This window comes from Camarhynchus parvulus, chromosome 5, assembly GCF_901933205.1.
Source record: "Camarhynchus parvulus chromosome 5, STF_HiC, whole genome shotgun sequence".
NCBI classification, from domain to species: Eukaryota; Metazoa; Chordata; class Aves; order Passeriformes; family Thraupidae; genus Camarhynchus; species Camarhynchus parvulus.
This window is the reverse complement of record NC_044575.1, coordinates 44915858-44987946: the sequence shown is the minus strand read 5'-3', so window position 1 is coordinate 44987946 and position 72089 is coordinate 44915858. Positions and strand designations below refer to the sequence as shown.

General features: G+C 39.5%; 2 protein-coding genes across 2 annotated transcripts; one reads left to right on the top strand and one right to left on the bottom strand.

The window, feature by feature from the left end:
* Positions 1-685: 685 nt before the first annotated feature.
* Positions 686-12255, bottom strand: CALM1 (calmodulin 1). Its single transcript, XM_030950191.1, has 6 exons — positions 12043-12255; positions 9088-9118; positions 7985-8128; positions 5879-5985; positions 4292-4427; positions 686-4065 (listed from the first exon to the last, which is right to left on the bottom strand). The coding sequence occupies exons 1-6, from the start codon at positions 12043-12045 to the stop codon at positions 4037-4039; spliced, it is 450 nt and encodes a 149-aa protein (XP_030806051.1). The 5' UTR covers positions 12046-12255; the 3' UTR covers positions 686-4036.
* A 29175-nt stretch (positions 12256-41430) lies between these two features.
* On the top strand, positions 41431-69884 carry NRDE2 (NRDE-2, necessary for RNA interference, domain containing). Its single transcript, XM_030948874.1, has 14 exons — positions 41431-41558; positions 45349-45457; positions 47532-47750; positions 49781-49930; positions 52209-52671; positions 52870-53272; positions 56844-56977; positions 58975-59095; positions 61128-61303; positions 61993-62379; positions 62735-63663; positions 65878-66016; positions 68384-68455; positions 69101-69884. The coding sequence occupies exons 1-14, from the start codon at positions 41480-41482 to the stop codon at positions 69224-69226; spliced, it is 3507 nt and encodes a 1168-aa protein (XP_030804734.1). The 5' UTR covers positions 41431-41479; the 3' UTR covers positions 69227-69884.
* Positions 69885-72089: the final 2205 nt, after the last annotated feature.

Genomic DNA, 72089 nt, shown 5'->3' with positions numbered 1-72089 from the left:
CCACAGTCCTCTGCCAGATTTCACTTAGCAAATTGAAAAAAAAACCCTAAACAACAAAAAAACCACCATAACCCAAACCAACCAAGCCTCACCCCCTCCCTCCTCCATGAACAAACAAACCAACCAACCAAAAAAAACCCAATCCAAAACAACAATATGAAATAAAATAAACCCAAACTCTAACTGGATTGCAGCAAAACAAGTGTTCCACTTAGTTTCACGGCAGGGGACAAGCAAGCTGTATTAACTCTGGTATTTCTAAACCCCAAGACTGGTTTTAGTCTAGGATGCTGTCATCTGGGAAGAAGAATCTGCATTCACATCACACAGGTGCTGCACTCCAGGGCCCAGGACACAGGCTCAGCCCCTCCATGCTGCCCTGGGCAGGGCACAGGGCCTGGCAGCCACAGCAGTGTCCCCTGCCCACAGAGCAGCCCCACACCCTCCCGTGCATCCAAGGCATCAGTAAGGTACAGGGTCCTTTCTTAAACAGTTTTTAGAATGTCTGTGCTTCTGGAGCTGTGCAAGTGAGACAAATGCTTGGGGGTTAAGCATTTCCTACATCAGTAACCCTCCCCACCCCTCACTCCAGCCCACCCCAGCAAACAGAACAAACGCCCCATACCTGAAGATGTTTCGATGCCTGAATTATTAATAAAATAAGCATGATAATGAATAATCTATGTTAAGCATTTTCTTACCCTTTATTTTTTTCATTATGATCAGAAGAGGAATATGATTAACAGCAGTTTAAACTTTAGCAGTACAATTTCAGTATTAAATATAAAACTACACTGCAAGTTGATGTGTTTTAAAAATGGTTATGTATACTCTAGCCTTAAATTTATGTATCAAATACAAGTAACTCAATTGTTTCTTGCCTTGACAATTAACATATCTAACAGGTTTCAACAAGCCAGACATCCACCTTTTCCATTAAAAAAAATAAGCAAGCACACCAACTCTTATTCATAGCAAGAGGGGTAAAGACTCAACACTATCCTGAGTGTTGTGCAAATAATAACAGGTTCAAGAAAGTCAGTTAAATAAATGTAATGATAAACCTAAAGCTAAGCTGGAGGACCTTTTGATTAACTTCATATTTCATATATTATTTGCATCAGTTGAGAGCAACATGAGTTACAGAACTTCCATGAAAACAAGCCACTTACAAGCAGGTGTTTAAGCTTGATCAGTTTATTAAAAGGATTATATGACACGGTTGCCTGCAATAGCAGGGGACTGGATCTGATGACCCAGGAAGTTCTTTCCAGTCCCATGTTTCTAAGCCATGCACCAAGTGTATCCAGCCCACACTTTCACATTTGGAAAAAGCCAAAGCCACACACACACACTCACAGGAAAAAAAAGTTTAAAAAAAAATTGAAAAAGACCTTGATGACACCATTTCATTTTTCTAGTTATTCACTATGCAGAAGGGAACAGAGCTTAAGTCCTGTACAGAGGATACATTTACTCGAGGTTGATGTGGTACTGAAGTCAGTTAATAATTAGATACCTCCAGGCAGATTCAGTTACAGGGCATACCAACACTGCACACTGCCAGACAATTTCTAATCAAGCCAAGAACCTCTTGCAGGATGAGGTCTCTGCTAGCAAGCACAGAGCACACTGAGTAAGCTAAAAGCAGCTGTTCTTAGGTGAACTACCCTACCAACCATGAGTGAATGACAGATAGATGGTAAGAAGCATTTACCTACTAGACAAGATCTCTGCACACCCAGGCAGAAGTAATTAGTTCAGAGCTGCAACCATCCTTCCTACCTTGCCTGTCTCTTGAGTACGTTCTCTTTAGTAGCTGGTCTACAGAATCAGTGCAGCCATTCTCAAGCACTACTACAGTATTAGTTTGCAGCTGCTATGCAAGAATCTACTTTCAAATGGTAGTCAGACATTCCCATCATTGAGGCCAGTTTGCCTGGACAGCATTCACAGCCACGGTATTAAGCCTTTGCAACAAATAGATACCTAAACAATTGCCTACATTCAGCCCATCTAACTTTTAGGCACTTGGTTAAGGTGTCTGGGTCCCTTGTCACCCAGAACTCACCCCACCCCCCAGGGGAAAAAAATAAAAATTACTGAAGGCAGGCAGTCTCAATTGCCTTCTGGAGGTGTCTCTTGACCCCCCACTGAGCAAATCAAGTTCTTAACACATGCACCTCAGTTAGACAGGATGAATGGAGACTTGTAACTCTTCCTAGAGATGGTATCAATACTCTCCAAAACCAAATACTATCAAACAATTATGGTTTTAAACCCATTACATTTGGAAACAAAAACTTACAGTCAGTAATTATGCTGTAGTCCCTCCCTCCCAAGCATAAAAGCCTTCCACATGGAGGCTCTGCTTAAAAAAAATAAGAAAAAAGAAAGAGAAGAAGCATTCTTCTTTCAGACAAAGAAGAGTGCACACGGCTGCTTTGCCACTCATTCATGGGGAAGCTGAAGGATCAGAGAACACTTATTCAGAGAACTGGAATGACTAAGCACTGCTAGTGCATGCAAAGCAGAAGTAACAAGATCGTTTTTAAATTAACCCTAGTCCTCTTCTCCACCCCACAAAATTCATGCAAGTGTTTGAAAAGTCAAGACATAATAGCCCCAGTTTCCAAAAAGACTTAATTTGGTTTTTTTTTAATATATATTGTAAAATGTCCTCTTGATTTCTTTCTGCGGGCAGATAAATGCATTTTTGGCATGTTTGAGAATCACAGATATCTATGAAGTCCATGCTGTTTAAATTCTCCCACTAGTTTTTATAACCTGTCAAAAAAACATAAGCAACCTATACATGTTTCCCCAGTATTGACATGCATGCTCAGAGCTCTCCACTGTAGTGAAATGAGGTGTTACTTCTGTGCTGATAGTTGACGAGTCAGCATTACACGACTTTGAGACCAACTAAATTAACATTGTCGTAATATGAAAGGCAAGCACAAGTTCATTTATTTATAGCAAAGGTCTTGGGTTACAGGAGGTCAGTTCTTGCCATCTTGAAAAGATAGGGGATAACTTATTGCATACATGTGCATTATAATTTAGCAGCAAGTCATTCATAGAAACACTTCCTTCCTACTGCTTTTTTGGTTTATTATCTCAATTATATATATATATTTTAACTTTACAAAGCATTTAACACCACCTTTAAGTTAATGGTCTTTTATTGGAAAAAAAAGACTAGCATTTACAACTTGGAATGGACATAAACTGTAATATCTTGAACAGCAATGTTGATAGTTGTGCTGAAGTCCACAGGCTACTCCGCCAGCTCCAAGTCATGGTACAGAAGGTTTTAAAAATATGAGAGTCCAAAGATGCTCCCTTGGTGAAGGTTTCTTTTAAAAATTTTGTGAACGGTAACAGCCTGACACCCGTTTCACTATAGTGCAATGCAGACAATGTTAAACCAGTATTTTAACACAGACATGCCATCCATAGTTAAGATCATTCTATTTTTGGAGCACACTGCTACGTACAGGAGAACCATTCAACCTTTAGGGCATTTTCTTTAAGTTTTGCATCCTTCAACCATTTTGCTGCATACCATCCTGAGGTATAAACCAATTTTAAAGTAAACCAGCTATGACAATTTATACTACAAATTGAATTAGAATCCACTATTGAACAAGAGAGTGGATCCTTTAGGTTTTGTTTTCCTTTTAATACACATGTCTGACTGTGCTCAATTGTCAAGCTGCATGCATGAAAAACTGGCCAGCCCAAACAGTGTAATAGTCATTAGCAAATGGAACTTTTGAGTTCACTAAGTGCTTCCTTTTTTTTTTTATTTTCAAGGTAGTACAATTATTTATATTGTAAAACTGATGTTTAACTTTATCTTTTAGGGACAGGACCACCAACCATTACATGCAGTTTGTGGACAGAAGGTAATTTGACATTCAGTTTTGCTATACAGAAACAGAATGAATAAATGAACATTTTTTTTTGCAAGAGGTAAGTAAAAGATTCAATTTGATTCTTCTAGAGGAAAAAAGGTGTAAAGGAGGTCTCTTCACTTTGCAGTCATCATCTGTACGAATTCTGAAAAGATAAAAAGTCACCGTGATTTACTGTCTCCAGCGTACTTCAAATCAAGAGTCTAAAACACAGCTGGCATAAAAAAGCAGCTTCCACTGCAGGTAAGGCTTTGTCCACAGAAGTGAACAAGCAAATAACTAGTGTCTCAAGTATTAAAAATTAATGCCCTCTGCAACAGGCTCTCCTCAGTCTGAATAATGGTTTTGAGTCAAGACAAACATCTTTTTACCTTCATAGTTGACTTGCCCATCCCCATCAATGTCTGCTTCTCTGATCATTTCATCTACTTCTTCATCTGTTAGCTTTTCTCCTAAGTTTGTCATAACATGGCGTAGTTCTGCTGCACTGATATAGCCGTTGCCATCCTATGAGAAAAGAGTTGCACAAGACCATGAACAACAATCCTGACAGTGACTAACGTGGAAACTGCAGCTAGGTTTCCAGTAACTGCTTCTGAAGCAGCCTTACAGTACTTGGGACTGATGCACAGACCTGGCACACTGTACACACTGCAGCATGTATTAGTCCCACTGCCTTCTGAGGCATGCATGACACCATATCCTTCCATACAATTACTGTGCTGTAATAACAACTGCATGCCTGACTTGTAGTTGTGATAAGGTATTTTTAATGTTTTTAAAGAGTTTTCAAAAATAAACACAGAAACAAAACCAAAAAAGTTTTTGTTTAGTCTCTGCTGTCTAAGCAAGGCCAAAAAGAGTCCCACTTCCCCACCAGCAAGAATGAAGTCAACTTTCTCTTCTGTGTTAACACTACCTCTATAACCAGACTGCAGCTGACTATGTTAGGCTTCTCGGATGGGATGATAAAGAACAGATCAAAGAAAGCATTTAAATTCTACTCATAAGGAGTTTTGAGAAGTTTTATGGCAAAATTAAAAAGAGAAGAGAAATAGACACTTCTAAGCCAATGTCCCCATTTGCAACATCCAAACCTGAAGCTCACTCTGAGCCACTTCAGAAATTCCATACAGTGGAAGAATACACTATCTTAGAGCAGGATATGGCCATCACCAATAGATAACCTACCTCAGTGGCTTTAAACACTAATCTTGTCTGCAGAAATACCCCCATATTTTCAGCATAGTACTAGAGACTGACACTTTTTTCTATAAAAAGTAGCAGTAAAGTCGTCTTCCACACATGCACGTGCATTAGCTTTACAGCTGCACCAACCACTACTCCATGCAATTCTTGTATAACATCTGTCATGTTCAAACAACCCAAAGAGGGGAACCTCTGTTCTAGAAAACTGACATGCCCAGGTATTCTTAAACAAGGTCAGGGGAGCTGAGCTCTTAAGTTTTCATGAAAGCAACCTCAAATTTCACATTTTGAAAAGAGAACATGCAATACTTCATGTCCCTCCAAATACTGATGACATCATCTTGGCTTCAAAAGCTTCCATAGGGTAGTATAAAACCATGTGCATACATGCAAATGTTTCCCCATTCCCCCCAAAGTCAAAAGATAGAGAAAAACCCCCCTCCTCCACCCACACATCTCAAACCCCCCCCCCACCTCCCCCAAGCATTAAGGTCTGCTAATCTCTGTTTCTAAGGAAAGGCCAGAAAGTTTTCCTCATGGATGAGCCTAAAGCTTAGACCTTGCTGTATAAACCAAGTAGAACCAGGCTGCAACAGTGCTGGTTCTATATTCAGAACAACCTCTCTTATGTTTCCAATTCCTCTGTTTCTACTAGAGGACTCTTTCTCCTTCTAGACAAGAAGAGAGAAAACACTAAGGAAAATACAGACATTATTGCTTTAGAAGAGCAGCTGTACTTTCAGTAATACCTTGTCAAAGACTCGGAATGCCTCACGGATTTCTTCCTCGCTGTCTGTGTCCTTCATTTTTCTGGCCATCATGGTTAAAAATTCAGGGAAGTCGATAGTGCCATTGCCTTAATAAAAAAAAACTTCCAAAAATTAAACTTCCGAGCTTTTCTTCACAAAAAAACAAACAAATACTTGGCATTTGACTCAGCCAGGGACAAGATTGCCAGATGCTCTGTTAATTGTCCTTATGGATGAACTGGTTCCTCTCTCTAAATTGCTACCACTGCCTTTTTGCTATTATAACATGCAGCAGCCACTGTTCCAGCACAAAAATCAACCGCCACCTTCTTTCAAGGACAAGCCACACCATTTGCCACCAAAGCCACAAGTAAAATGCCATTTTGATGCATCAAGGTTAACCAGTAACAAGACTTATTTTACTTCAAATAACTCCCACAAAATCAACCTTTTAATTTTTTATAATCTCTCAATTGTTGTGTCTTCCAGGAAGAACACATATTAAGCTGCCATTGCAATCCAAGGTTATCTAATATTTGGGAACATCACTCATAACTGAACTGTAAATACTTTTTTCTTTCCAAAAATCAACTACCTTATCAACCAAAGTTGCACACAACCAGAGCAACAAACCATTCTAATAGGCCACAAGGACCTGCAAATTCCAGTGACAGAAGAAAAGCTGACATTATTTGTTATTACTGATAAGCTTAGCTGTAGGTGTTCTTACAGGTATTTTACTGCAAAACTGAAAATCCCTGTTGACATCCAGGCCTCACCCCTGAGATTAAGCTCTTCATTCAAAGCAAAGATTTAAATTTAAGGCTGCTTAAAGCTAGGGGAAAAGTGGTATGGTGAGGAAACTAGATTTGTATAGTCAGGATTCAGCTCTATATGCCAAAAAGGAAAATTAAGTAGTTCACAAAACCACATTAAACAATTCACTGTGCAACTAAGATCTACCCATTGATTTAAAGAAGCATACAAATTCATTGTGCAACTAATGAAGTTTAAGAAAATCCTTGCATCCTAGGGATTCCAGCCTGAGACACACACAGCTATTTATCATCATGGCCAGCTTTATGTGCCAGTAAAATATGAACACAGGTCTCACACTCAGTTTTGAAAACAACCTCAATGAACATGCAGAAGAATAGCAAAACATTCTGCTGTAACCCGAATTTAAACAGTTGGTCAGGCATAGTTATCTGAAGTCCTCAGTCTCCTTCTGTTTTAAATCCATCAGAGCAGCATTTGGTCTGCAGCCTAAAGCAGCTACACAAACCCTGCATACCACTGCAGACACTGAAGCTTATCAGTTTCAGCAAAACCCAGCAGTTAAAGTTTACTTACACTTTTTTTAAGAAAGTAGTTTACTTAATATGGCCTGATATTCCAGTAATTTATACTCTTGCCAATATACTTTCACTCTTCTTTTACAAAATGGTTAGAGAAAAATCACTATCACAATCAAAGTACAAGACTAGAGGCCTGACATCCCTGAGCAGGGGAATATTATTCCATTTTAAAACTGTTAGCCTATGTGGAGTTCAGAAACACAACACGTGTTTCAATATGGGCTCTCTGGTGTTCATTTAAAATAATTCTGTTAGCCTTGATATGGGAAGGGTTTTCTGCCTTTACCTCCAACAGCCCCTCTCTATCTATTAGGGATTTAATACATTATATAGACTATACACTCTTCTTGTTGTGCTAAACTTCCACTGAAAACACTATTCCACTTCTAAAACACTTTTTGCCTTAGCCAAAACCACAGACATTGGTAAAGCTATGGGCTGACAAAACATACAGGGAAGCTGGATGGAAAGACAGGTTAATGGCAGGTCAGGGCAAGTCAGATAGCAATAGGAAGCCTGTGACCCATAAAATATTAAAGACAAATAGCATAACTTTGTCTCTGCCCATTGCCTGTTTTTAGTCTCATGAATACTGCTAGCATCTTTGACACCCTTCTGAGTTTAGAGTCTACACAGCACTTTGAACCTGCAGTAAGAGCTCTATATCATACTCTTGCCAAAGCAGTTTAAACCCAGGTGTGGAGGTCATACACATTAAAGATGATGACAGCACCTTCCCAACACTTACCATCAGCATCTACCTCGTTGATCATATCCTGCAATTCTGCTTCTGTTGGATTTTGACCCAGTGACCTCATGACAGTTCCCAGTTCTTTTGTTGTGATAGTACCATCACCATCTTTGTCAAATAGGGAAAAGGCTTCCTTGAATTCTAGAGGCAGAAACAGTCCCAGTGTTTAGAGACATCACCAGCATGAGAAAACCATAGACTAAAAATGCACTCTACTGACAAAGCCTGGCACAATTCTAAGAAACATTTTCTCTTTTTATCTAACTGTCCCTGTATTGAGAGAATTAACACTCTCAAATACAAATAAAAAATTACTTACAATACCAACACATAATTTTCACAATAAATTCAAACTTATTTCATGTGGCTATTTATCTGCATTTACAACTCTGTAATTCATTTCCATGCATCTGCATCTTGCCTGAGGCACAGTTGCTCCACAAACAGCAGCTGTCTGAAATAAGGGAAAGGAGCCACTGGGTTCCCTTAACAATTAACAGACTTAGAGGAACAAAAGCATTGTCATTTACCACTTATTTTCAAGTCAGCAGATAATAACAATTAGTGTCAGCCACAAATGGGGGGCTGGGCTCCAGAAGGTCAAATAATGCTCCTTCTCCTGACCAGCCTGAATTACAGGCAGTTTATTAAAAGATTTATTTAAAAGACACTGGCTTTTGTGGACAAAATCAATGTAACAATCTGAGGTTTATTTGTTGCCATTTCATTTGTAGCTGATCTTCACTCTATTAAAGAGTACCTAGGTCTCCTTTGACTCTAAGTAGTTCACTTGAGTCTAGCAATTATTTCTGTTTGCCAGAAATCTAGGAGAACTTGGCTCAAGTCTGAACATCTAAAAAAATATCATTATCTGTAGTCCAAGGAATAAGAAGTCTAAATTAAGAGGCAATGAACCAGTAATCTTCCAGAATATTTTTGTCTGTTTTTTTTTTAGTTTGGGATTTTTTAAAGTGAGTGCTTTTGAAAAGTGCTAGTACAGATTTAAAATTGTCAAAGATGTTTTTTTCCACTACACTTGAGATAATATATTTTCTTTTAGTCACAAGAGCTAGCAAAAAAAAAATCATCAAAACACTTACCAGCAATCTGTTCTTCAGTCAGCTGATCAGCCTACACGAAGAATAGAACATTTTAGAATACTGTTTACCACTAGCTCTGTCAAGCCATTAGGCACTTCCTTTCAATTTCAGAAGTGATTTATCATTACTTTCATGAAGTCACTTTCAAACCCTGGAATTCTGTCTCTGCAAGGAGACTGCACTCACCTACACCATGCAGCTGTTTCCAAAAGCATATAGGCTAACTTGGTTTGAAACTGCATATGCAGAACCTAACGCCATCCTGCAACTTGGTGAATCAGACTGGGTCCAGTGAAGGACACAAGCCAGGCTCCTTGCAATTGGTCAGAGAGGCACAAAATCCCCAATGCCTTGTGTTCGGGGTTTCACAGCACACGCCATTCGCAGCAGGACAGCGTGGGGGGACCGCACACGCGGGGGCTGACGCGTCACCCACGGCTCCAGCCCTGCCCTCCCCACCTCACTGCAGCAGCCTCCACCCCTCTGCCTGCCCCACAGGAGGGGCTCTGCTGCGATGTTACAAATTACATCTCAGTGTAATAGAGATTTTCGCTACCTCTGACAAAGAAAATTAGCTTTCATACATCATATTACTTTTTCATTCAGCCAAGCAGTTTAAGGTGCCTCATCCTGACATGCAGGTTGTTTTATATATAATTTTAAGTGGCAAGATTTAAAATGCCTGTTTATGACCGCCTGTTCATCAAGGGGCATTGCTGCATACAAAGGTATACAGCTCAGTGGGTAATCAAAAGGGCTTTCTAGAGCTTGACTGTGATAGCCACATCCTTCCAGAATCCTCTCCCTATGTATGGATAGAGCATCACAAAAGCTCCAGTTTGGACTCAAAGGAGCAAACTAGTTCTCTATGGAAAAATATGCCTTTTCCTAGTAAAGAAAAAGAGAATTTTACATGCCTAATCACAGATACAAGGTACTAACTTGTTTTTAAACACATTTTACTGAACTGTTTTTACAAATAGAACAGAGAATTTTGTAGGTCAGAGAAGTTAGGCAAACCCTTCTTGTCCTAAAATATGAAGTATAAAAACCATCTAACTGCAGCAAAGAGCAACAAATACAATGGAGAATTAATCAGCTATGCAATGTTAAGGGAAAAGGATAGGTTGAAAATCTCTATATGTGAAGGAAAATAAACAGATCTCATCTGCAATTAGGTAGGGGTTTTCTTTTAAGGTATGTATGTAATGATTAAACAATTCCCCGCATGCAGTGTGTTGGAGGAAGGAGAAAAGGGTAGAAATAGCTAAAGACAGTCTTCTTTAACAACTGCAAAAAAGCTTGTGCTCAAAATCCGGCTCAACTTCCTGCACGCTTTGTGATTTTCCAGAAAATACGAGGTTTCACTTAAAGATTATCTAAGGAATTTACATAACAGACTCACTGCCCTGCAGAACAGGAAACAGAGCCACACCTTGGCAAAAAACCTCCAGCCCGCAGCACCAGTTCGTTGCCCATTAATCAGAGCTCGCTGAACGTTTCTAAAATCATATTTCAAGAAAAAACAAAACAAAACAAAAAAACCCGCAAAACAAAACCCCAAAACCTTCGCACACCCGGTGATGCCCGAGGACACAACCGAACCCTACATTGCCGAGGGGTTCACCTTTCCGAGCAACAGGCACAGCCACTAACTATATCCTTACCACAGCTACAGGACAAAGGTACCCAGCCGGGGCTGGAGCCATCACCCCACCCAGTCAAGTCATCAAATCCTGTCCTGGTGATGTCAGCCTTCTCCTACGGGAAGGGGAGATGCAGAGACAGGGTCGAGGAACACCCACATTTCCAAAAAGCGATTAGAGGTCAGTCTGCAACTGTTCCTCCGCTCTCGTAGGAAGCGAAAAACCGCCGGGAAAATCCCAGCCCTTCCTCCTGCTCTCTTTTGGGAGCAGCCGGCAGATGATGGGATGCGTTCCGGTGGGCATCGCCCGGCCGGCGGGGCGGGAGGCTCGCAGCCCGCCGGCGCAACAGGCGCCCTTCCCGGCCAGCAGCCACCCACTGCTGCAGTGCGTCCCCGTTTCCCCTCCCTCCTTCCCTCTCCAGCCGGCAGCCACACCACGTCCTCATCATTCAACCGCGAGGGCGCCGGGGCTCCGCGGCCAGCTTTCCCTCCCCACTGCCTTTCCTCCCGCGGGCGGCTGGGGCAGGAGCTCTTCCCCCGCAGCCCCTGGGGAGAGGGGAGGCTGCGCCCCTCTCGCCCCAAGCCCCCATGCAGGAGCTGGGCCGCTTCCAAGCGAGCAACTCGCGCAGCGCCCCGGTCCCCGCGGCCAGGGGGTGCGCGGGGGCCGGGAGGAAGAGGAGGAGACATGATGTAATGCAGACAGCGATGGGCTTCGCCGCCGCGGCTGCGTTTTTTTTGGGGGGGGACTGGGGAGGACGGCGGGGGCGCAGTAGCTGCAGCGCGGTGCCCTCCCCCGGCCGCCCCCCCGCTCCCTGCGCAGTGCAGCTGGTGCCGGAGCCGAGCGGGATCCTCGCCCGCAAACCCGCGCCCCGCCCCGCAGCGCGCCCTGCCCGGTGCTGGGGCCGTGGCCCCGGGGAGACGCGCCCGGCCCTTTCCGCAGGGGAGGGAAGGCGAGGCGGGGCGGGAGGGCGCGGGACCGGGGCGCCCACACGGCAGGCCCGGGGAAAGGGGAAGGAAGCGGCGGAAGAGGAAGGGCCGCAGCTCCGCAGCGATCCCGCGCAAGGCGGCGGGGGGTAGGGAGAGGAAGAGTCCGCAGCCACCAACCCGCTCACCCCGCGGAGAGCCGGGCGGGAAGGGCCCCCGCGAGGCTCCCCCCACCCCCGCTCCTCCCCGGGGACAGCCCGGCTCCACCAACCCGACCGTCCCCAGCTCCACAGCGAGCGCACTGCGCACCAGCCCCCGGCCCAGCCTGGGCACCCCATGCCGCGCCCGGCCGGTCGAGCGAGCGAATAAACGAACGAGCCCCCTACCATGGCGCGGCGGCGGCGGGCCCGGCGGCGGCTGCACGAACTGCGCGACCACGAGCTGCGGCGGCTGCTGCCTCCTCCCGGCGCGGCTCACAGAGTGCTGGGGCTGTGAGCCTGCGCCGCCCGCTATATACGTGGGGCTGTATCCCTCCGCCGGAGCGGGGCCCTTTTCCCTCCTCCCGGCGCGCTATATGCGAGGTGACTGCGGCGGGCGGCCCTGCCCCCTCGGCGGCCCGGCCCCTCCCTTCCCCCGGCGGGGCCGCACCCGCAGCCCAGCGCCCCCAGAGGGGCGAGGGCAGCCCGGTGCCGGCGGTGGTTCTGCTCTGCCGAGCGCTGGTGCCGGCGCAGCCCGCGGGGAGCTGCCTCGCCGCCAGGTCCCTGCCGGATCCCCGCCGCTCTCCGGGCTGGAAGCCCCGGAGCGGGGGCACCTCGGCCAAGTTGGTGCTTTTTTTTTATTTTCTAGACAGCATCCCCGCCGGCGGGGCGGGCCTGCGCTCCTCCGGGGAGCCCCGAGCGGCACCTGGGAGAGGATGATGGCGCGGGGACGGGGAAAACGTTAATAAAGGACTTTTTTTTCGATGACAAGGCGTGTGTGACAGCGACTGTAAAACTAAAATGTTGAAGCGAGCACAGCTGCCTTTTTATTAATCATAGGGCTTTTGTCAAGCACCAAAATCCAGGCGACGGCGAAATTTAATCCAGAATCGGATGGTCTACAACTGAGGCGCCTCTTCAGAAGCCTGCAATTGAGAGGCAGCAAAAGCATATCCTGATGTCAAAGTGTTTTCTTCATTTCTTCCCTGTCAGCTCTGAGGATTTTGTCCACACTGGTAATAACCCCCAAAAAATATTGCAGTATTCACACTGTAGCTCCTTTAACAGGCATGGAAGCACAAACATGGACCCACTTTGGAATCTAGGATTTTGGTTCCATTCATGACAGGTTCCCTTAGATTTTGAGCTTTGTTTTAGTTCGAGATATTTTTATTTGAAGGTTTTAGTTTGGGCCTCTCTCTGGATTGGGAGGCTTGCAGTATTTCCAGTGTGGTCATAATTCTGATAAATCTGCTTACAGTATAGCAAATCTTTTGAAATTCATTTGTCTATTCTATGATTTTGAAAAATCGTGCATACTTTCAGTGTTTGGAATAAAGACAAAATCAGTTTGGTTCTCTTTAACAGTTTCAATAGCTCTGCCACTAAAGTTACAATTTATTTGCTTGCCTTTCTGGAACACAGAGATAGGTTGGCAAGCACAACAGTTACCTGTTTGCAATGTAGAGGGATTTCTCAGCAAACAAAATAGCACATTTAATGTGTCAAGTTTGGTTCCCAAACCATTCTAATATTTGTATAGCAGCTACTGTATGAAATGGTGTCAGAAAACCAATTTGCAGCTGGCTAGTCTGCAAATGATAGGTTAATAGATAGCTTCCATTTCAGATGTGGAATGGCCATCTTCCTATTTTTTTATATGCCTTCTTTTTTTTTTTAACTACCAAACAGTGATGCTGATTTTTTCCCCCCCACTGTGGAAGAACATGCAAATAATTGATCTTTCATTTTCCAACCAGACCAGCAATTTTAGGCTCTTACTTTCCTAGCTCAGTATCTTTTTGGAAAGCATGGCGCAATGTTTGATTGGTGTAAGCTACAAGAGTGTTTCTTGGACAAGTGAATCTCGGAACTCTCTGAGACTCACAGGGACATGTGAAGAAAAATGTTCATGTACAAATTGTTCATGTTATTGTGCTGGTCTTACACAGGTGAAGATCTCATTGTTAAAACATTGAATTCTACATAAATATTGGGCTAATAAATTTTTATCATTATCTTGCAAAGAAAAGGTATTATCAGAATAATAATTTTGCCAACATTTAAATGTGACAGTTTAGAATGTGGATGCTTTATTTCAATCTCCTTAAAGTTAATTTTAAGCACACATAATATGTTCTTCCATTGATCCAAATCTTCACTTGTTAAAAAGTGAGGGGATTATATTTATCTGTTGAGGAGAGACTATAAGACAAGTAATTAAAATTTATGTAGATTCTCTTACAAACTATCAGCATTACAGTGTTTGAACAGACATGATGAAACTTGGAAATGTGAAGTAGAAAGCCACTCAGTAACATTCAATGAATGTTACCAAAGATTAACAGGGCCTTTGAGTAGGATTGCTGTGCATTTATTCCTATTACTTTTTTTATCTTTAACCTTTTGTGTCTACTCTTCCTAACTCTTGACAGATCATGTTAATAATTCATTTGTATTTAAGATGAAATTTGGAAATCAATTTACTTTAAAAGTAGTTTAGAATATAGTTATCTTGCTTTATTAAAAAAAAATCAGGATGATCAAGTAAGGTGCCACAGTTGAGTTCTGCAGTAGTTTCTATTTAAATTGCATCATTCTGTGTTTGAAAATATTTCACAGCTCATGTTCCAAAATATCATTCTGACTAAGGGGATTTTTTTTTCCTAATTTGACATATGGCAAAGATAAATGTAAACAAAACAGAATACTAATCTTCTGCTGCTTATTTAATGCAAATAAAAAATCATCTAAATTGGCATCTCCCTGCTCCTTGTAAATTTGCTTTCACTCAATTGTACAGCCAGACCTTGATCAGTATTCTTTGTTCTCTTGAAATTTACATTCAGTTGTGGGCAGGCAAGAAATGCCCCTGTCATTCCAATGACATACAATGTCAAATGATTTGCCAGGATCTTCTACAGCCTCATTCAAAATCTCCTGAATCTCAGTGGGAGCTGGACTGGGCCATGGAATTACTCAGTGTTCGTGCCTGACACCAGAGAACTTGGCCATCCCATTGCCACAGAGCTTTTCTATGAACAGAGGGCTATGCAGCAGCTATTAAGATGAATTTTGACTGGATAAATTTACTGTTCTAAATTCCTTTACTCTCTAAGCATGCTCTTGTTGACTTGTGTTTGAACTGTAATAGTAAGAAAATACTATTTCATAAATTTATTTATAAAATAAATAAAATGTTTACAATGGAAGACCTACAACCATTCTACCTAGTATTGCATTCCTAAATTTTGCCTTGTTGTGATGGTAAGATTACAGTCTTACAGCTGGTCTTTGTTTTGGCAGAGACTTCACATGTCCATTCCTTTGGAGCAGCCTAAGTTATAAGGAGGAATTCTGCTGAGAACCTGACAAAATAATAAACCTTACTAGTTACATACAAGGTGTGCTTTTCAGCTTTAGCTGTTTGTTAACATGAGCACTGAGGAACATGGACTCACATGTATCAACTGTTTTCTTATAGATATGCAAGTTTAAAAAAATCCCAAAAATAAATTCAAACATTCCACAGACATCTATCTTGAGAGAATGGATGTGAGGACAAATGGACAGAAGTTTGTCATATCATTAATGCAAAGCTGATATTATAGCAATGAGCATGGATAACCAGTTTATAATAGGTTAGAAGTACAAGAAGTCAAAATCAAGTATATATGTGCATGCAACATCTGTGCAACTGGAAAAAATTAATTATTCATTTTCATGGGTATAATATTGCCAGTTATATGTGTGAGCTACCCAAACTAGATTTATTGTACTGTTTTTCAAGTCAACTGGAATCCTCTTGGTATATAATTTTTTTTACACTATCTACAAAATTCTCTTCATATAGGCAATGTTTTTTGGGGATACCATTTCCCACAAAAATTAATGATTCTAAATGCCATTGGCAGCTGTAAAAGCCTAAGCAAGTATCTTTATAACCTATAAATATCACTAAGATTGCAAATAAGTGGGTGGAACTCCATTGAAATAAAAAGCTAGAACATAATTTATTTTTACAAGAGGTGAAAATAAAAGTTGTTTTCATGTTAACATTTAAAGTTCCAGATCTTGGAGCATTTTTAAATGGGTACATACACACTTCTGTGGGTAACTGTTTCTTTTCTGAGAGAGATTTAAAAAAACCAAAACAAATTCATCAAATTTTTGTATGTTTGTGATTTAATTTACATTTGCCTAATTCCCACAGGTGTATATCAATAATCACATACAATTATGGATTTTCACTGAGCATTCAGTGTTCAAAGGCCATCTATGTAATTGAATAATCAGTGATTGCTGCCTATGTTGAGTGCCCATTGTCTTGTAAAGTTTCAGATGTTTATATGAAACTAATGTAACCATTAGTTAGAACTAAATTATTTGCACATAAATAGTATTTAAATTAGTGAGTTCTTTTTCATGTATCTATGTAAAATGGCATCCTTGAGACCCAATAATTTGAAAAATTTCATGTTTTAAACTTAGCATAATTTAAGTTGGGAATCTTCAAGATCCTGTCTTAAAAATACTTGTAAATATGGGAATTACAGACTTGCATCCACATGTAATCTCACTCGTATATCTTGCAGATTAAACATCATTAAACAATTCTTTTATACCAAAGGTTTCCCTACTTTTTTTTTAACACTTGCAATATAAAATAAATGAAAAAACACAAAACTTTTCCACACAGTCTTAAAACCCCCATTCTTTGCAGTCCTATGAAGAGTTCTCTAGAGACACTGGAATATGTGAAAACAGGATTTTCCTTCTCAGCTTTTGCAATTGCCAGTTTCATAGAAAGGTAAACATTGGATGATTCATGATATAAACAATTTACTCCTCCATTTTTCTGTTTTGTTACCATTAGTGTTTTTTACAGATAAGAGCTAAATTGCATCCACTATTTTTCAAGAATCAAATGCAGAAGAGGAAAGGATATTTATGTATTGTGTGTTTGCTAAGTACTACATATTTTTACATAACGTTGTCAAGCATACCTAGGTCTTGATTTTTCACTGATAAATACATATACAAGAACTATATTCCCTGATGATGAATCCAGGTAATACATCTGTCAAAGGAAAGTAATATATTTTTACGATAAAATACATTTAAAAATATTCTGTATAGAACAATACTTACAGGAATGGTTATTCTAATGATAGGAAAAACTCATTTCTAATTTCAGTAGATGGATTCCTCAAATTTTTAAGTATATAATGTAACAAACAAGCAATTTTTTTGGTCAGATTCACTTTATTAGGAATGTCTTGAGTTTGCATTTTATTTCTTAAGAAAATGCTACAAAAATGAGTGGGCCAAAAACTAGTTTACTTTATATATACTATATACTCTATGTATTAAATTTCTGCATTAGAATTGATAAAAGCTGAATAGCTGTTGCCATTAGCTACAGATTTTAAACTAATATATAGCTTATAATGGTACAATAAACAATGGTATACAAATATCCTTCAGATTTTAAGTGCTGAAGAAAGGCTGGAAATCCTTTTCTTCATCCCCAGTAATGCTGTTCCTCATGTCAGTTTGTCCTGCTTAACATAGGAAAAAAATCTTCACAGATATTTAGGACTGCTTTTTTACATGATGGAAATTACTAAATGAGCTGTTTATACCTCCCCATTGACTGTGAGTTATTAATTTTCATCTGAATATTCCTATGGGGCAAATTGGGATATCAACTTTGCAATAAAAGTTCCAGATAAACTTAACAAATATAAGAATATATATGATATAGGCAGACAGGTATTTAAAATCCACAGAAACCTCCTTTAATGGCCAAGCCTCCTTTACTTATCTCCAAATTGTAATTTTGTAGTAGGTCTATATTAAATGGAATTTCTTTGGGTTAGGTGTAGCTACAGCTAATGATAAAAAATTAAACAACTCCACATATGCGGTTCAAGGGTGATCATAATTTTAAATCAGAATCATAATTTCTGGTATAGATTTTCAGCAATGTAAACATGCCCTGAAGTCAATAAATCCATATTAATCTGCATGAGTTAAGGATTTATTCTTCCCTTCCTTTCCCTCACACACTTGAATCGAGATGTTTCAATAAGTTTGGGATAGAATCTTATCTGAGGATAAGAAGCTCCAAGATCAAAACCACCTGAGTTAATAATGGATGTCAAATACTGTCATCCAGGACACATCCAGCCTTCTAATCTGCCATACTGCAAAGCTGGCCTGAGGTGGGAAGCATAGATACATCTCAAATTACAGATGCTGGAAGCCAGCACCATTGCCAAATGACAATTCTTCCTTTGCCTTACATATAGGAAGAAAACCATGGAGTCATTTCACTTCTTTGGATGGCTATTTTATGTTGTTTGTGAATGCACCAGTTAAAAAACCTTCCTCATAATGAAATAACTTGTCCAACTTATCAATGCTTCTGGGGAGATAAAAACCCATGCTTTCCAACAACCTTGAGGAGAAGATGCATTTCTAGTATAAAACTATAAATTCCCATCTCTGTTACCTATTGTCCAAGGGCCAATGACTGCCTCTCCCCTGGGAACACTCCATGGCAGTACCTAGGAAGTGCTCTCCTGAGGGCTCGTCTCTTTTAATTCTTTTGGTGAACAGGGACATCTGACGCCTCCAGAATGTAGGTTCTGATATTCCCCTTAAGGTTTCTCTTTGATCCAGTTCTTTGTGTAGACCTTTAGGTTTTTAGTTTTGGGGACACTAGCTCGTGTGAAGCTCAGACTCTTAAAATGTCCAACCCTCAGAGTATGCATCTCCATCCTAAAGCAACTCCCATCACTGTTGAAACTCCAGAAATTGTACCAAGAAAAGTCATCTTTTTTTGTAAACTTTAAAAGTAGAGCTGTCCCATGAGGCTTCATATTCTTCCCCACATTTTTGTGAGGCTACAGTTCACATCAGCTACCTAATTAAACCTCTGTTCTGCCTGCTTTATTCTGAGGCTATCAGCTTCTGTGGAATAAAAATATGCCTAAAAAATCCGGTCTGTCCCAGGCATGTAGCACTTTGTGCACACCTTTCCTGGTAAGCAGCATTGACCTTCCCCACAGTATGGCTATTTGTTGTTATTTTTGTGGTAGCAGAAGTATTCTAGATGCTAATGAAGTACTTATATTTAGTAAGTGCACTGTTATGTGCTGGCTGTGAATCTGTCAGCAGCGCTGTTAAAGAGCACAAGCCTAACACAAAGGTGCACTGCACTGAGAATGAGAGGTTTTATGCTATATAGAAGGGAAGTACATTTAATGAGTTTATTTTGGTTAGCCTTTGGTTTAGTTTCAGGTCTGCCAATACTGACATCATTTTTCCAAGCAGGGAGCACCATCTAAGACTTCTCTGCATCACTATCCTTGGGGTGGGCCTGTGTGTGGGCTGATGCAGTGCTCAGCACTCCAGATCATTTCACTTTGGCAACCATTCTGCTTCTGCTGTCTCTATCTCCATATTCTATTTTAGGGGCTTACGGAGCACCAATCCTCTCAACTAAAATATAACTGAAACAAGATATTCAGCATTAAATAAGCAAAAAGCAAAAGACTCAAAATAGGCTATTTTGTTATTATTATTATGGGGTTAAATCACTTAAACATAGATATCTTCCTACTCCTCCTCCCACATATTTCTTTGTCTCTTCTTGTTCTCTCAGGACGCACTGATGGCCCACAGGTTTGTGTAAAAAAAAAAAAAAAAAAAGAACTCTGTTCCGTGAGGGGTCTATGGGTGCCAAGCACTCATCTAGCTTAATTCTTGAAGAAACATGTTATTGCTAGAATTTTGTCTGTCCTGAGATCCCTGCAGCAAACCCTCAGCCACCAGCGGGGCCAGGGAGCATCCTTTAGAGCGATCTGGCATGGCAGAATTGTGTTGGCATGAAAACACAGCTACACCGAAGATGCATTCAGAGTGAAGTGGATTTATGGGTATGGGAAGCAGGTGGATTTTCAAACAGGTACACCCATGGCAGGTGTTTGGAAGGATATAGAGGAATAGCTGTCCATATGCTGGGGACTTCAGCTCGCCACAGAGGACCCGAGCTGTTCCGTAGGACTCCAGGCTGCCCTCATGCCCCGCAGCCGCTCGGCACTGCGGCTCCGGCCGGCGCTCCCGAAGGCGCTGTGGCGGCATCCGCAATTGCCGAGCGGCATTGCAGGTCTCTCGGCTGTGCTCCCGCAGATGCCGCTCGCCAGCTTGGCACGGGCAGCTCTGCAGCTCCCCTGGAGGCACTCTGGGATTCCCCTGAGCCGAGGCTTTGGCTCGGCGGGGCGCTGGTCGTGCTCCCGCTCCCCCCGCAGGAACTGCCGATGGCGATTAACGTGACACCCACCAGCGATGGCCCGGGCGGCACAGCACAAACCGCTTCGCTCTCCCGGAGCCTCCAGCGGCCTCCCTAGCGACCCTTTCCCCCCCCACTGTCCCGCAGGCAACGAGGCCGCAGCGGGAGGGCTCTGTGCCGGACTCGGCGGCCGCTCGCTGCCCGGGGGATGGGGCTGCACCCCGCACGCTGCCGGGTCCTGCAGCGCTAGCGAGGGGGAGGCAGCGCTGGGGCGGCCGCTCCAGTCCCGGCTCCCTCCGTCCGTCGGCGGGCAGCTCCCGCCAGCGAGCCGCTGGCCGGCGGCGGGACCTATATGCTCTCGCGGAAGGTTACTGCCGCCTGGCACAGCAGCGCGTAACGGCAGCGGTGCTGAGGCTCCTGAGGCAGCATTTTGTCAAGGAGCGTCTGATTGGCTAACGGGACTCCGCAATGGTTATCTGGTAAGAGTCAGGGCCCCTGATTGGCCGCGCGGTACCTGCAATGCGTCAAGCGAGGATGCTGGGGTGCGCGTGCCAGCGCGCTGCTGGGGGGCGGCCGCGGCCCCGCCGGGAATGGCCGCCCGTAGTCGGCGCTGGCTACGGCACCCGCCAGGTCTGGGCGCTCTCGGCCTTTCTGGGCAGCACCAGCAGCAGTCCCAGAGGAAGATTTGCCGTTTCTTCATACCGCTGCAGCTTGCAGCAATAGCAACTGCTTTGCTGATGAGCCAAAGCTGGGAGGAAGAAGCTGTTCCTCAGCCAGTGATCTCTTCAGAGCAGAGTTTCTACGTAAAAAAAGCGGCAGAAAGACAAAGCCGCTTTTCTCAGTCCTTTTCCACAACACAGGGTGCCAGAGGTGCAAAGTGTGGCAGAACAAACGGGCTCAGGCTGCCCTTTCGCTGCCCGTGTGAGCAGCGTCTCTCAGACCGCTGCTCGCAGTGACAGCTTGAGTGGCAGCTGGGGGAGGATGTGCACGGCGAAGCGATGACTGATCGCCGAAATATCTCGCTGAAACCCTGCAAAATCTTTCAACACAAAAGAGATGCTTCTGCAAAATTAGCCCTGAGCTGCGAAGCTGTGCCGAGGCACGCGAGGTTGGTGTGCATCCATGTGGGGATGGCGGCCCCCTCGGGCCTGGCCAAAGCCCAGTGCAGTCCTGTTGCATAAGGAGCTGCAGAGATGCCATAACCACTTGTGTGGGGTTTTTTGAATGTCTCTAATTGAAATAAGCATAGATCAACCAGAAGCAATGAAAGTCATCTCTGCGCCAGTAAGAAGCTTACCAGGACTGCTTTAAAAACGACGGGGGTTTCAAAGCAGCAAGAGCTTCCTGGCAGATCTGTGAAGCTTGATACAATAAGTGTCTAAAGGTAGAAGTAGGTTACAGACACTCATTATCTAAATTCTTCAGTATTTCTGTTACTGGAGTGTTTTCATTGCTCTTTTTCAAAATCCCATTCTTGAAGAGTGAGTCAGCAAGAAGCCTGTGAATGTGTCAGGGAGCAGTGTTTTAAATAAGCTTTTGCTGCTAAGCAATTATTAAAGAGCATGTTTACATATGAAAAAATTACAAATTTGCATATGAACATAACAGCCCAATTTTTTCACTCTAGTGAAAGTTTTTTCCTAACTACAGTTTTCAGGATGACATTCTTGATGTGCTAGCGTAGGAATTTTGAGTTAAATTCCCTGGTAATTTGTTTTCTTTGTTCCATTTGGTTACCTGGAAGTAGATCAGCTTTTAATTTAAAATTATCATGATTTCCTTTTAGAGCCCTACTGAGTACAAACTGCTTTCCTGCTGGCATGAGCACTTCTTACTGTCTTTTTTCTAAAGAACTCTTTCGAAATATTAAAAACAATTGAACCGCTTTTCCTTGTAATCCTAGCCAAGTGGAACAAATGCAATGAAACCTTTATGGGAAATTATATGCCTGTGTAATTATAATGTTTATGAGTCCAGGTTTGCTAAAGTGAAACATAAAAGTGAGACTGCAAACTCATTCTGTTTCTTACCTGGTCATTTAAAGTATGATAATGTTTTTTGAAAATTTCATGTTTCGTTAGACGTCAGGTCTAAACGAGGTTGATGTCTTAATAAATAGAAAGGAAATTGGTATAAAGCATTGCTAAAGGCATCACCTTGTTCTGGAGTATTTTCCAGAACAACCTAATGTGACTCATAAAACAAATTTGTTGTATTAATTTACTATAATAATACTATAATGACTGTACAAATAACAGAACTACATTAATGACAGAGAACCTGGAAAAAGCTTTTAGAAGTGACATCATCCCATCATTCAACAGGAAATAAATACACTAATTTTAGGTTAACACGTAAGTCATTGTTGCCCCAAACAGTCTCCTGTAAATCACACTAATTAAAAGATAACCTCAAGGCTTTGGTGCGTTCAGGGCAGCAATATATTCTTAGAGTTAACTTACGATGACCAAAAGTTCTAGAATGAATCAATGTGAATAAAAACCAATTACGTGTTTATTAGAAAGAATTACATGGATCACGTAATGGTAATTCCCAATCAATCAGCTATGAGTGATGATGCTACATTTTGTTTTTTACAGGTGCTTTATGTAGGCCATGTCCAAAGCCATCAGAGTGTATGGCAAAGGCAATATAGGGTAATAAGTAGAGTTCATTACAGTTCTAAATATATCACATTCTAAACATTCTGAGTGAAAACATGCCCCATCAATTTAAAGCAACCATTTAAAAACCAATGTATTTACAGCAATGTCATTATACCAACATCTGTTAAATGTGTGCAGGTCTGCCATCTTATGGAGCCTGAACGGTACTGCCAAATAACAGAAAGTGGAGCTGCATGTTCATTTTTCCTTTACAGGTAATGTGTGCTTTCTTCTAAAACTTGCACCATTTGGATGCACTCTTTCTATTTGATTTGTATATTTGTGGGACTTATGTGTGCATGCAAGCGTACACTTATAAACATAATCAAATAAAGGTGTTACACTGCAAGTTTAAGCATATAAAAGTTGGGAAGACTTAAAGTTGGTTGTTTACATTATATGACAGCCTGGACCAACATAATCATATGCAATTTTTGGGGGAGCTCTGTTGGATCTGTCTGGTTCAGCATTCAGGTTAAATGGTGTTATTTAGTGAGTGGCTATTCAGAATTTTGCTTTAGCATCTTTGTTTGGAGTGTGACTGTGCTGTATTTGCTGCAAGCTAGTCAAGTCCTGTTCTAAAGATGAAATTATTAACTCCTCTATGGGCTTTTCTACAGCTGTTATTATTAGAGTATAATATAAACAGTTTTGAATTAAGTTTGTACAGGCCAAAGCAGACAATCATCATGGCAATATTCAGCCCAAGTGATTAAATTTTGGCACAGCTATTAAAGTTGCTAAAATGATGGCTGTTTGTTTGTTTTATTTTCTATTTTTATGAAAGCTGATGTCAGATAAACTTGATAAGTGACTTTTGGGTCAGCCAAGAACAAATGCACAAGAACACAAGAATCTTATAATTAGTACATCAAGTGTTATTATACATTGTTTTCTCTTTAACTGGTGCAAATTTATTTTTAGGTGGAAAGGATTTTCAGGAAGACCTTATTACTTTGCTTTTGAAAAGTTTGAGGTGAGTTAGGAAAGTGGTTGATCTAAGTGGTTGTGATACAGTCAGATACTGTGGTGGAACACTTAAGATAAGCAAATTGTCCAGCATTCAGTGAAGTTTGCAGAGTTTTACCAGCTGCTGGAAAATCTAGTAGTGCCTGAAATCTAAACACATAGAAGGATGCCTGATTTTTCCCAGTTGTACCTGTACTAGAAAATACTCTACATTATACCATTTCCATTTAGTGTCATTTGCAAATATTCATATCTACCATGATACTCTTGATCAAAGAAGACACTAAGCACAAACTGCCATTTGGATTACTGTCAGCTGGTGAAATTGATCATGTAAAGTGCTGCTTACCACCACAAAGAAGTGTTAGCATAATTTGTTTTCACTTTTTGAATCAGTTTGTTATCATGATATATCAATTTTCATTTGTCTTTCATCTAAACGTTTTACAGTTTCAGATGGATGTTAGGTAACCTTGGCTTTTTGTTGAGGAAGTTATCTTGTGTCTCAAACGTGTCTCATGCCAATGTTACTGTGTCTTAAACAGTACAAAAAAGACACCTTTTTTTTTTCAGTCAACAAGAAGTTAACCTGTAAATCTGTAAACCACATGTGTTATATGATAGCAGCAAATTTTTCCATGTCCAAAATTTACATTATTTTGAAGTGGATACAAATTTACATTATCTTAGGAGGTGGATACAGACACATTCAAACCCATTGCCATATACATATCTCACTGGAGACCTGCTGCCAGATGCAGAGGAGTATTTCATACTGTGTAATTCTGAGCTGGAGGTGTGGTCAGGCAGGGGCATCCTCAGCATGACAGCCAGTGAGCATGGTGTTTGCTAAGCTCATTGATGGCATGTGTATTACAATGCAAACAATCTCCTGCTACTAGATGTATCCACATATTTCTATGAAAGACTTTAGGAATGACAGCAAATAGGCATAAGGGTATGATTTTTATATGAGTGGCACTCATCTGACAAATTCCTAACAACTGCAGTATTAACTCCTTTGTAGCTGCATTATGCAACCCTCAATATTATATTAAATAGTTTAAAGTCATCCTCCATTGAATTTACCTGTTTCCAAGTTCAGGGAATATAGTTTCTAAGATTTGTCTTTGACTATTTTCAATGGCTATCCAAATTTGATTAACCTGATATATACTAGTTAGTTGAAATAGAATACAGACTAAAGCACATCTGGCTTCTTCTAGTATGGTTTCAGAGACTAGTAATGGGCACCACAGTGATAGATTAGTGTGTCACTAAAGGTGCCAGGTACCTTGCCAGTATTGTGTGGAAGTTTGTAAAGCTATTGGTAGCCAGCTTGCAGTTCTGGTTACCACAGCTTTCAATTCTTACAATATTGAGAGTTTATTTGCTAGAATTTTTGTATTAAATGAATTCAATGTTCATGGTCCTACACCAATTCCACCCAGCAAAGTTTGCATGGTATCTCTTTTATTTCTGTATCCTATTGGTGTGTGGGTTTTGTAGCCATCATAGAGGAGGATGCTATATTCAGCACAGGTCTTGTTCTATGTACCAGTTGGCTAAGTTCAGATGTATGTTAATCTCATTAATTTTGGAGCCATTAATCATGGACTCTCATCCATCATAGTTGCATTAAGAAAAGGAGTGCCTTTGTTAAGAGGTTGTTTTGGTTGTTGAATAAGCAATTCTAGTTGCATATAAGATACACAATCAGGAACAAGTGGTATCTTAAGTGTGTCCATTTGCATTGACTTCCTATTGATTATTAGCAGCGTTTATAGAAAAATGGCTGAATATTATGATGTTGTTCTCATTGTTTACAATTTGAGTGTAATTCTTAGGAGCCCTTAAAGTATGATTGGTTGTCTTGTGTGTCTATAGTACCCACTTAATTTTATTAATAAAATAATTTGCAATTTCCCATCCAGTATTACCTACAGCTAAAGTCAGTTAATTTTAGGATTACTGCCACATTATCACCTACTATCAGTTCTTGACCCAGAGCTCATCTGTGAGAATGTATTTGCAGCCTTCAGGAAGGACCAGTATAATCTACTTGCTGAGTTTATCAGAGTAGTTTACCTTCCTTGAGATTGGCAGCCTGTTGCTCTTTTAAAAGGTACTGTCTCATTAAAAAACAAAACAAAACAACAAACCCAAGACCAACAAAACCCCCACCAAAACCCAAGAAGGTATGTATTTACCATATGTATCACCAGCACCAGGACACAGGCAATCCTCTCCTTGCATCCTGTTGAAATAAATCATAACTCCCTATGTGTCTTAGCCATTCTGGTACCCACTTACTAGCCTTTCTCAGAAGGTGATTGAATGTTTTAGAGCTCTAGTAATACAAATTCTGTGGCCTCCCATCCATCATGTACCTAATACTGCAGCTTCTTGACTTGGTCCCTGCCATGTAAAATCAAAACACTAATATTTGATTCCAGAAAATGCTTGATGGAACACTAACATTTAGTTCCAGTGAATTCTGGATGATAGCATTCATACTTTGGTGAACTGTTTCCTCACGTACTCCAGTTAGAGTATGATCTGTGTACTGTAAAATTGTTACTTTGGTGGGAGGATCATTGATTCCAGCTGTTTAGCTAACATGGCACAGACAAAGATGGGGCCATGGTTAAAATCTTGGGGTGTGTGATAAAAAGTACATTGTCTTCCACCCCAAGTAAATGCAAACTGTGGTTTCTCTTGCTCTTGTATCAAGATCATAAAGACCATTTTTTGTGTAGCTGATATACTCACCCATGGAGAGCATTTACTGTGCTGGGAACCAGGGGCTGTTAAAAAGCCAGTTGCTTTATGGGAAGCCCTACAGTCAATAGTTGTGTGCCGTATCCTGTCTGGTTTATTAAAACTGGGCTGTTACACAGTGAGCTTTTTCTATAGTACCCTGTTGCTCCAGTTGTTTGACTTAATTCTGTCACAGGTTTTATGGCAGGGGTTTATGGCTCTGAGCCCTCTTTCATTGTGGTACTGGTTTGAACAGTCTCAGCATGTGATTGACTTCCTGGATGTAAACTTTGACTTGTTTGTTATCCATCCTAGCACACATTCCAAGACAACAAAACAGACCGATGCAGAGCAGGGGTTCTCAGGATTAATCCATTGGATTGGGGCAGGCATTTGGTGCTGCTGGAAGCATCAAACTTCTGTCCCCAGACTGATGTGCTGGATGTGCAGGATGGTGTGGACATGCTTCCACACCAGCCCTCTTATGCCACTTCTGTACCTGTGTGCATGCTTCATATACTGAGGTCCCAAGTTTAAACTTGCTTCCCTCATCTCCAGAAGAAGGACCTGGTTTCATTTCCTCATATGGCTACACTCCACCCATGTCACGTTTCTGAACTTGTCTGGGTCCCAGAGTCTTGGAAAAGGTGGCTCTTGGCTGGCTTTCTACAGTGAGGGCTGTGATAGTGCAGAGGCAAGAGCTGCTAACCTGGACAGCAGCAGAACTCTGCCCAGCACCTGGCTGGTCTCACCTGCTGGTCACACACAGCTCCAGGGGTGAAGAGAAACTGCTCTGTGCCAAACAGAGCACTCCAGCATACTGGAGATACAGGAACACTTCACTGTATGAACAGTTAGTGACTGCATGGAACAACTTCTGCAGTGGTGATTGCTCCTGCTCATGTATCTTCTACTTGTGGCCTTCTTTGCAATTAAAAGATTGTTTAAGAGGCAAAATAATGTTGTTAATTAATGGGATTATCGATTTTGTCTTAATCAGAGACCACTTTAGTGCTTAAACCCTCACTGTGTTTCTCTGCTTTAAAGTGGTCAGAAGCTGGCCCCAAATACAAGTAAAAGCAGAAGGTGGATCATGTTTTTGTGCAGAGCTGCATCTAAAGAAAAATTCTAACTGCAGAGATTAGAACATAGTTGAGTTACTGTGTTTGGAAAAAAATCTATAAACTGGTGTCATTATTTATGTGCCTTATTCTTAAAATGATAGTTACTGGTAAAGCAAAATGGCAAAAAAAAATTACTGAAATTGGCATCCACTCTGCTCTCTTCAGCTCCAAAACAACAGGGAGATCACAGGAAGCTTAGAGGTTGCTGTGTTGTATGTAGGAAATACTGTTCTGCACCAGACTGGAGATCAGACTGGGTCAGTATCTTTCTACATCAATGGGAAGATGAGGTCCTTGAATTAATTACTTGCTGCTGGTAAGAGGAATCAGTCCATCCCTATGAAGGACTGTAGTCTAACAGTAAAAGATTTTCTTAACTTTGAAGCATGACTTGTTAAAAGGATTCCAGAATTATTGTGAACAACCACAGCTCCAGGTAGTTTGGTATTCATGGACATTTTAGAATTTATTCAGTTCTTGACCTTGGTGGATTTCTGTAGGAATGTTTTAGCATGCAATTACTTATTGATTTGGCAAACAGTAATTAAGCACATTCTTTCTTCTGCAAAAACAATGCAAGATTTTATTACCATTACAAAGGAGGAAACATTTCAGCTCTCTTGTTTTGTCTGAGAAACTGGCATACAGCAAACTGCCTTCAGCTGGCCGTATCTTTTAGATCAGATTATCTTAAAATGTCATATTGGGATTCTGGTGTTAATTTACAGTGTCAACATGTCTTAGGGTGGATGAACCTTAGTGTTTTACTGAAACATAATGTTTTCTGAGTTTTCTAATAATTCAAACCAGCTTAATCTAGTTATTTTCAGCTTTCATAGTTATGTGTATTTTTTTACCTTCATGCATAAATCAGTAAGTAGCATTTAACATTTGGTTTACTTCTGTTTAACAATAAAAGCCTGTACAGATGGTTGCAAAACAGAACCCTCAGACACAGTTGGATTTGTACATTTGTGCTGATTTCTTGCTTAAGGGAACTCAGTTCAACATGCTGTACTGCCAGATCCATCCCTGCAGTAATTCTCTTGGCTTCAGTGGATGGCCACATGGGATCACCTGTGCTAGCTGGCTAAGCTAAGAAATTCTGTACAATTCCAAAGAGATCTGCTTGACAATATGAAAAAGTGAAGTCTGAAGAGCATGCTGTGTTGGGCTTTGGACAGTTCAACTGTTTTGTTCAAAGTAGGGGCCATGAGAGCTGCTTTCCATCCAGGGACCACAAGAAATAATTACAACTTTGATTTATATAATGGGCAGTAGAAAATATTTTGCTCGCCCTGAGTACTGTGTAGGTGCAGACAATAGGAGGGTCAAAGATTCAGCTGATTTTCTGAGGATTCAGAAGTCATTTCAGAACTGTGGAAGTCACTGAGAAGCTGCTCTAATTCTGCCTGTGTGACATCAGAAATGCTGGAATGAAGATTTTTAGAATACAGCTGCCTATAAAAAGTCTGGGAACTGCAGGCAAATAAATTGTTCCCATTCATGTGAATTTCCTTGTGCTCCATAAATCAAGTTGTAATGTCCATTATTCCTAAAATCAAGGATCATATTAAATTTCATCAATTTCTTTTCCTAATGGAAAAACCCTTAAAGATGTAGAAATCTGAGCAACTCTGGGGGCTAAAAGGAATTGACACTTCTAGAGAATATGATATTCCACAAGATTGCAACATAGGAACAGGCCAAGGGCTTGTTTGGCTTTGTTTGGTATGGCTTATACAGGGCAGGCAAGACACACAGAACTGCAAGTCCTGAAGCTAACTTGTTTTTATGGAGTTGTGCACCTTATCTGAATGGATGCAAAGTATGAAAATAATTAGTTGTGAATTTTTGATCATCCATTAAAGGCAAACTGCTTTTTAGTGATTACATTAAAGTAAAATTACTTGTGCTCACTTGTAAGTTGGCTTGCTTTTTTATGGGAAACGATGTTCTTTCAAAATAATCCAAAATGGTAAACACTTTTATGATGCAATACAAATAAAACAGAATAATCAGCTGCAAAAGTGCTATCCAGAACTAAAACGTACTTCCACACTGAGAGGTGATCATAGTTTGTGGGAAACAACTGTGCTTGTAAACAGTGTTAGCACTGTAACAAACAACCAAGGAAGAATCACCTTATAACTTCAGCTGAATCCTTAGGGTCATGCAGCTCAGTTGGGCTGGAGCTGACCCAAAGATGGAACGCTTCTCAACACTCTACTCCTCCTAATTGTAATGTTTCCCATCATCTTTTGCAAGTAATACTTTATAGTGTAAATACCTCACTGGTGGTGTCACCTATGACATTTTGGCCTTTTCATTCTTCCCATACTTTCCTCCTGAAACTGGCCAGGGCTCTTGCTGTTGATGTTTCAATGCTATCTCCCCAGTTGCCTGTAGGAGAGTTTGTTGGGTCAGATATCCAAAGCGGATCCGTGCCTGTGTATCGGATTCACCTGACCTGAAAGGCCTCCCACAATCCTGCCTGCTGGGGATCATTTCCACATCAATCCTGCCTTCTGGGGATCATTTCCACATGAAGGCGCCTGCAGCTGGCCTGCAGCCCAGCTAGGTTTGAGCTGCTCCTGGGGGGAAGCAATGTGGTGTGACCTGCAGCATGCTGTCTGTCGCTCCTGCTTCTGGGAACACGGTGAGGAAAAACTTCAGCTGTTTTTTCACAGAGGCCACTTTGGTTTGACAGAATTTATGATCTCTGGCTCTGCAGGAAGGTGCATGCATTGTTCCTGAGCCAGGCATAGTCTTGCAAGACGTGTTTGTACAGTCATGGGCTTCAGCTAATACCTGTGCTGGAGGCAGGGTGGTTGGTTTTACATTTGTGGCACAGATAATCTGCAATGAAGATAATCTAATCATAGATAATTGAGAATTGGCTCAGTGGGTGTTACAATCCTGCTCTCAGTTTTGATCTAGCACAGGCTGGATTTTGCTGCTGTCCAGGCACTGCTATCAGCATGAGGTATTCCTGCTTCCCTGCTCCTGTTCCCTCTTCTGCCTGTGGCATGCCAGCCATTCAGTTGTGCTAGCAACTGAATGTGCTAGTGATTATCACAATCAATAATTCTTTTTTAACTCCAGTCAGTTCCTTGACCTAGTGCTGGCAACTTTTATTTAGTTGCCTTAGTTAAGAAGCCCTGCAGGCAATTTTGTTGGCACAGCTGAGGGGCACAGGGGTATTAAGAAGGTTTTAAGCTACTACTGACATTTTTTATCATTAAACAGTAGCCACAGTTCAGCTGTATTTATGTAATTTCACTATACCATTTTAAATTAGGAGTAATCTCAAATAAAACAACACTTTCACTATCACCAGACATGTTTTGAGAAGGTGAAATAATTTAAAAAAAAGAAAAATTATGGTAGGTAGTTGGAGATTTGAGATTCGAGAGAAGGCTTTTGCTCCCTTGCAAATAAAATAATTTAGGAATGCCATCAGTAAATAGAATTATTTGATTTCAGCAGATGAAAACAGGATTATCTTCCATTTAGTACTGAACCAGCTCTTAGAAAACTGCAGGGTTACAGAATTAAAAATCACACACAATACTCTGAAAAACTCGATTTCTTCAGTGAGCCATGTCCCACTGAGCACTTCATGGCTTGTTAGGAATGAGAAGCAATAATGCCTCGGATTCACCAGTCATCTTTGTCATTGATTTCAGTGAAGGAAAGGCTGCAAATAAAGCTGCTGCAGGGGCCCTGTGTCCCACAGCCAGGTGTGGCAGGGCCAGACAGGCAGAGAAATAAATGACTTGTCCTTGGAGCTGCCTCTGTCACGCCACCCTGCTTGGCAGGGAGGGAAATGTACAGGGTGGAGGGAGACTGATGATCATCAGGCTTCAGAAATCCCTTCTAGGAGTGCTATCTGATGGGTCTAACTGCGCTTTTTGTGGAGAGGGTGAGAATCCTTTTGTGCAGAAAATATAACTGCACAAAGAAAAGAAATCCAAACAAAGGTAATAAATGCAGAGCAGGCACTTTGACAAGGAGCAAACAGATTCCCTTTTGACAAGCAACGGAACTGATGACTGTCAAGCTCTTTCCTTGACAGGAAAAAAGATGTCAGAATCTGCTGCTGGAGAAATCTCCCACCCCATCTGACTATCAAAACACAGCTGGCAACCCCAGGGAAGAAGATCCCTGAACAACAGGGAAAAACAACACATGAAAATACTCTATTTCTTTTGACTTGAGAAGAGCAAATTCTATCAGCAGAAAACTCTGTTTGGTACAGCTATTAATTAACATTATTGGCCTTTTCTAACTCTGGCCCTTCTTACTGCTTTCCTCCCTTTCCTCTTTAGTCTCTCCGAGCACCTCTCCCCATCTTATCTATGTTTCTGACAACTCACTAACTCACTGTGCTGATTATCTGAATGTCCTTCTCTCTGGGCTCGTCTGTGACTGCTAGTCCTAGTAATTTACCTTTTTGAAATAGTTATTTACTGAATAGCAATAGAAAGTAATTACTTACAGCAGCCAAAGCAAAACCCCGATGTTAGCATTTTAAAATAGGATACTTTACAGACAAAGCCTTAAAGTCTTCAGAGTTCATATTTCTGTAGTGGTACTCTAGTACAGGGCCTCCATTAACGATTATGGCTGTTCAAGAATTTCTGTAATGTCAACATTGGAGTCTCTTTCCTTTCTAGTATAGTGTTCCTGATTTTTTTGCTAACAAATATGGGATACCAACCCACAAACTGAAGGTGCAGTGTTCTATAAATGAACTTGGATGAACCTAGCAGAGCCTGCTTTATGTAGCTCTTCCTAAATGAAGGCTGCTCTGACAGTGTTTAGAGATTCCACAGTTCATATGAGGCTACTGTGTGCTCCTGCCAAAGGCCGTAACATAGTTTGGGGTGGAGTGCAGCTTCCCCTCTCAGTGTGAGGGTGCCAGAAGTTTTTGATTTAAGCATATGGTGTACTTTCTTCATTAAAACAGCAATGTGCTTAGCTCAGAAGTACTTAATTCTAAAACTCACTGATAGCCTTTTGATAGCAGAGTTGGTAGAATGCCATTTAAGTGTTATTTGGATTTTAGGACTCTGAGCAGCCCTAAATGTGGGGAATCAACGGTTGTGATTCCTAGGAAATACAGCTGCAGCTTTACATTGCTTTCAGCACAAGATTGTCTACCATGATTAGCTATACTTTAATGAAATTGTTCTGGTTATACTGATGAACACTAACAATAATTTCTTAATCTTTAATTAATTGTGTAAATTGTTATCTGCTTTCCTATTTACTTCTATATGGATTTTTTGGTATTGTTTTATATATATATGATTTCTAGTTCAGAATGGTCTGGTTGCTAGGTTAAATTATAGAAAGAAGAGCTCATATCTAATGTGGATAATAATGAAAAGAGTAGACAAGAATTGTTTATCAAAGCAAAATGTTTGAAATAAGAAACTGTCATTGAAGCATCTTGGAAGTTGTCCATATTTACATGACACTTCCTGTAAATAAAGTGAAGTAATGAAAATAGGTGAGAAGTCCTTTGTCCAAAAAAACTCATATAGTCAGATGAGTAGAAAGTATTTCAGATAATGGCTGCAGTTGAGAAAATGAACTCAGGGTTCATGAAAGCCCAACAGCTTTGAACAAAATTTATGATCTGAAAGTAATGAAGAATCTGTGGGGAATTAAAAAAGAATGTAACATTTAATAAGGGAAGAAGAAGTATTTGGGATAGACAGTGAGATAAATGATTGTTGTACAATACTGAGTGTCTGGGAAAAGAAAGGAACAAATATGCCTGGCCATTTGTGAGCAGATGGTCATGTGTGGTCATGATCATCCTGAGGTACCAAAAAGGGAATAAATATTTATGGGAGACAGATCTGTGCTATGAGCTCTTTGACAAAGGGTTGCCATCTGGTTTTGTGCATGTCTGGGTGTGGAATAGTGGTTGTGAAGAGAGAGAATTCTAGGGAGAGAATTCATAGAGGTTCATAGCATGAGTCAGCTTGGAAAGGCCTTCAGAATATCTTCTAGTCCAACCTTCTGCTCACATGGGAATGAAGATGGTTGCAAACATTTTGATCAAGTTGAGCATATTCATGTTTGTGGTACAGACTAACAGATTTTGAAGTACTCAATTTTCTTGGAAATTTGTAAATTTTGAACTGTTCCATTCCTGTATGTGTGTATAAAATAAACTACAGAATATAAAATTGTATATATATTTTCACTCTTACCCTGATACATGTATATGGGCATTCAAATTATTTTGGCTTAGGCTATTCTTATTCTTGCACTAAGAACGAGGTTTGAATTGCCATCATCCTTACTTTTCCTCCTGATACATATAATGAATGTACAACTGGTTCTTGCCTTCTAAGCCAAAAGAACTGCTTTTATGCAATTTAATGGGTATAGCAAAACATTAAGGGACAGGTAAGGTGAAAAAAATGTGCATAAAAAAGCACAGACATAACTTTGAGGACATACCTATGGTTCTTTGAGGAAGAACCATAAAAATAAAATTAATGTTCTTTCTTCTCTACATGAAAATGAAATTTCCAATTGCTGTCATAGATCTTACCTATGCTTTCTCCTCTTTTCAAAGTTGTGAGCATACTGATGAAAAGGAACAGCACATCAGCAGAATAACTGCAGTCTGTATGATAGGACTTTCACTGCTAGTAAGATAGAGGATTAAATTTTAATAAATATATAATTGATTAGTCCCAGTTAATACAGTATTATGACTTAGTGATGGCATCCATAATTTAGGTATATTAGGTTGGGTTTTTTTATAGGCTTAATGGTCTTCAGTGTGCTGAAAGGAGTGTAATAGTTGAAGACAGCAGGATTTCAGGTCATTATATTGTAGATTTTTTTTAACTGTGTATTTATCAACTGGCTTCAATGCCTGTCATATCAGTTGTCTAGTGACAGCAATCAGCATTCTGGCAAAGAGGTGACATTGCATACAACTCAAGCATTATACAAATTGTCTGGTAATAAACTTTTCTGGATATCTATGTGATATTATTTACAAATAAAAATTTTCTAGAAAACTGAGGAAAGTTTACAGTCTCATTGGCAGCTGAATTAATGTAATTTTGCAGCACAAATGGAGATTGGAGAAAGGAAAATCTGTAGGCATCTCAGCTCAGTTGTTGGCAAAACATGGGGATGAGGAAGATTTCTGGCAAGGTTGAAGACATTAAAAAATGCAGTTGTACAGTGAAAAACGTGGGCTGCTAATGCCACTACAGCTCAGGTACTTGTGCAAGTGACAACAAAAGCTTCTTTATTTATTTACTGGGCACAAACTGAGGCTATTTTAGACTAATTTATGTAGGTAGTAAAGACGGGAAGGAAACTGGTTGTGTTTAAAATAAAACTAGAACAGTCCTCTCTCCATACCCACCTGGCTGAAAAATCCAAATGAAAGAATAAACAAAACTGTTTTGACAAAGTTTTACAGAGCTTTTTTAATACTATAAGAACAAATATTGATAATCTAGACATAGTAATTGAGGTAATAAATCAGAGGCTTAAACATGACAGAGATCTGGAATTTATCTAACACAGATACAAAAAATGTCTGGAACTTACATTCCAGGTATGAAAGAGGGATGAGTAACTACCTCCACAGTCAGAGGAAAAACAAGGAAAAACTCTGTGTAGATTGGAGAAGGGAAATGAATGAACCAAGAAAACTATGATTTGGAGTCTTGGAGGTGCAGACTCAAGGTCTTGCAGAAGACTGAAACAAAAAGACTATTTAGCAATATAGGCAGCAAATTGCAGCTAGCACATAAAGAAGGGGGAGCCCTAAAGGTTTTGTATCTTCTAGTTGCATGCACCAGCCTAATGAGCAATTTTGCAACTTTCAGAACAGACAAAGATGTAGAAAAGAACATAAAAGCCAGAAGAGAATATACACAAAGTGAAAAGAACTGTGGGGTGGAAGCTAAACTAGGAGAGCTCAACTTATTCAAAGGGATGGGAAGCATTATTGACTAGTGAAAAAGTAGGGAATGAAGTTTTATGGCTTGTGGTAGAGATTTCAATCCACCTGTGGTATTGTGGTGGTGCTATATAACAAGCTTCACTTTTATTTTATAAACATTTGCTATATTTGCAATTATTCTGTTAGTCTACAACAACACACAAAGCTTTAAAATAAAGCTTGAAATGAATGAACAGTATGGAAATAAATAGAAGATGAGATAAAATGCAGTTCAAGTTTACCAAAGATAGGCCATGAGTGTATTTTAATTAATGGCAGCAGAATTTTTAGGATGGAAACCTGTTAGATACAATTAATTTTTATCTCAGTAAAGTATTTGACAATGTTTCACTTGTGAGATTATTAGGTGAAATGGGAAATAGCACAAGAAATAGATAAAGAAGTGCCTAAAAGAGGGATGAGGATAGGTCTGTGCTGGAAAGGGGACTGTGTGACCAAAGAGGGAGTTCAGTGGGGACTCCTTATACCAACTATTGGCCAATATTATTTAACAAAGGCAATGACACAAAAATAAGAATAAACTTGCTGATGGCAAAAACAGAAGCATTGCTCACAATGAGCCATATCAAAAATTTCAATCCTATAAAACAGGTGATCTATGGAAGTAAAGTTGAATTTAATACAGGATAGAAGGCAGTGTCCTCAAGGATTAATAATGAGATTTTTCTGGTATAATAGGGGAAATTCATATAAGGGAAGCAATTGCTTGGAAATGCCCAATTATAATTATTCACTATGGTCATTATGAGCCACTAGTATGATTCAGCCAAGTGTTTATTAAATGCAGGGGTGTAGAACATTTCCAGTAGAGACTGAGAAGTACCACTGTACTTCTCTGTACAATTCTAGTTCAGAATATGAACTGAGAGAAATGCAAAAAAATCAGTGGACTGAGCACTGAAAATTTTTAAATTGCTTAATGGCAGAAAGGCTGAGTGGCATATGATTGCTGTCTGTGCATAGATTACATCCAGGTTAGCACCCTCATGAAGCAGAGAGCTATTTATGCCATAGGAAATTGCTAGCCCAGAAAGAGATGGATATAAACATAAATGTAATTAACGAGGAAATCAGGATGTTTCTAAGCATTGGAACATCATGGTTCTGGACCTCTCTACAGGAGCTGTGGGTAGAAAAGCTCAACAAATTTGAAAATTGAGTATATGAACACACCCATGTGGTGAGGTTTTCTGCAGAGAAGGCTGCACTCAGTGGCTCAGACCATCCCTTCCACACATATGTCCACAAAAGGTTAGAGACTAGAGATAAATGACAAGATCAACTTTATTTTGGGGGAAAGCCTAATGAGAAATACGTTTTACGTAACAAATCATTAAATCCAGGGAAATGCAGAGTAGCTAAGCACAATAGAAAATCCTGACTGTTGGTATAGCTTATTTCTTTTTAAAATACTGACTATTTAAGCATGCTGTTTCATAGGCTGCATTTTGAAAAGTTCATTAGGAATATGACTCCTCCTCCAAATTAACACCTGATCCTATGATCCCAAGGCACAAAAACCCCACCTCATTACAGTCACTGGAAGCTTCACCTGTGGCTGCACAATGAAGCCACAGTTACCTCAAAATTATGGCATGTAACACTTGTTTTGATTTGAGAATAAAAGAGGTATGTCAAGTGCATTTTTCTTACAGGAGGATCTATTCCTATGTTATTTGAAAAAGAAAAGTGTAAGAACTACAGGGTACAAAATATAAAAATAGGCCAAAAATAAGAGTGGATGTGGGGTGGGGTTTTTTGTTTGGTAGATTTGGTTTGCATTTTTTTAAGAACTAAAATTCCTCTCCTCTTTTCTCTGCAAAAAGAAACTGGATAAAATGGTATGGGTCTGGATATGTACAGGAAGCTTTAATCATTCTGGATTTCTTAAAATTCTCTAGTCTTCACCGTGAGAAGGCTTGTATAGAATGCTAGTGGGCCATTCTAGCACACAAAATGCTGTGCTTATGTCTGCAAAATACCTCCTCCTTCCTCTCCTAGTGTGCTTTGTTCACAGTAAATGTACTGGGAACAATAATTGAGACCCTACTTTTTCTGGAATGATATAGAAGTACAGACTTACATTCACATATGCATACATGAATACACAGCAGAACTTAAAATACTTTACAAGTCTGAGATTTATGTCTATACACCTCACAAATTTGTCTAGAATATGGCTTTGATAAAGATTTTTCATATTTTGCTGCTGTTTCTGTTTTGTATAATGGAACAGTCTTCACATGTTTCAAACTTGCCTACAGAATCAGTCTGACCACAGCTTCAATTTGAAGTTCAAGGCCAGCACTTCCATGCAGCCTGAAAAAATCAAGTCAAGAGAACTCCTTTAAGTTTTTGAAGTGTAGCATCAGAATGCATATCTGAACTGAACCAGTTATCTTTATTACACATGTCCATCACAAATATACCTGCAATAACTGATCCACCCAGCAAGCATTTGATAGCCCAGCAAGCTTTTCATAAGTGAAGATTTTACAGATAGGACTTGGATCAGTAAACGAACCACCAGATTTATTAAAGCATTAGAAAGAGGGCCTAACAGCCTTTGTGAAAATATTAGCAATAATGCATCCATCAACTTGTATATGTTTACTTTCTGTTTAATTTTCTATGTGGAAGGAAAAATGTTCGCACCTTTCCCATGTAATTTTATAGCCCTATTTTATTAATAATTTAAACTGCTAAGATTTTATTCAGGTATTGTTTATTACATAGTAAGAAGGCAGCTGAATTGCATTTTTATAAAAATCTCTGTATAAAAGACTCTAGCAATCAAAAACATACTGACCTGCAAACTAGGTCCTTTGAGGAGAAAATGTGATACATTAAACGTAATAGCAGTATTATACAATATCATCACCTAGAATACTTACTGTACAAGTAATATAACAGATAATTAAAACTGAAGAGAACATTAGTAATTGAAATTTGTTGCTAAATATGCAGCTACTGTGGTTTTGTCTGTAATGTAAAAGGCTTGATGGTTTGCTTTTATTAGGATAGAACTGAAGAAACTGCTGGGTATTTCTTTACTCTAGACATCAAGAGGTCCTTTGGTCAGGCTTTTTAGTGAATCCTAAGGAAAAGTGTGGCTCAACTGCATTGAGGCAAACAATTTATTTAATACACTGGATATGTTGCAGAAAACTATATTTCATCAGCATAGGCACTGCTCACTCAATAGTACAAGGAAATGTCAAAGCAGGAGATTTTACTACAGGGACAACTTTAAATAGTAACTACTTGTGCAATAATCTAAAAGCAACATTGACATAAGTTTAACTTCATTTGTGATAATGGAATATAACTGCTTTCAATTTTGTGGTAGTGTTAAATATGTTTGGTTGGGGGTTTTCTTTGTCACAGTAACAGATGTATGGCAACAATAACTGTTTGTTAATGTATCCTTCTCATCCTTTAGCCATAATTTGGCTTAACTTTCAGGGACATGGCATAAATCTGTGCTTAGGATTCTTATAAACTCTCTCTTTGGCCATTTGCTTTACTCTCAAAAAGCACATTTTCTGTATTCTCTTTGTTGAGAAGCCATTAGCTAGCATCACAGTAAGCAGCTCAGAGACAATGTGAAAAATTACATTCAGCAACTAAACTGAATGCTTTTATTAAATCTATTTAGTTTATCTTGCATTAGAGCATCAAAAGCTTGAAAGGGCTTCGATTCTCCCTCATAAGAGAAGAGGGAAATAATTATTCTTCTGTAGATAGGTGGTAGTTTTCCCATTGCTGAAGTATGCAGAATAAACACATTTCAGATTTCAGAAACTATCCAAATATGATTATAAGAAATATTTCCATTAACAGAAGAGTTCTGGTTCAACTTTTGCAGTAGGTCAGTCTCCCAGTGTGAACTGCATGCATATTGGAGTTTTGCTCCCACTCAAAATCCTGCTCTGAGTTCCAATCTGTTCTCATCTGATTTGCAGTAATGCAAAAACCTGTAACCCTCTAACCCTCTTTTAAATTTGGTTTATACTGATCATGAGTTCTAAAACTACCTGGAGAAATTATGCCAGGCAGACTGAAGGACAATTGCAGGTTGCAAAATTACGTGTGTTTTCTGTTCTCAGGATAAAGGCTAAAATTTGCATGTGGCAAGGTAATTATTTTGTAATTCTCTCTTCAAAATTGGTAATGTGCTTCTTTTAGATGTCTTTGTTATCTTCTGTATGAGTTCTAAGTGGATACATATTTCCATATATTACATACTACATTTTCTACATTCTAATGTTTTACTACAGAAGTTCATAGATGATAACATACCTGAACAAAAACTTGGCTCCACATCAGGAGGGGAGCATACACTTCAAGCCGAACTTTCCAAATCAGGGCCCACTCATTTGGTGATTTCCAGACTGTCAGTGTCCATGGTCACTGCTGTGTTCTAAATCTTCTTCTCTCTGTACTTTCATACTTATCTCCTGTTGATTAATAGTATTTTATGAACTAATAATAAGGTAGGAAACAAGGATTAGAAATAGTTTTAGAGTTTTCTAAAGGATGAAGTCATCAACATCTAAAAAAGGGCTGCAAATGCAGTGACTGTAGAGTTGGCAAAGTGTGCAGATGGTGCAAAGGTATTCACAGCAATCAACTGGAAATCTGACTGAGAAAGGTCACGGAAGTTTTTAAAAGATTAATTATAACGTGACCAAAAAATCAGTTTGGTAGATGTGAAGCAGTGTGTATAGGGCACCTAATCCTATCATCTACACACAGTAGCTCCCTGTTATCTTTTGCCAATCACAAATGGTCTCTTGACAGATTCTGGAGCTCAGGAGAAGACAAAAGCCAAACAGAATGATCAGAAGGCATTGGAAAAGGAGCACAAAACAAACCAGTCATCATAATTCCATATAATCCCTAAACTCACTGTACACTTCAATTATTGCATGAAATTCTGGTCATGCAACAGTATTTGCAGGAATTAGAAGAACTAAAGCAATTCAACAAGGAGACTATTATGGAATGGCTTTGGCGTACAAAGCAAATAGGCAAATGTTTCAGTTGAAGAAGAATACTGAAGTATATTAATAGGGTATAAAATTTTGCAGAAAAAGTGAATAGGGTGCTTATTTTTTCCTCACAATACAAGAATCAGACATTGGCTGGAGGAAAAAAAGGAAATACTGTTTTGGACAATACATAATTAAGAAGCGGAACATCCTGTCCAAGAAAGCACAAAGTGGAAAGCATAAAAAATTATTTTTCCAGTTCCTTATGAAAGGCAGGCTCATGGATGCTATCAAACACGCAGGGTGGCTGCGGGGTCAGGAGGCCCGGCTGCAGGGGGTAATTTGTTCCCGTGCCGGGACAGGCTGCCAGGCTGGCCGGCTCTCCGGGCATGCACCGATTACCAGCGAAGGCCGCCTGGCCTCTCCCAGCACCATCCTTAACACAGCCGAGCATTCCCGGCTCCCGAGACATCGCTCGGGCCTTCTGTCCTGGGGAGCGTCATGAGGGGTGAGGGCGGTGGGAAGGACGGGCTGCCTCTGGAAACTGTCCCCCGCCTCTTTCCGCAGCACTTCCCTGCTCCAGTCCCGCAGTGCGGCGGCGGAGGGCGCACCATACACGGAATCCCACAGAAAGCCGCCCGCCCGCCCGCCAGTCAGCAGTGACCCCAGCGCCGAACCCTCCTTCCCCCAGCCGCCATCTTGGGGCCGGGCGGAAGAACTACCGCTCCCAGCGCGCTCGGCGCCGCGGCGCCATCTTGCCGCCGGCAGGGTAGGCGGGGGGCGGCGGCGGCCGGGACATGGCGCTGTTCCCGGCCTTCGCCGGGGCCGCCCAGCCAGGGGAGCCCCCCGCCGGCAGCTCCGAGGGCTCCACGAGAGGTAAAGTCCTGGGAGAACCGTCTTTCCCTTAACAGCTCTCCAGCGGCCCTCGGCACACGCCGCCAGCCCCGCTCCGGCCGTGTTTTGCCCCGCCGTGTAGCGGCGGCGGCGGCGGTGCCGCCGCCGGGCCCGGGCCCATCGCCCCCAGAGGCTGCGGAACGCGGCACGGGGGCTTTGGGTTTGTCGTTGGTTTTGTTATTTTCTTTTTTTTTTTTTTTCTTTTTTCCCCACTAGCTATGGATATCTTGAAAAGCGTTTTTTAAATTCCTTGCTTATTAAACCGAATTATAGTTGGAAACTACTTTTTTGGAAGATTACAAGTGAGATTATGATTCATTGTATCACATTGACTGTTGTAGTTGATGTCTAGCGAGTAATACTTTTAATAAAATAAATAATAATATTAAAGTAAATAACACTTTCTGGTGTAATGCCAGAAAGTGTTTCTGGTGTTCTGGTTTACTTTCTGGTGAAGTAGGTACTACGTTTATTAATTCTACTGAAGAGGATTTGAACTAATCCTTCCTTTTGCTTGCCGGGTTCTACCACCCTTAAATCTTCCCATTCCCTGGACACCACAGCAAAGGGAAACCGAGGAATTATTTCCCTAGGCTCCATTTCTTGTGTGTTTGATCCAGTTAGTATGGTGCATTAGTTTCCTGTTCTAGCCAGTTCTGCTTTACCCGTGACGGCATAGCAGTGGTTGATACTCACTCTGCCTGTACAGAGGTGTTCTAGCTGTATTCAGGATCCTTTCTGGCAATGACATTTGGTGTAGGGAGTAGTGGACAGAATAAGATCCCGAACTGTAGTTTGTAGGAATAGAGGAGCTGCTCTGTGAGGCAGAGGTACAGTACAATTCTCTGGTAATGAAACTTTGGTTATATTTTAAAACTTTAGGAATTTAGCCTTTATATTTGTTACAGTAGCCTATGTCGCTTCAGGCCGCCTTCCACTGTCTGGAAGATCAGATAATACAGGAAAAGGTGTAAGACTGACTTTTGGATCCAGATTTCAGTTGTTAGCACTGCTTATGACTTACATTTTGGTATACTGGAAGCTTTTTGTGTGAGAATTATTGACAAACCTGGAACATAATTTGTTTGGTTTATGTTTTAATAAATATTGTACTTTGTTGTTGACAACGACATTTTAATGTGAGTTGTAAAAATTAAATATTAACTCAGAATCACATTTATGGCAGTGTATATCAAATTTCACACATTCAGCTTGTGAGAACTTGAGAACTTGACAGGCATCTGTCTCTCTGATAGATGGTTCTCTGCTCAGACCTGATGTGAAGCCAAAGTGCATCATAATACAGAGATCCCAGAGTATTTTGATTTTAATGTTATGTAAAACTAAGGTGCTTTTAGCAGACATTTAGGACTGCTTCATAGCTTTACTGTAAAAGTTGAAGTAATAATGTATATATGTTGGTCATCTTTCATGCAGCCAACCACTCTGTCTCATACTTTTAAAAACTTTACTGAACCATTTCTGAAGTGGAGGTGCTGTCTGAAACAGAAGCGGTGCTTATGCTTCCTATGCTGCTCGATTGCTGAGCGGCAGCAGTTTTCTATATGCTTCGATATAATTATGTTGTCAAGCTTAATTAATGTTTGGTGGAAGATAAATTGTGAATTTATCTGTAGCCATGAAGAGAGCAGTGGTGATAAGTAACCCTGCTGACATTAGTAAGCATTATTTGCATCTGAACTATGCTGTAGGTCAGACAATGCAGTGAATTTTGCTGAAAGCAGCTTTTCAGGATCCTGAAAGGCAACAAAAGAGTTCATGTAACTCTTAAAAATTGTCTCTGTCGACATGCACTGTAAATTCTTAATTTTTCTTTCTGCTTGAGAAGGTATAAAGAGAATGTCGTTGGATTGCTTCTGTTGTTGTGCTAATAAGCCTGTAACAAGTACATGCATATTATTGAAAAATGCGTCTTTTATATCTGCTCTGCAAAAAATGATAAACTTCTTAGACATTCCACAAGAAAAAAGCCTAACAAGTGAAGAGATAATGTTTTATAGTTTGGAATGCATTGTGATGTTTGAAATGCTTGCATCCAGCTAACTGAACACTTGAGATTATTTACAAGCAGTTTGAACTTGCTTGTTGCATAATGGCAAAAATTGCTCATATCTTTCTGAGTATTAGGTCAGTTTGGTTAAATTCTTGAGAAGATACTGTACTTGGAGAATTCTGACCTTCCCTGCTGTAGCCACAGAGGTGCATTGACTGTGCCACAGGGCTTGGTTCTCACAGAGTGATTCTTCAATGCATTAAAGATGCAGTTTGATCTTACCTGCTCAGGTGGAACCAAACTACAGGCACAGGCTGGGAAATGATGCATGGTGGTGTTCTGCAGCATATTGGTTGGGCTGGTCATGGGGAGTGTGTTTTGGTCTGGACAGTGCCGTGAATTGTGGATTCTCCCATGCACAGAGGTGAGGTTCAAGAGCCAGCGAGATGATCACTCCTCATGGGGCCTTTCATAATGGGGGTGGACTCCTGAGAAGCAAACTGTAGCTTTGCTTTATTTTGTGTATTTCTTGATGTATTTAACTTAGGTTAACAGACTGTTTTGCAGCCTACTCTGCTTTAAATCCTTTTGTAGATGGCAGCTCAGGGACATGAGACAGGAGAAAGCTTTTCATACCAAAATTCTGTTTCTGAAAGAAATACTTTAAAAGGAGGAAAGGTATATAGCTTGACAGACAATGAATTCTTGCTGTTTAAGGAGTAGAGGTCAGTGTAGTCAAGAGCACAAAGACAAGAGTGTGACAGGAAGAACACTGAGGCAAAAACGATTGTAAAGAGCGTGGAGGAGAGGCAGGGGAGACCAGATTTGTTCCTCATGTTATCTCTGTCAGTGTGACACTGGAGGGACTGCTGTTAAGTTCTGTATTTACACAAAATAATTTTTGTTGTTTAATAGCTAAGAAATCTCACATGCTTAAAGGAATTCTAGGTATGAAAACCCTGTGAAAGTCATTATAAAACTTTTAATATCAGTAAAATTGTGACAAAAAGTTTCCCCTTCCACGTTCTGTCCATGTCTAATCTTATCTGGTGACTTAGATGCAGAATACTTAATGCTGACTAGTGTATCCAAATTAGCATCAAATAGCTTTCTTTCACACTGTTGAAAGGTCTAATGATATTTCAGTGGTTAGAGAACTGAGAATCCAGTGCCATGTTTTGGCCATATATAAAACACTTGAGTATTCTTATCAGTAGTGGATGTGACTATCAATAAAACTGTGTTAAGAATATTTTCCATACAGTCAGTAAAGTACACTTTTGTTAGTTTGTATAAGCTTTATCACATTCATTAACTATACCATTTGTTTAATTATGCTTTTCTGTAATTTTTAAATTTCATTTTTAAAATATGTAACTATTTCTATTCTGTGTTGTATATAGAAATTAATGTATAATTGATATATAGTAGTAAATATATTATGATACAGTAAATTATCTTATACATATATAACAAATTTATACAGTCTATAAATATATAAAATTAGAACCTTTAAATCATAAAAATGAATGTTGGATAGATTCTTTTCTTATGTATAGAGCTGTGTATTAAACATGGAATCTGCTTTCAGTTTGAGCTAAATGGCAATTTCATTGAGTGCTTTCCAATAGGCTCCATTATTGCACATGGCTTAGTGACATTTACTGTGAATTTTTCTGTCTGCTGACTAGATTAACCCCACCTTAAAAAAGAATAGCAAGCTAATTTGTATTGATCTCATACTTTTTTTACCTACAGAGTTAGACTGGCTTAGTAACCCAAGCTTCTCTGCAGAAGATGCACTAGTACTGCACCAGCGCTCTACAGAAGTTGCCAATCTCATCCCTGAAAAATCACCATTAATAAGGTAGAGTGTACTTCAATGTCTTTTGAAATAGCCTCTTTCTTTTGTCCTGCTTATCTTTTGTTATATGAGACCAAATTCAGAAGCTAGAAGCTGCTTCTCATTCTCTTGTTCAGTATTTTAAAATGCCTGAACTGAGTCATGTGTAAAAGAATGAATAACGCTTCCACGTCTTTTAACTTAAAATAATGAGAAATTGTATGTATGCAATTACATTCCTATTTTCTTTTTCTCAGAGCTGCATTTAAATGATTGTTATTTTGGAATGGAGAGGGAACTGAGCAATCATCATTCTTCATTAGCTTTTGAATGTCTAAAGTGACCCTTGAAATAATGTAAAGATTAAGCATCATCTTTATGCTGTCTCTGAGGAAACCAGAGAAATCAGCCCTTTCACAGTTTTTTACTTTTTGAAAAACAGTTGCTGATGTGAACTAATGAAATACTACATGTATCAAGTTGAGTGTGGCTGTAGAGTGTGCTGGTCAGCTGAAGTGGGTGATTATATCCTTTTGCAGAAGTAAGCTTTAAGCAGCCCTGTTTGCTGAAGAGCTGGTTTTAATACATTCACTGGGCTGGGTGCTATACTTGGCTTATCTACACTGTCACTAGCACTCAATAGTGAATGCAGTCAGGTTGTAGTTGTCAAGTTCAAAACCTTGGTCTCATTTAATTTGATACAAGCTCCCTTGTCTACAATGATTGTTGTTGGTGGTCATGATAGAGAATATCTTTATAATAACAAACACACCTCAGCACATCTTTTTCCATACTTCGTCTTACATTTACATGCATTGTGTGTTTGAAATGCAATCAATGTTTTGTTTATCAGTCGTATATTATGCTGTGTTTCTTCAAATCTTTCTAGGACTTTAATGTCATAAAGCTAAGGATTTTGCAAGTTACCATCAGATAGAATGACATAGTAAACCCACCATATTAATTTTATCTTTGAAAAGGACATTGTCAAAAAATAGCGGGCGGAAAAATGTTTGGGTGTTTGTTGTTTGGGGCTTCTTTTGTCTATTTCTTGGGTACTTTTTAAAAATAATTCGATTTAATAAAAACGAATTGGTTTCATCTCAGTAAAAACTAATTCCACCAACCTGGTTGGTGGTTTTGAGAGTGTTTGCTTTGTTTGGTTTGCAGAAATGTGCATGTTTGTTTTGAAGATCTGCTAATGGTTCTTCTTTGATTTCTTTTTCTTTAGTGTCCCTAAAAAAATTCTGTCAGGGCTGTTGCTTGAGATGCCTTATTTCTGAAATACAATATTTTCTTATATTGACATATTAGGAATAATGAGAGTTGTCACTCCTTTTTTTCATTGAAAGACTGCAGAAAAAAAGTTTTAAAAGAGCTTGTGCTTTTATTAAGGGTTAGAGAAGACTTCCATTAATCATTTGATTATTAAGTGTCGGAGTTTTTGTGGTATGTACGATAATATACATGTGTTTTACCAAAACTATGTGTCCTTTGTGTGATCTCTCAATAACTCAGTTGTCTGTTCTACACAGTGTTATTTATTACATTATACTGTGTTATATGATAACATTTGTTCAGTAGTCATCAAAAATTGTTTCTTGATTGGTACATTTGATTTTTTTAATCTGGAATCTTTGAATTTTTTATCTGGAATTTGATACTTCTTATATAAGTCATAAAAAAAGGGGGAAAATCAGACTTTTTTCTTTTGCAGGGCACAGAGAAAGATTTCTCAGTCTTTTAACATGACCTAAGTTGTTTAGCAAAGTTAGGAAATTTTATCATTTCGGTCATCTTCTTTAATTTGGCAGTGTTAACAGATGGCTATTTATACAGATCACACATCAAAATGCCTTGACAATTAGAACATTAAAACTGGCTGTCAATAATTCCAGCAGCTGAAAAATGTAGTTGTGATTTAATGCAGATTTAGCTCACTTTTGCTATATACATTACTGCTACCATCTCAAAAAAATAGAGGGAGAATAAAGGTAAGGAATAAAATGTTCTGAACTTTCTTACAATGGTGGTCTGTAACAGTTTTACTGCTTAGCTGTATAGGCGTATATAAATGTACATACTTTTTTCCAAGCAGGACTTCTTCCAGATCTGAGTTGTCAGAGGACAGTGATACAGATGAGAGTCTGAAACGAACAAGTAAGAAAAGGAAAAAGAAAAAGAAAAAGCATCACCACAATAAGAAGACAAAAAAGAAAACCAAAGGGGATTCCAGTAGCAGTGAATCGGAGGTAGACACTAAGCACATCAAGGACAAAGGAAGTGGCAAAAGTAGTGAAAAGGAAGCAGCAGCAGAGTATGTAAATATTAACACTATGCAAGGTGTAAATCCATTGTGTTCTTGTGCTTGTCTCTTCAACTGAAATTTTTACCATTGGTTGATCATCTTTTTCTAAACTTTGTTTGACTAAACATGGATTCAAAGCAAGGGAAACAGATTTAGAACCACTCGTTTAATCATATAAAAAGAATTGACTAAAATATTCAGTGAAGTGCTGTTGTACAGAGCAAGGCATGGTATGGTGGTTATGAAATAAATTTTTGAAGTCATGTGGAGGCTTATGTTCTGTTTTTGTAAGCATCTTGTTTCCTTTCACTGATATTTTGTGAGGGTTTGGAGAGCAAATGCATTAAACATTCTTAATTATTAATATGTGGCTGGGTTTGCCTTGTAATGTAACTTCCTCCTCACAGAGTTAACATTTCCTTTTTTTTTCATTTTAAGACAAAATTTATTATTTAATACTTCTTTTATATCCATATATTTTGCTTCATACTTTCTACTTGTAATATTTCTATATGAGTATTTGAGCAATTGAAATTGTTTTGTCAAGTTTTCTTTGTTAATTCCAGGAGCTCTAAGATACTGTGTAATTAGTGGAGATGTCATGTTTTTGTGCAGCAAGAAAATAGGCATGTAGTGACTGTCATGATCTTTGAGCAGCAAAAGAGTTTTCTGTGAATGCAGCAAGTATCCAGGTTTGGCATACCTAGCTGTGCTTTCCTCAGGCTGCTGGGTTTTTAACATTTCAAGATGGTCCTATCCAGCTGGTAATGAGTCACCTTCTCCGGGTTGTCACCATGTTTGCTAGTTTGAGCAGTCATTTTGCCTGTCTCTGATTCCTTGGTTCCTGTGTTTTCTTTGGCATCAGCAGCTCTGGCTCTAATTCACCACACTGCAGCTACTCCTGTATAGAGTGAGGGTTTGGTGACATTAAGGAATTGTTGTTACAATTGATGCAGTCTAGGTAGTCTTTGAATTTCCCCCAGTTTACTATTTTTCTCACGGGGGATTAATCAGGAGCTGAAAGCACAGGTTGGTGGCATGTGTCTATGCCAAGGTAACATTGTTTCCCTATGGAGGAATGGCAGAGGTGCTGCAGATGTTGTCTGATGCCTCTAGCCCAACGTGCCTCCTCCTTTATGAGAACTTGTATTGGCTTGTGGTGGCTAAGGCTTCCTTGACTGTGAGGAAGGACAGTAAAAATTATTTGGGTGCTGAACCCATTCTGCTCAGTCCCATCATTCATCCATGCTGGAAGGGTGCCTGGGTGTGGTTCGTAAGCTGTTTGCCAGGTTGGGCCAGACAGCCAGTGCTTTGCCTCAATAAAAGTATTGAAGTTCTTTCATGATGTCTTTCTTTACTACTTTCCAGAAATTGTTGATGCTGAGAGAATATTGAATGTTCAAAATACTGGTTTTGAAACCTGAACCACAGAATTGCTCTGAATGTGAAAAGTGTTGTGAAATTTTAGAAAACTTTTCAGAACTCTAAAACTGACATAATTGTCCCATGAATTCAGACTGGAAATTCACAGTTATCTAGAGTTCAGAGGCAGCTGGCAATTTCCCCTTAAGTTCATTTGTATAACTGTAATCCATAAACCACTTTGATACACACTTTTATCAAATGCATGGGTATAATTGCAGCTAGTAAATCCTCTTACAGATTATCTTATTTTTCTTGATTGTAGCATCTTACCAAGACAAGAGTAAATTTTGAAAGTAGTAGTATGCTGGTTTTGGATTATAGTGTGCCAAGCTATTGATTAAATTGATGGGTTAAATCTGGTTATTGCCTTTCATAATCATAAATTCAGTTTTTGGAAGTGCAAGGACTTGCAGTGTTTTGATTGGATGGTGCTATTAGTGTATTTCTAATTGTTTTATTCAGAGTGTGGACTGACTTTGCAAGAGTGGATCATGTACAATGACTTTGAGTAAGTTAAATTACTGTGAACTGCAGAAATTTAATGTGTTTTGGGTTATGTGAATGCTGAATATGTGCACAAATGCTTAGAATAGCCTCCTTCTCCTTGTCTGCAGTCTAGGTAAGAAAGCATCAGGTGTTACCAGCAGTCACTCTATTTGGCTTGATGATATCCAGGAGCCCAGAGCAGACACCTTCCGGATAGACAAGAAACCAGACCCTGCAAACTGGGCCTACAAATCCTTGTATCGTGGGGACATAGCAAGGTATGGAACCTTGTTCTCTGTATCCAAACTGTCTCAGAGTCACTTGAGTCTGTCTGCAACTTTTTACATAGAAGATGAGAAAAGATAACTGAGTAGCTTATTTCAAAATTTGACTTGGTGTTGAGCCAGTGTCAGTGGCAGGTGATATCCCTAGGGGTCTGTACTGCTACCTGGTGTGTTCTTTATCAGTGACATGGACAGCAGGATCAAGTGCACACTCAGTAAGTTTCACAACTCTAAGCTGAGCAGTGCAGTTAATGCTCCTGAAGGATGGGATGACATCCAGAGGGACCTGGGCAAGGACCTCATGGGATTTACAAATGGCAAGGTGCTGCACCTGGGTCAGGGCATCAACACAGGCTGGGGATGAACAGATCAGAGCAGCCCTGCCAGGAAGGACTTGGGGTGTTTGTGGGTGAGAGCAGTGATGAGAGCAAGTGGATGAGGAGCCAGAAATATGCACTGGCAGCCCAGGCAGTTGTATCCTGGGCTGCATCCAAAGCAGTGTGGCCAGCAAGGCAAGGAAGGGGATTCTGCCCCTCCACTCTGCCCTGGTGAGACCCCACCTGAAGTGCTGCATCCAGCTCTGGAGTCCCCAGCACAGGAAGGACATCAGCCTTTTGGAGGTAGTCTGGAGAATGGCCACCAGATTTATTACAGAGAGCTGGAACACCTCTCCTTTGAGTAAAGGCTGAGAGAATTGGGGTTGTTCAGCCTGGAAAAGAGAAGGCTCCATCAGTACCTGAAGGGAGCTTGCAAGAAAGATGGAGAGGGACTTTTTATGCTCTTTACTGAGAGGGTGGTGAGGCATTGGAATAGGCTGCTCAGAGACTTGGATGCCCCGTCCCTGGAAGTGTTCGAGGCCAGGTTGGAAGGAGCTTTGAGCAGCCTGATCTGGTGGAAGGTGTCTCTGCCCATGGGGTTGGAATGAGATCATCTGTAAGGCCCCTTCCAACCCAAACCATTCTATAATTCTTGGATAAATGTTTTAAAAGGCAAAAGATGGCATGAAATAATGGGTATAATGTGCATGATTTTCATTGTTCTTAAAAACATTCCCTGTGTAGCAAACTACAGGGCCATCTGGACGTGGCAGCACAGGGCACATGTATGTTTTTGAGGTCAGAAATCCAAGGTTGTGTTATAAATTGTCTTTGGTCAAGTTTCTTTTTGGTCTCTATGGTTCTGTTTCTGTGTCTGAAAGGAAAGTGAAGGTATTGATTATTTCATACTACATTTTTCAAGAGGTATACTTATTTGAGTGGTTTGATACCATTGTGAAAAAAAAAAGCTACAGGTATTTTCTTAGAAAACAGATTTCACCCAGACATTGTACTAAAATGTGTCTGTCCTATGCAATGCTACATTTCAAGTTAGTATAGATGAAATGGCACATTCAATATCCTTTGTGAGTTACTGGTGCTGTGATGACCCTTCAGAACATTTCCTTGCATTAATACAGAAGCCCATCCAAAGGAGCCTACAGTTGCCTCGTGCATTATGTATGTGCACTTCTTGATTTTCTCAGGAAAATTGTTTACTGTATATACAGTAATACTGTATATAATTATTTGTGGAGGAGGGAGAATTTATGGGTTACATTTTTGTAGCTTTTTATGCCTTTGCAATAAAATTGCCTGGTTACAGTTTGTTTCAATTTTCTATCACCTTTGGATTGTCAGCTATTTTCTGAGATGAAAAGTATTATTTTAGTGTTGCATGTCACTGTATCTGCCACTGAAATCATGTTCTTGGTAATATTTGAAGATGGTGTTTTCCTGTCTTAATCCATAGGATTATTGTGGCCTTTATGAACATAGCCTTTCTTTTTCTCTTCACACCCCTCTCCACTTTTTGGCATATAAAATGGACAGAGGCTTAGGGATGCAGAAGGAAGTTGCTGGACTGAACAACTGGTGTCTCATTTTCAGTTTAAAATAGTCTAATCTAAGTAACCCTAAATAATGTCTGTTGTTCTTCCTCTGGGTTTGTCTACATGGCTTAAAATGATGGAAAGGAAAAAGGGTTTCTCCTTCTTGAGTATGATATATATTGTTGAATTCAGAGGAAGCTTAGTGTGATAGTAAAAGTGTGATGGCAGTGAAGGAATTTATAAGTTGAAGTCTTAAATAAGCAGAAATTTACCAGGTTCCTAAACTTTCGAAGGTGTACGCATACATTGTTTGGGTTAATTTGAATGAAAGTATTTCTTTCAAAAAGAAGGTATCTTTTCTAATGTGTATTTTAGAAGATGTTTAATTGTATTTTCCCTTTCAAGGTATAAAAGGAAAGGAGAGTCCTGTCTTGGCATAGATGCAAAGAAACAGTGCATAACTTGGGACAGTTCTACATCAAAAAGGAAGCAAGCACAGAGTCGACCTGAGCGCTACTTTACAAAGAACAATGTGAAGATGCTGAACACAGATGGGATTCTTGTCTGTAATAAAAATTCTCCATCTGATCCACCTGCTTTTATACCAGTTTCCCAAGTGGAAACTGATGATTCTTCTGACACAACAGAAGTAAATCCTCTTGGGATTTATGATCCATCAACCACAGTGTGGCTACAAGGAAAAGGGTGCAAGAGTGGAGACAATGAGTCTATAAATACACAGCAAACAGTTCAAGAGCCTGGGCTAAACATGAGCTCCATTCTAATGACAAAAGTGGAAGAATATAACAAGAGAGTTAGAGAAAACCCAAGAGATATTAGTGCCTGGATGGAATTTATTTCCTTTCAGGTATGTATTCTAACAGACCTTGTTGCTTATTATAAGTAATAAATACATGAACATTATATTGTAATTTCATTTGTTTAGAACTGTATATCTTCTCTTGGTGAAGAGTGAACTGTTAACTCATCTTCACAAATGTCAGCATTCTTTTTATTCTAGTGATCATTCTTCCTAAGGTTGTAATGATGTTTGTTTTTGTTTTAGGATGAATTAATGAGAGGACCTAGCCCTTATGCCAGTACGGGAGAGCAGGAATTAAGGAGAAAATCACTCAAGTTAATATTGGAAAAGAAACTGGCCATTTTAGAGAGGGCAATTGAAAGCAATCCAAGTAATGTTGATCTGAAACTTGCCAGGCTGAAGCTTTGCATAGAATTCTGGGAACCACCAGCTGTGATCAAAGAATGGCAGAAGCTAATTTTTTTACATCCCAATAATCCAGAGATGTGGAAGAAATACCTTCTGTTCTGTCAAAGTCAATTCACTACCTTTTCTGTTTCAAAGATCAACAGTCTCTATGGAAAATGTTTGACAACACTGGCAGCTGTACAGGATGGCAGCATGGTATCCCATCCTCTGCTGCCTGGCACTGAAGAAGCTATGCTGGGTAAGGTTCTTTCTGCATATTATGGTCAGATTGGTCTTCATAGGAGCTAACTGCATTAAGAACAGATTTTCCTATGTATTGCATGAAGCTTTTCTTCTCTTCAAAATGCCTGGCATCCTGGTTTCTTAGCTGAGAATTAAAGCAGATATTCCAACCAAATATGGATATGGCAGATCCTTCTCTTCCCCAGGACAGTTTATGATACAACATCCATTGAAGTCTAATGTACTGAGTGGTTTATAGCACAATGTCAAGACTGGAGAATCACAGCCAACAGCCAGGAGATGTGCTTTTATAAAAGGAAGACTTGTGAAAAAAATAATTATCTCTTGTTCGGAAGTTTTACAATTGATTACTTTAATCCAGAAAAGAGGAGGAACATTACAAGTCTGATGTGAAATTTTGTTGAGAATCCCAGTCTGTAGATGGAGAATTCTAAGCTGTAATACCATGTGATCATGCCTTTTGTATTTCTCCTGTGCATACATCTACCACTTTATAATTTATTATATAATTATCCCTGGAAGGAAAATAATTCAGATAGTTAGGATGCTGGAGTGGATTCAGGGAAGCAATGAGTTCATGCTCAGTTCTGGCATGGTATTTAAATTTATTTGGAGCTAAATGACTTTAACCTATCCCTTTCAATTTTACTTCTCTGCCTTGGCATGTCATTGTGATTATTGATCTGTGGATACATTGAGGAGGGGAAAAGATTAGTGTCACCATGAGTATTTTTGACTTTTTTTTCAAATTTTAAAATTTGTTTTCAATCTCAGAGACTATTATGGAGGAGTCAATTTCTTTTTTTATGTGCATCATAGTCCAAGAAACCTCTTGTTTTTATCTAGTCCTGTAATTCCTGTTGGAGCAATGATGTTATGCAATATCCAGTCTGGACTAATAGATAGAGATGCTGGGTTACCAAATTGGTTTCAGGTGTTCAGATCTCATACAGTCTTTGGCTGACTCATCTTGGATCAAGCACTGCAAAAAGTGCTGCAGAGGAAAAATGTTCTACTGGCCAGTGCATATTGTACAGCCTGATGGCTTCTAATTGCTTTTACTGTCTCTGATTTCCAATATTTCAGTCACTTTGTACACTAACCAAAATGAATGATTCTTGGGACAAAGGTTTTATTCAGAATCTAGTTTTGGAAACAAGAAGGTTTTTCTTTAATTTTGTTTTTCCTGCACATATTTGAACGTATGTGACTCATGAAATACAAACTCATGAAGCAGTTTGTCAGCTGCTATGAGAATTTTTTTTAATAGAGTTCCTTTAGCAAGTTAACTAATATTAGATTGATGTTTTTCTAAATACTTTTTTGCTGGCAATATCCATAGATAGCTAAAAATGAAAATTAACTCAAATTCATGAATGGAACAGAACCACAAGTAACTTCTTCTTGTTCTGTCTTAAGCCTACAGTGATTTGTTTATGAACACTCTCAAGTATTTTATTTTTCCTCTTCAGAATTCAAATTATAGGATTAGAGAAATTTCACTGGTAGACCTCTTGATTTGAGATTTCTTTATTAGTGACTCAACTATGTAATTCTTGGGCTGAGTTTTAATTGACATTGTACTTATTAGGAAGGTTACCAAATTGTTCATTAAGATAAATACACAGAATATTTCACAAACTAATCATGAGGTGAGTAGCACTGTAGATGTACATTAGGCTTATATCTTCAACCTTTGACCTTTCCTAAGGACACAGTGTAAGAGCTCTAATTTTAAATAGCAGGGGACTGTGCCATCTAGTGTTCAGTTCAGTATGGAGCACTGTCTGCTTGGAAATAGGTCGGTGTTTTTTTAAAGTATTGAAAATTTTTGAAAAGGTAAAGCTGAATTTAAAATGGTAGATCCACCTTTACATAAATTTTGAGATAACAATTTCTAATACTTTAAATTTACTAGGAACTGTTAATATAAAGCAGATTAATATAAAGTCTTCTTAATTTTTGCTGTGTAAACAGAGTTCTGTTTTTCAAATTATACCTCATGGTTGGGGAGGAACATCCTTATCTTCTAGGTCAGTTCAGCTGCAGACCTGTCTTAGCATCATGGGCTGAATTAAGGATGTATTCGTGCTGTTTTCAGTTTTTGCCACAAAGAAATTGCTGATCTTTGCATTTCATCAAACACGTTTTTTTGTTTCTAATGCAGAAGAATTTACAGTGTAATTTATTTTTGGCACCAGTTTGGCAGCAAATCCCAATGAGGCATTTTCTACATTCAGAGTATTTCAATCAAAGTTCATTTCTGAAGCTGGGAGAGTAGGAAAGGACAATTTTTTCAGCATCAGTTTGACACAGTGCCTAAATTAATTAAAAGACTTAGGAAGACTGTATTATAAACTTAATAATTGTTTTTGTTTTTTAAATACCTTCAGAAATCTCAAAGTCTTTGTTAGCAGGAATAATCATTGACTTTGCAGAAAAAAATTGATTAAATGCCCAGTGTGTATATTCTAGCTGATTTCAGGTTTTTATGTGTCTGATACATGTCTAAATTCAGATAGGAGTAAATAATTTCCCATGTGCTACATATAAGATGATGGTGATGAAGAGCAGTTGCTGCTAACCTGTGTTGTTACATGTGTGTATCTAGACGCCTAATATTTGGATGGTTTAAAACCCTAAAACCCTCCAAAGACAGTGTGTTTAGTGAAGGAACAGTAGTATTTAAAGAACGCTTTTACTGTTTTCTAAGCTGTCAGTGATAAAGTCTTTATGAGCGTAGGGCTTTTTGCAAGTCTGTTATGATTTAAAGCGATTTAAATGGCTTCTATTGTGTTAAGACTGGAGTGTCATTTGGAGTGATTGAGTATCGCTGAAATGTCCTTGAGCTGCCTCATAGTGGAGGTGTTGATAATACCTGTTATTTCTTCAACTCTTGTTGCAAAACATGGAGAGGAACTCTGGGACTTTGCTTCCCTTTCTAAGCTGAGACTGAAGTTCAGTGTGCAGTAGGGATATGGCAGTGGTTAGACAAATAATTTGTTGAAGTGTGAGGGATAGGGCTTTTCCCTGCTTTTAAGCAGTAATATATTGACCAGAAGACTGGACATCTCTTAACTCAGGTCTTCCATACAGAAAAAGGGAATGACAATTGGAATGAAAATTATATATTGCTAACATTTTATCAATGTAAATATCTCATGCAAAACTGCGACAAAAAGGATTTTTGTTGTCATCACCTCCTGTGTGCACTGTGATCACACCCAGCATCTTCAAAGAGGGCTGTGACACACTAACAGATGTTGGTACAGTGAAGGGCAGAGCATTGTGTCCACCTTTGCACCAGTAAGGACATTGCATGTATGGCATGAATAAAAAGTCATGTCTTCAGCACATTTAAAGTGAGCAGTCTTAAAGCTCATTAAACTGTGACCATCTTGACATGCATTTATGCTGGTTACCCTCCATGGTCTGGATTTTGATACTGTTCCAAAACAATTATGTTCTACAGCATGTCATGTATGTATTTTTATATTCGTGGGCTGTAATAAAACACTTTGCAACAAAATCTGAAATACTAAAATTTAATCTTCTTTTCTTTACAGCTATATTTATTCAGCAGTGCCACTTTCTGAGACAGGCTGGCCATTCTGAGAAAGCAGTGTCTTTGTTTCAGGCTCTGATTGACTTCACCTTCTTTAAACCTGACAGTGTAAAAGATCTGCCAACAAGGGGACAGGTAGCAATTTCCATTTAAATGGGTGTGTGTCTTTATGTATTACAGAAAATGCTGTACCAGAAAAATGTTGATGAATTTTTAAGGCCATAGGGAAATATTTTGGATAACAGCTTACTTAGAGGTTCTTCAAGGTGATGCTTGCATTGAAAAAATGCTGGTAGGTCCTCCAGAACTACAGGCCAAATGGCTGTTTTTACTGTATATAATAGAAGTGTGATAACCAGTCATTTAATATCTTTTTTAGTAATTAAAAATGGAAAAAATTGACCTAGCTGACCAATGTCTGTGTCTAGCCTAGCACTTGCCCTGCTTCTTTTCCCCCAAAATGCTGTTGTTTTGTTACTGGTGATGGAGAGAGCTGATAGGACATCAAATCTTTCAGTTCAGATAGTTTTTGCCAAAGTTTCTTAGATTCTCTCTTACCTATTTCCATTAATTTGATGGCTACATTAGGAACACTTCTGTGCTTTCAAGTGCCTTTTATTTGACCCATGAGATTCTGTTCAGCTTATAATGGTAAATGTTGAAGTACTAAATCACTTTCTCTCTTAATTTGTTCAGGAGGCTGTTGCACATGCACCCCACTAATAATAAGGAAGTTAATATTTAGATGCCAGTAGCATCATCCCACTGAACTGTTAGGAACTGTTTCCTTTTTAATGAGTGGTAGAGAGGCCACCATTTAGGCAGCTGGGCTACTGTAGAGGATAAAAATTAAATTTGCTGCACTGCCTCACAGTCTTCCCAGAAACTTGGGCTCCAGTTCTTGCTCTCTTGATTAATACTGTTACCCACAAATGGAGCAATCTTACAGGTTAAAAAATAGTGGTTGTCTTCTTAAAGAGCTAAAATTTAGAGTTCAGTCATAGCTATCATGGAGTAGTTGCACAGATACATGTAGTTACAGTTTCAGTCATTTGAAAAACTGCATTTGTGGTATTTAAAAAATCTTAGAGCAGGATGAAAAGGAACCTTGATTCAAAAGGACCATGTTTAGGTTGGAAAATGCAGTTCTTGAAAACAGGAAAATGCCAGATTTACAGCTGATTGCACATTCTGCTGTCATACAGAAGTGTTATGACTCAGTCTGGAATTACTTGTTTCTGTACTGTTTTCACAGTTCACTTTCTCACTTGCAGCAAAGAATAAATGCACAAGGAGCAGAATTATATTTTGCAGTTTGCTGTAAGCCTGGAATTTTCTCATGTGTCGGTGCTTGGTTTTTCTTGGAGTAAATTTTTTTGTTAATATTTGTATTAACAGTCACATCTCAATGTGCAAGCCAAGGGCTGGTAAACAGCAGAAGCATTTAATAGGTGAGAGATTGTCATTAGAGCTTAGGATACACAGAGCAGAGGAGGAATTGATGAATCTAGAGATGACTGATTCCATACTGGCAATGACAAAGTCACTAGGGCTAGAACTCTGAACTTGTGAATCACTGGAAAGCGCCCTGACCTTTTTGGCCATCCTTAAACCTGAAGGATTAAAGTCCTTTTGGATCTTTTTCTTCTGTCTTTAGTCTAATCATATTTATGTGCAACTGTAACATTTTTATTTGACCATAGATGTGTGATTGAATTATCATTCCATTAGTCAAATTCTTCATGGTCCCATAGAACTTAGGGAGGAGGGGAGTTTTGGGTTCTGAAAGCCACACTTTAGGGACTTTGGATCTTTATCCTTGAAAGATCTATAAAGGACTGTAGGCACAAAAGTATTTTGCTATCTTTAAAGCCTTTTATCTTTTAAAACAATCTTTATTTTTATGAGAAGAGCTGATGACAGTCCTTATGTGCCACAGCTGTAACTGAAGTACTCAGTTATGCCTGCTAAATCTCAAGCAGTATCTAACAAAGTCTTCAGATACAGAAATTATATCCAAATACATGCTTGTAGGGTCTGGGAAACCTAAGTTGACAGAGATAATGTCTGCACAACAGTAAAAATTATTTTTCTATATGTTTTGTTTTGGTTGGTCCTATCAAAAACAATAGGTGGAATTCTTTGAACCCTTTTGGGATAGTGGAGAGCCACGAATTGGAGAAAAAGGAGCAAGAGGCTGGAAAGCATGGATGCACCAACAGGAAAAGGGTGGCTGGGTTGTTCTTAAGTCTGGTATGTGTGTCTCAATATGTGTAGTTGTATGTCTATATGTTCTTCTAAACATTTTGATTATAATCGGATTCTTGTAATGGTTTTGCATACAAGTTTTAAAAAATATTTACTGATATCAAGATAATGCATATCATACTTCACAGGGAATAGCAGGTGTTGAATGTTCTGTGTATGATATTGTTTATGGAACATTGTTGCCCTTCCTACAGTGAGAATTAGAGGAAGATGGCATAGCCTGCTCTTCATGTTGGAAAAGCCAGAGGTGTGAGTACTTGGTGGAGAGTCACGCCCATCAAAAAAGTGAGAGGAAGCTGCTTCCCTTAAGACCCTTTCACCATATTATTAAGGTGAAGTGGGATTATATTGTTAGATGACAGTTGCTTCAAGGATACATAGATTTATGATTCTATTTCTAGAATCAGACTTCAGTTTCTCAAGCAAAGGTATAGCTAAAATAGGAGGAAAACATTTCCTTACACTTTGTGATGCAGCAAATGAAGGAATTGTGTGTTCACTTGGCTGGAGTGCTTCTGGATGAGCAGGGATGCAGAAAACACTCCCTGCTGGTTAGGCTCACCTTGTCTTGTGGTCTACAGTGCTTCTTTTCATGTCAAGGACTATTTCTCAAGCAGATATAGCTTGCAGGGAAGCAGAGGGCTAGAATGTGTCTGACCAAAGATGAACTGTCTTTGCTTTTGCTACTCCTGCTGTAGCAACTCTGGTGAAGCAAGTTTGGGTCTGCTTTTAGTAAACAAAGGAACTGAAAGATAATTATGTGCCTCCCTTGTCCCTGGATTAAGATGGAATTTCTTGGCCCCTAACTGAGTTAAGCAGTTTTATTTTTGATGGCTCTAGGCATTTTGTTCACAAATTGAGAAGATTCAGTATAGAGAAGAGGACCACTGCCAATCTTGGGCAGCTCCAGTATATACCAGTGGTTTCCCCATATGTGTCAACCCCTAAAGTCCAGGTGTGATTTTCAGTTAAGTGTGTTCATTAAAAACTGTCAGGTTTCTTCAAACTTTGATTAGATTATAGAAATGCTGTCTTTTTTTATAGAGTTGCTGACTAAAGGGGATACTATTGATCACAAAAATATAGAGAGAGCAAAAATCTTGCAACCACCTCTTTGTTTTACCTGAAATTTAAGAAGAACTGTGATTGGGAGTGTTTCACCTAGTTAATGGCAGGATCAAGAATTTGGAGGTGGTGTAGAAATAGCTTGATTTTTATAATGCAGGCAACCATGAAATTTTGAGGGCAATTTTTTCACTCAGCAATAAAAAAGAAACACCTCTACAAGCTTTCCCTTCACCTGTAGGTGCTCATCAGTTTCTGCACAGAATTAATATATTACTGTCAGAGGAAAAATATGGTAATTGTATCCAGTAGTCCAGAGAGATTATCATAAAAGTGGGATGTGGTTAAGCACGTCCTTTGGAGTGTGTGTGTGTGTGTGTGTGTGTGTAACTATGTGGGTTGTTTCAACTGCACATTAATTAAAATGTTGAAAATGCCACTTGTTAAAAGCAACATGGCCAAACTGGTTTTGCAGTGTTTAATATTAAAGGTACCATTTTTTATGTTTGGTGGTTTTCTCAAAATGTTTTATGCACACTAATATTGATAGAGAATACTTGAAATTTTATGGTCAGGTATGAAGTGAAGAATGTAAATTGCAAATTGCACAAAAGGATGACTGACTCTTGGCTGTTGCTTGCAAGTTGCTGTTGATAAAAGTGCTCCACAGCCTGTCAGTGTTTTTTCTTCTCCTCTGTGAAAAAGTTTGAGTGCTGACACTGATTCATAACTTCTAAAAGTTTGGAAGCTTCCTACCTTCCTATTACAGAGTTGGTGTCAAAACCCAGAACTGTGATGTGGAAAATCTCAGCTAAGTCTTGTGTGGTTTTTTTATTAACTATATTTATTTCCATTGTTAAAGTAGTTAAAGTGTATGTCATGCCTGGCCTTTGGATTTGGTGGGATAATTTTTCATTAATAATCTTGTGTGTATATATTGACTTGATTTTAGATGATGAGGATGAGGAAGACATAGATGAAGATCAAGAAATAAAAGATAAAACTCTTCCCAAGTGGCATATTTGGTTGGATATTGAATATTCCCGGGAGGCAAGGCACTGGTTACCTTGGAGGCCAGACAAAACCAAAAAGGAAACTGAAGAAGATTGTGAAGACCCAGAAAGACAGGTCATTGTGATAAAATAGAACAAGGGGAGATGATAAGACTAGTTATACTTTAATTTGAATTCATTGCCGTGTTTGTAGATATTTTAGAAGAATAATACTTTTCTTTGTTTGAGAAAAAGATTTTTTTCTTTGAAATTCAAGATTTACCTGAGGTTTTGTGCTGAGGCTCCTGAAAGCCATGGGATGCTCATGGTAAACTTTGGAAAGTCTGCAGGCAAAATAGTCTGTGTTTGCTGTCATCTGTGTGGAGAAATCTCACAGAAATATGTGTTTAAGAAGAGATCTGCATTAAATAAACAAAGGTTTCATTACCTTCAAGTCAGATAGCTTGATATTATTTACTCCTTGGGAAATAGGTCAAGTCAGACATTGGTCTTCAAATTTGAATGTGTTAAAAGGCCTATGTATAAAGTCTTCCAGACCTTCATTTTGTAAGTTTTCTGTGGAGGTCTTTGTTGTTCCCAGGCAAAGAAATCTCTTGATAGCAAATTTACAGTCTGACTGGAAAACAGATTGCTTGTGTAACTTGTCCATTTTTAATTTGAATGACATTTTGATACTATTTAATGGTAATTCTAAATACTATTGATTTGAAAAAGTTCTTTAATTGCAAAATTGTTTAATTGCATGAAGTTTTGCTGGTTTTGATTGCATAAATTAATGGAATTTGTTTTAATTTGGATTTTTAGGTGTTATTTGATGATCTTGGACCATCTTTAATCCGTCTTTCTAATCCAAAGCTTCAACATCAACTCTTGTACTCTTTTTTGCAATTCCTGGGAGTACCGTGTACAAGTAAACTCTTTCCTTCCAGTCTCTATATTGCCATGGATGAAAATAACATCTTTGACAGTGTGCTTTATGATGATAAACCACTGACTTCTGTTGATTTTCCACTTTCTGGATTCAACAGTATTGGTCATATGGACACAATGCCACGAGGCAGACATCAGATAGGCCACTGCAAAGAAGGAGAGGAGTTCATACAGAATGTCTTCCATGTTCTGTCCCAGATATTTACAGGAAAGGAAAAATCTAACCTGGCCATTTGTTGGCTACAGTATGAAATATCTAAGGTAATGAGGAGTCTGCATATAATCAATGTTGTGATGTGTGGCTTTCTTCTGTAATAATGTTTATATTGAATTTTAAAAAGTCTTGAGGAAAGTTGCAGGATTAAGTATTCAAATCAGGAAATGTCAGTTAAGATTACACAAGGGGGAAAAAGAAGAAAACCAAAACCCCGTTCTCTTCAGTGCGTGTTAAAGAGTGGCATACCTGTAGCAAACTATTTTTTGAAGTTTTGCATAAATATTATTATATGATAATATATAATTTTGCAATTATATTATAAAAAATGCTGTGAGGGGCTTTTTTCTCCTTTCTGCTTCCATCTCTCTCAAAATATACTCTGTTTATTTTTCTCTGCAGGTAATTCAGTGTCTCCAAGCGAAAAAGAAAAAGAAGCTAAAAGCACAAGGGAGGAAAAGTAAAAAGTTGGCCAAGAATTTCCTTAAAGCACCTGACAACCGAAACAACCTTTCTCTGTGGAAGCTCTATGCCTACCTGGAGTGGCTGCTTGGTAACACAGATGATTCCAGGAAGGTGTTTGACACAGCTCTTTGCACAGCAGGGACAGGAGGATTGAAGAGTGCTCAGCTCTGCAGCCTCAGCCTGCTGTACGCTCAGCTGGAAGTGGAACTGCTGGAAAGCATGGAAGGAGCTGTCACCTCTCGTGCTGTTCATATATTGACCAAATTGACTGAAAATGGACCTTTTGTGCCCTATAGTGGACAAGTGTCACCTGTGAATGTTTTGAAAGCCCGTAAAACATATGAGCATGCACTGCAAGATTATTTAAGTCAAACAGCAGATTCTGCTCAGGATCAGGTCAATGATACTGATCAGCTGGTTAACCTGGTTGGTTGCTATGCACTGTTTCAGTATTTGACTGTTGGGATTGATGCTGCAGTATTAATATATAGGCAGGCTTCAGAAAAACTTGAAGTTTCTGGTTCACAGAAATGTGAAAATACAGGAGAGAATTTTGGCATTCTAAATTTTCCCACTGCTCTTGAAGCTGTCACACTGCTGCATACAAATTTACTGAGATTCCACATGAAAATTGGTGTTTATCCTTTGAATCCCCTGCGAGAGGCACTGACGGAGGCTCTGAAACGGTATCCTAGCAACCAGTCCCTTTGGCGGTCATACATCCACATCCAAAGGAAGTCTCACAGTGCGAGCAAAGCACGAAGATTTTTTGATAGTGTCACAAGGTCTACTAACTCTTTAGAGCCATGGCTGTTTGCAATCCAAGCAGAGCAGATGAGAAAAAAGCTCACAGAGAAGGTCCAGAGGTAACACCTTGCAGCTCCTTGCAATTATGCTGTTTTGAATCTGTCTAATCACTCAACAGAGGAGAGAAAATGCTCTCACAGTTCTCATTTTGCAGGTGAAGAAGCTGTAGCTGCAAGAGCTGTAGCTCCAGCTGTAGCTGGAGGTTTTTTGTTCAGGGACTCAGTGGCAGAATCTTGAACAGAATAAAAGCCCTGGGTGATAGGCCTTATGTCCTTTCTCCTGAGGCAGATTGTGTCTGAGTTTGATTACTTGCTACTAGCATCAGGATGATACACATTTCTTTAAGGAATTTTTAAATAACTAAAGCTGCTTAGATGGCCAGGATAGACAGTGTGAGCTTGGAAACTGCTGCATTTTAGTACTACAGCAATAAAGAGCATAATACAGAGCTATGCTGCAGTTTCTGCCTGAGCTGGCTGCCCTACTTTACTCCTGAATCACAAATACAGTTGTGGCAGATCTGTTTCCATAGTGAGTCCTTGAGAGTTTAGTTTTTATATGGGGCTGTTACTAGGTAGAAGAGGCTGGAAATTCCATGAATTCACAGTGGTCTGGGCTCAGATTTTTTGCTCCTCCTTTGAGAAAGGAGGAAAGGGTAGATATGGGGAACAAGGTACAAGTTCATAGAGCTCAGTCTCTTAACTGTGGTCTTCTCATTGTTTGGAGCTGCCTATCCACTGCTACCTCCATATCTGCAGTGACATTGACAGCTTGGTTGTTTGTGTCTGCGCATGACAACAGATATCTAGGAAACAGTTCCCTGGAACTTTACAGGGCTGTAAGCTCACAATATTCACACTTGATGAAATTACACAATTACCAGTATACTTTGAAATGATGGTGCATCCACTGCTTTGATTGCTGCAGGCTGGCAACAGGCATTCAGACATGATAGTGACGTTCCTGAACTCTTAGTCTGTGTCTTCCTAAATTGTTATAAGAATTCTACAGCCACCAAATGTAAAGGAGGATTGTGATTTGATTTACTTTTGATTTCAGGCTAACATGATAGTTTTCAATATTGTTACTTCGAAGTGAACAATAATGAAAACCTATGTTCTCAGTGAGGTTGAGTTTCTTTCCAGATTATTCACTGCTAGCAAAGCCTTTCCTATAGATTACATTTATAAGGGAAAGTTGGGTGTTGCAAGAGCAGAGCTGAACTACTGCAACAGGGAGATAAGTGGCCTGTCAGTAATGCATAAAACTAATGTTTTGTGATGTTGTGACAAAATAAGAAAATGTCTGTGTTGTGTCTGACTATTTCATATTCTGGTTTGTATTTCCCCTTAAGCGCATGGAATTCAGATGAAAAAATGAGCACAAAGGGTAAATCAGGAATGTTTTTAAGTCACTGTTAGGTACAAGGCTTCAAATGTTTGACTCATGCAGAGTAGGTTACATAATTTTCCCTCATGGCAAAGGTTAAGATGAGAGGGAAAATTATTTCAAAGACACATGAAAAAAAAGAGATAGGTTGGGAGCCAGGTGTTAATGGAGAGTGGAACAAGCTGGCAGGCTAAGAGAACATGCGCAGACAAGTGATGTTGCCATCAGTGCTCCAGTCTGTTTTGTCAAGCTCAAGCATCAAAAGTAAGCCAGTCTGTATCAGCTGTTGAAGGAAACCAGTGCTTTGGTGAAAGCTATATACCTGCTTTTGTGTTCTGCCTGGAACTTAGGGAATTTGAATCTCTGGGTGAAAATTACTGTTACAATTGTGGTTGAAATCCAGAGTTGTAATTTTGACCTTGATCGAAGACCAGTGTATATGGCCTTACAAAAGTGATGGGTAAATTTGAACAAACTTGCCTGGGCACCAGAAGATGTGTTCATCCGCACTTGAATTTCTTTTGACCTGCTCTGCCAAGCTTAGAATGATAAATTATCTTGGAAGCAGGCTAAGATGTTTTAAGATCATATGATAGTGGAATTTTATTTTCAAAGAGAAATTATTTTTGAACATACTATATGAATTTTCACCAAAATACTGAATTTATATTTTTTCCTAATTTTCCTGTTTAGAAATGCATTGATTGCATTAGCAAGTGCTAAAAATCTGGTTTATAACATTGAGTTTATAGCACACATTACAAAAAACCTGGCTATATATGGTGCTGTGAACAGAGGCAGTGCATTGTTCTTTACCCCTTCTTACCCAGATGTGGTCCCCTGGCTTGGGTTTAAAGGATTGTTGTTTGTTCTCTGTGTTTCAGGGCAGATGTTGGTGAAATACATTGTACTATTCCTGAAACTGGATTAACAAATCGGATTGTAGCTCTGTTTGAACATGCAGTTCAGAGTGAAAATGGTACCCACTGTCCACTGCTATGGAGAATGTATTTGAACTTTATGGTAAGAAGAAAAATACCTGTTTTGTTTTGCCATATTTGGAATTCTCATAAACACAGCTGGAGTACTGCTTAGAAAAATGAACACTAAATGCTGCCATGCCTCTGTGATTTGCAAGGTGATATATTTGACTTGTACTGCTCCTTATTGTTGGGAACATTAAGGAAAAGGTAATTCATGTGGATTAGGAGTAATAGCTTTTGACAGTGTAGTCTTAATATAGATGCAGACATTGTGTCTGTCATCTTACACTGATAAAAAGTATGTCCTGAGATAACAATAGATGTCAAGCTGCTTTCCAGTGGAGTAGACCCCAGCATAAACTGGGTGCAGGAATTTGCACTTTCTGTAGAACTTGGAGGTTTCTGTCAGCTGATTTCTTCATGCCATTGCCATCCCTCTGGATGGCACCGTGACCCTGTGGTGTATCTGCCACTCCTCTCAGGCCTGTGTGGTCTGCAGGCTTGCTGAGGGTGTACTGTGCACCATTAGCCAGATCATTAACAAAGGTGTTAAATGAGAGTTGTCCCAACAGTACCAGGGGCACTGCTAGTCACTGACCTGTGACCAGACTTGTTCCACACATCACCACCCTCTGGGCCCTCTTGGAGACAGTTTTCTTACTGTCTGTGCATCCAGTTGTTTTGTAAACTGCTCATTTAGGAGGCTCTTACAGGAGACAGTATCAAAGGCCCTGCTGAAGTCCAGATAGACAATGTCCACTGCTGTCCCCTTATCCACCAGGCCAGTCATTTCATCATGGCAGTGTATTGAGTTGCTCAGTCGTGACTTTTAGTGAATTCACACTGTCTGCTGCTGATTTTCTTCTCACTCACATGCCTGGAAATGGTTTCCAGCATTAGCTGTTCTGTCACTTTCTCAGGGTACAAGGTGAGGCTGACCAGCCTGTAGTTCACTGGGTACATCTTCTTCCCCTTCTTGAAAGCAGGAGTGATGTTTTACTTTCTTCAGTCTTTGGATCCTGCTCCCAGTTGATGTGATCAATCAAAGATTGTCAAGAGTGACCTCTCAGTGACATCTGCCAGCTCCCTCAACACTTGAGGTGCAGTTCATATGCAAAATAAATGCATGGTAGGCAAAATATAGCTATAGCTTCTGTAACTTGCCTTCAATTTTGACAGTCTTTTGATTCTTAAAAGCTGCATATAAAAGTTACATTAACTGGCATTGCAGTTTAGTGCTGAAAAGCAATAATGTTTGTTTGTTCCATAGTTCCCCATGGAAGTACAGAAATAAAATCATATAGTCAGCTTTGCCATCTTGGTTTTCTTGCTTCTCCAAAGTACAATATGGAAGATGAAAACACTCAAGTAATAACTTCCATTCCCCAGGGTTACTCTTCTGTTCATGTCCCCTGGTGTAATAAGTTGTTAGAGGGGGATCAGCAGTCAGGAGGCTGTGAAATAGAGAGGAGGCAGGAGAAGAAATCTTGCTCTGTGTTTGAGAAGATCTCTTGTGTGGGACTGTTCATTGTGACCATTTCTAAACAAATAAATGCTTGTAAATATTTTGTACAACTTTGTATGTAGGAATGTACAACTGAATTACTGTTATTCTTTACAAACTAATAATGACACCCCAGTATGCACAAATGCTAAAGATCAGCCATTATGTATTTTATCACTAGTGCCTCATTCATGGAAGATACCATTTCCACAAGAACAACAAGGAGTATTTACTAGATGCTAATAAGATGGAGGCAAATACAGTAATAGCTTGGAATAGCATTGTTTAGAGAAGCAAAATCAATCAGAAACATTTAAATTTTCAGACAAAGTCATAGAAGTTGTGATTGTTCAGTATTACCCTAAGTTCTATAGGTCTGTTTTGTCTTAGCTGATGAAACATGGGTTGGGTGAATGGACAGGGATGTGGGCGGGAATCTGGCTGAACTGCCAGGCTCAAAGGTTTGTAGTCAGCAGCATCAACTCCTGCTGCAGTGCCACAGGTGCTGCACCCCAGGGATTGACACTGGCACCAGTGCCCTTTAACATCTTCAATAATAATCTGGATGATCAGAGAGTCTGTACCATCAGCAAGTTTGCATCTGATCCCAAACCAAGAGGAGTGGCCAAAGCACCATGTTCTGCTCTTGGTCTGTCCAGGTTCCTTTGAATAGCTGAGAGTCCTCGATCTCTTCCTTAACTTACAAGTAAAGCCTTGAAATTCCCATAAGACATCTGAAGAGTGTAACCTGACAAAATACATAGCTACCACAATGTATAATAAAAATGATTTCTCAGCAGAAGAACACTGAGCTTTTCAGCAGTCATTTCTTTGTCTCAGAAGTAATTGTTTCAGTATTTCTGCTATTACTGCACTGAAGTATGAATGTTTTTTATCACACAGGCTTCACTAGGAAAAAAAGAAAAAAGTAAAGGATTGTTTTATAAAGCTCTTCAAAACTGTCCTTGGGCAAAGGTAAGCACAGAAAACAGATAAACTTGTCATCATACTTTAATTTTTGAAGTTCAGTATTTGAAAAAAAGTTTAGCTTTAGTAGTTGTTGTAAGAAGTTATATGCAAATGAAAGGAGAGGTTTTTGAGGAAGTAATGTTAGGATTTTCTGAAAATAAGAGATGTATCTTAAATGGAAGCATGATCAATAGTCACTGCAGTTTGTGTTTCAGGACAGAAAGGTGTGTTGAGGCACAGCAGTAAGAAATTCTTTGTGATCTAGAAATGATTGAGTCTTTCAGACTTTTATCATGAGCATGGGAGTATCAGAAATAAATAGCTAAATAAAAATTTATTTATGTAATAATACATAAAAATTATTGAGAGAACCTGCAACTCCTCAGGTAATGTCTGTATTTGCTGCAAATGCTCCAGTGTCTTGACCTCCATTTTATCTTTTTGAATAAATTTTCTCAGTACAAGTTTGAGAAGACTTGATTAAACATCTACTTGGCTGTCACTGAAGGAGTGCTAATTCAGTTCCTATTACCTTAAATAACACATGGTATTTCTTAATGTTCTTGCTACAGAGTGGTTGCTGTCTACGTACTTTATACTGTGTTTCTTGCTAGAAAGGTAGCACAGAAAATGTTCTTGCTGTCTTTCCAGGTGCTCTACATGGATGCAGTCGAGTATTTCCCTGAGGATCTGCAGGAGACGCTCGATCTAATGACTGAGAAGGAATTGAGAGTGCGGGTGCCTATGGAAGAGCTGGATCTACTACTGGAGATTTAAAAGCTACTGGAAGAACAGAAGCTGCTTCCAAAACTAACAATTAGATCCATTTTCATACAGGAACTCTGTTGGGACTTGGGTGCTATGTACTTGACATTTTTTTGTTGTTAAATATTTTATATAAATTCCTATCAAAATGGAGTTCTACTACCTGCAAGTATTCTGGAATCAAGGAATTGCATTTTGCCCTTAATAATGGATCCATTTCTCTGCAGCATTGCTGGCTCCCACAGAAGGACAGCCTCTTTAAATAGCCTCCTGTTGGAAGTTGCCTGCATTTCTTCCTCTATTGTTTGAAATTACATTCCCCAGAGTTCATTAGAGGTTCAGTACATGCCAACTATGGCTTGATGAGCAGCACAGGAAATAAACATCTGCCAAATGGATGCTCCACTGTCCTCCAGTTGGCAGACTTCAGTAATTTCCTTCAGCATGGTATGGCTGTGCATATGCAACTGCCAAGTCAAACAGCCATTACATCTGTACATATACTGTAAAAGCTAAATTTTTGTTTGAGCAGGCACCTATTTTGATATGTTCTGACAGATGACCACTTAAATGTAAATCTTTCTGAAAAATATACCTGAATATTTGAAAATTCAAAAGTAACTTGTTTTTTATGTATTAAAAATAGAACTGAGTGTATTAAAAATGAAAATGTGTCCATAATGCATCCCTAAGCAGCTCACTTCTAAACAAATTTTTGTAATTCATTACTGGCTTTGACTCAAATCCAGGCAGTTGTTGTAAGAGAAGTAGAGGTTTGATCTGTATTTGATTCTCAACAGGAAGGCATAGTCTTCTATGATTTTTTTAAAAGCAGCTTATAGTCCATGGGGCTTTTAGCAAGCTCCTAGAGAAGTAATAGGAAATATGGTAACAATTTACAGATACAGTTATGTTATGTATTTCTTTTGTAAAGCAGAACATGCTGAAACATGGAAAGGATTGTTTAGCATCCCCACTCTTGAGACCCAAGGACTCAGAAACTGGATTTTCATCTGAAACAAGTACACACCTGCAGCCACAGAATACCCAAAACTGCTTCAAACAGTTTTCATGAGAAAACTAATTGTCACTAGCAGCACTAAAGCACTTGGGACCATCTAGCTGGAGAATCCTATTACACATGAAACTGTGTCTGAACCAAGACATACAACTCCTAGCTTGGGTTTGCCACCACGGTACAAGAGAGAATACGCTTTAGTACAGGCTGCATTTCATTTATTCCTTTGCAAAATTATTTTAAATATTGCAGGGAATACGTATAATTTTAAACGGCATTACAGCACTTCTGAAGAGCCGTATAATATTGATGTAGTTGCAAGTGATGCTGGTTTTGCTGTAATCAGTTAGTCATTGTGAAAAATATGGTTTATTTTTTAAATCTTTACTTTCTACAAAAATGACAGAGCTCCTGAATTGGAGGGAGCATTTACTCTGTACCCTGCACAGTGACAGGACAAATTATGCCTGTGTTTGTTAATTCTTTGCCATCCCAGAATGCCATTTCCTCTAAAGCTGTGAAAGGGGGAGGGGGAGAAGCTTGATTATGCTGCTGCTTAGAGTCACAGAGGAACCCAGGTTGAGAGGGACCTTGAAAGATCATCTGGTCCAACCTTCTGTGGTACAGGGAGCCTGGATGAGATTAACAAGTACTGGCTGCAGTCACATTTGAAACCTGACAGTGATGGCAGCAATGACTTCTGTATCCATCACTTTTCTGTTCTTCTATGCATCCTGGCCCAAGTCCTTTCCTTAGCAGTTTCTCCCAAAGCAGCACTTGGGCTGCTTCCTTCCTTTTGATGGTCAGAGGCTTCCTGGAGCAGGTCCTGCCTTTTAATTCAGTCCCCAGTAGCTTTCCTGTCCTTGTGGGGAATATGCTTGCTGTTCACTTTCTCCTGATATTTATTACTTTTGTCAAGTTCAGAAACTCTGGCAAAAGTGGCAGCAGTTAAATTCTGCTGCAAAAGCTGAGAGCTGAATTTTCTAAGGTGTGTTTTTCAGTTCCTGGGGTGGCAGACAGGGTACTAGAACAGAGTCCTTGGGTTCATTTAATGCAATGCAGCTGTTCTTCAGGGAGCTGAACCCGTCTCTTTGTGGCTGTTGCTTTGAGGCAGCAGTAACAGCCATGTCCCTAATAAAAGTGCCTTGCTTGCCATGCATGTCATAAAGCTCTTCAGCCCCTCAAGCAACTGCGATCAACTGCCATGATTAGAAAGTGCTAAAAAATTCCTAGCTCTTTGTGACCTTTCCAAGGAGACAGATCTCCTAAGGTTTATAAGAATGGGTAATAAAACTTGTTTTTCTAGCTCCAGATGAAAATTCTATTTCAGGATTTCTGTCATCCAGATTAAATAAAGAATTCCATTCATCCATAGGGCTCATTTTTAACAATGAGCCACACAATTTTTACAGAGAAGAATAAAATCTCTTGGCCCTGCTGCTGCCATTGTTGTTGGAGCACTGGCAGTGAGTGAAGGCATTGCTCTGGGTGTAACTCTCCACTCTCTGTTACTGGCCTGCATTTGCTCCCACAGAAAGTTTCCAGAACAAAGACTGCACAGTGCATAACTGGTTTGCATGTGGAACTTTTATATAAGATCACATGTACAACATTTGGAAATTAATTACTTAGAACTTAACAAGCCTTTCACAGAAGAGTACTACACAGGATACTTGGTAAGTAGTGCCTGCATGGCTACAATGGAGCCAGTGGACACCTGGCCCCATGGGAATGGAGCTGTAGGCAACAGAATTGTCCAGGGGGAAGAATTCAAGGTTATGCTGGCACATGTAGTTGGGATTTCTCTGTGCACATCTGCTGCATGCCAGACCCTGCACCTCCAGCACTGGGGCTGGT

Coding starts and splice junctions, on each gene's coding strand:
- NRDE2 (XM_030948874.1), top strand. CDS start 41,480: ATGGCGCTGTTCCCGGCCTTCGCCGGGGCCGCCCAGCCAGGGGAGCCC. Junction 61,304..61,992: donor GTGAAGACCCAGAAAGACAG/GTCATTGTGATA, acceptor TTGGATTTTTAG/GTGTTATTTGATGATCTTGG. Junction 63,664..65,877: donor CTCACAGAGAAGGTCCAGAG/GTAACACCTTGC, acceptor TCTGTGTTTCAG/GGCAGATGTTGGTGAAATAC.
- CALM1 (XM_030950191.1), bottom strand. Junction 5,986..7,984: donor CAACGAGGTAGATGCTGATG/GTAAGTGTTGGG, acceptor TTTTTTATTAAG/GCAATGGCACTATCGACTTC. Junction 4,066..4,291: donor TGGGCAAGTCAACTATGAAG/GTAAAAAGATGT, acceptor TTATCTTTTCAG/AATTCGTACAGATGATGACT.